This window comes from Callithrix jacchus, chromosome 1 (genome assembly GCF_049354715.1).
Source record: "Callithrix jacchus isolate 240 chromosome 1, calJac240_pri, whole genome shotgun sequence".
Lineage (NCBI taxonomy): Eukaryota > Metazoa > Chordata > Mammalia > Primates > Cebidae > Callithrix > Callithrix jacchus.
Window position 1 is genome coordinate 73,889,614 of NC_133502.1, and position 61,387 is coordinate 73,951,000.

The following is a 61,387-nucleotide window of genomic DNA, read 5'->3' on the forward strand; positions in this document are numbered from 1 at the left end:
ATGTTGATTCTCTTGTCCCAAGGTCCATAGCTGGTCTGACTTCTTCTCTTCACTTTTCATATTCTTGTTAGGTTGTTTTCTTTTTTAACGTAATAGGCAAGGTTTTTAGTTGTACTTAGTGAGAGGAATAGGGAAATGTTACCTACTCCATTTCCCTAGAAGCAAAAGTCAAATAAGCTTATTCTGAAGCCAAGCAAAAACCATGCAATGCTGGGAGTATACAGTTTTTCAAAGGAGAAGTTTCAGAAGCTGCAGCACAGCAGATGAAACTAGGAGATGGCAAAAATTCCCCAGCATAGAAAAACCCTATACAGTAATACATTTCATTAGGGCATTTGCATTTGTTTCTGGGCATCACTATAGAGAAAAGAAAAAAGGAATGAGCAAACCTGAGGACTGGGCTGCCTCCTTATGAGAGTTAAGTGTGATTAGTAGAACCAATAGCATAAATTAAATTGTTTTGGAGAAAACATTCTAATCTTTAAAAGAGTTTATTCTATTCAAGGTAATGTCCCCAAATGAGTGAAGTATATCCAGCTTCTATTTATTCTTTTACCCCCAAGGAGAGTTTTATTATTTCCTTTATCTGGACTATACGTTCTAGGAGTTTTATACTTATTTACTTTTATTTAATCAGTAGTGGATTGTTTATGTAACAAGATTAAACAACTATTTGTTTTGTTAATCAAATAAAGAGCCGATATTCTGAGCTAAAACAAAATCTTAAACATGCACTTTCATGAACCCAGTTTGGTGTCATGGGAAGCCTGGCCCTTGGCTGTTTGGAGGCAGCCTGTGCTCCTCAGCTCAGCTGCTATAACAAGCACGACAGATGGGGGCAGCAGATGTTCACTGCCTCACAGTCCTGGAGGCTGGAATCCAAGATCAAGGTGTCGGCAAGGTTGCTTTCTCCTGTGGCCTCTCTCTTTGGCTTGCAGATGGCATCTTCTCCCTGTATCTTTACATGGTCATCCCTCTGTGTGTATCTGTGTCCTCATCTCCTCTTCTTATAAGACACGAGTCAGATTGGCCCAAATAGGGCCCATATGGCCTTATTTAACTTTATAATTACCTCTGTAAAAACCCTATCCTCAAATAAGGTCACATTCTGAAGCATTGGGAATTAGGACTTCAACAGATGGTCTTCAGGGCCCACAGTTAGCCTATGACAGAGGGTTAACACACATGGGGCCACCATCAGCACCTGGTATCACCTTCTTGCTCACCTTGGGCACTGGTGGCCATGCCTGCCCTGGCCTTCCCACTGTCTCTGTACCTTTCAGCCCCAAAGTGCTTGAGCCCTTCACACTTTCCAAAGCTTCATCTTTGCCAGATGACAGATGTCTATATCATTTTGTAAAGATTCATACATTGTTACAACCATGGTCAGGGTCTCTCTCAAGACTGCCAATGTGGCATTTGGCTTCGATCTGTGGTTAGAACTGTGCCCATCTCCAAGTGCAAAGCCTGCGTGGCCCACCCTCTCCACACCTTCCCATCCCCTCTCCAGCCAGACCTTCTTTGCACTTCGTGCTGCTGAGCCCTGAAGAAGAGGGGCTAACGGAAGCCCGCAGTCCATCTCCAGCCTCCCAACTCTGCACTTTTGGTTCAGATGTATTGCTCTCTTCACGCCAGTTTTACCTTTTCTTCTCAGAATTAATTGCATCAGCTCCCTGCAGCCAGGTCCACCTCTTGGTCACAGGTAAATGGACAACCATCTCCCTGTCTCAAATTCTTTATGATTTTTGAGATAGTCTTTCTTCTGATGAATTTCGAAATGTGTCTCCCCGACTACACTGTGAGCAACATGAGAGAGTGCCTTTATCTTCTGTGGTCTTTTTATCCCTAGATGCTTTAGGGCAAAGCACTGGCACAGAATATGTTACAAAAATATTTGCATCTTCAGGACTGCCTCAACTTTCTGCCTCTGGAAAAATGCAGCAGGACAAAATCCCTGGTCAATTTTTCTGGCTGTCTCCCCTTCCTCCACACGTAGCTGAACTATAGCATTCCCAAGGAAGCAGGTGCACTTTGGAGACTGGGTCTGGGTGGTGTTTGGATAAGAGAATGGTCAGTTCATGCCCTAGTGTGGTCATGGGGAGGAAAGGAAGGTGAGCGTTTCACTTCTGCTTGCAACCTCATGGACTGAGCAGCCAGGATCCAGAACTCAGCCTCTTCACTTTCTTTCACACTTCTGTGATTCTTTTCTTTTTAAATTGACAGGCTAAGGTTTCACACATCCAACATCTCTTTCCTCCAATGTCCTGCCTTCTTGCCTCTGCATGGCAGTTCTCATGTCCCCTTCCTCCAAGACCCAACCTCCTTCTGTCCTGTTCTGCGCTCCAGTTTCTCCTGGAGGATGTACATTCTACTCCATTTGATGACCCGGACAAGGTAGAATTGTGGAGCCCCTGTTCTACTCTCTTTTACCCTCATGCAAGGCTCAGGGTAGAGCCAGCCCCAAGTTCAAACCCAGAGTTAATGTCTGATGGGTGCAGACCATGGGCCAGACTGTGCTAAAGGCTACACTTGGCTTATTGCCCTCAGTCCTCAAAACGGCCCTGTGCAGTGGGCATTGTAGTTGACGTTGTCTTACAGGTGGGGAAAATAAGCCATGGAGAAAATAAATAATTTCTGGGAAATCACCCAACAAGCAAACAGTACTGCTGGGACTTTGTATCCATTCTACCACCAGCTTCCAGGCAATGACAGTTCTTTCCAAAAGCACCCATGTGGCCCATAGCCCTATCTGTCCTTCTTAGAAAGACTGTTCTGCCAGGAATCATGTTGAACCTGCCAGGGGATTCTCTTTACTTTTCTCCTCTTCTCTGTCCTGAAAAATTCAAAATTGACAGACACTCTGTAGGTCTTAGATATACTTTCCAAAAGGAGGGTGGGTCAATCAGAGGTTAGGCCTAGACACATGGTAGGAACACATCTCAGAACCTGTGGGAAACAGTGACCCAGCATGGGGCAGAAGCCTGCTCACTGGGGCAGAACAGGCTACAGGGATGTGTCCCAGGGACTCTGTCAGAGGCCAGCCCAGGACTCTCAGTCAGGAGCTCCAAGGCAGGTGGGAGGTCACAGCTGGGAGACCCTAGCAGGTGGCCCTGGAAAGAGACATGGGAAGTTGGGAACCTGATAGAGTTTGGCTATGTCCCCACCCAAATCTCATCTTGAATTGTAGCTCCCATAATTCCCTCATGGTGTGGGAGGGATCTGGTGGTAGATAACTGTATCATGGGGACAGTTTCTGCCATACTTTTCTCATGGTAGTGAATACATCTCACGAGATCTGATGGTTTCATAAGGGGTTTCCCCTTTTGCTTGGTTCTCATTTCTCTTTGCCTGCCACCATGTAAGATGTGACTGTGTTCTTCCCTTGCCTTTCACCATGATTGTGAGGCCTCCCCCATCACGTGTAACAATGAGTCCACTAAACTTCTTTTTCTTTATAAATTATGCAATCTCAGGTATGTCTTTATCAGCAGAGTGAAAACAGACTAACACAGAAGCTGTGCAAAAGCAGCCAACCCAGGCAGCCTGCCTCAGTGCTAGAGGGCAACTATAAGCCTTCTGGGCTCTGTTCTACTAAGGATAAAATCCGGCATCAGGAACCCCAATCCTAAGGCTCTAACTCATCCTTGGCCACTTGGTCCTCGCTCCTTGTCTCAGCCACCTTGGCCTTGCTCTTGAAATATGCAGTGGCTTCCCACCCCCATCAAACCTTTGCACCTGCTGTTCCTTATACCTCAGGCTCCCCTCTTCCCTCAGTTGTTGGCACAGGTAACTCCTAGTCAATTTTGAGGCTCAGCATGAACATCAGATCTTCAGAAAATCTTTCCATCATGACTTCCTACACCACTGTTAGTTACTTGTCCTGTTCCCATCCAGTAATTCTGTACTTTCTCATTAAAGCACCCTTTCGACATGTACCACTTCTCCCCCACTGAAGGCAGAGACTCTCTCCACTCTATCTATGCCTAGGATGCTGACCAGCAATGGATGATGGACAGGGAATAGCAGGAACTAGGAGTTCAGCTAGCCTTCAACCTGGGCCACTTCGAGAGTGGGAAAATTGTGCTGGCAACTCATGGAAAAATGTGGTAGACAAGTGAGGTTGGTCATGGAGTAAAGCAATTGAGATAAGACACCCTGAGCTCCATCCTCACCTGTGTTGCTTACTATTGATGAGAGCTTTGACAAATAACTTAATCCCTTCCTACCACAGAGGTTTCATTTCCCCACCTCTGCTTAGAGTTTCTCTGAGGGAGGACTTCATGAGATGCTCTGTGTCTCAGTGAGCTGCCTGGTACTGGACAGGGTTTGTCTTCTCTCCCTCTTTTGTTGTCCTGCTGTTAATACTAAATGTGTTGAAGCTCTGGGTGTCTGGAGAGTCTAATGGAATTGGTTCCCACACCATCCTGATGGTCTCTGTGGATGCTGGAGTTGGAGGAGGGGAATGAACTGTGCCCATCCATAGGCTGTCTTTGCCATGTCCTGGGGACCTTGCAGGTAGGATGGTACAGATATGTGAATTCCAGATAGATAAGGCATAATGTCTTCATATAGGTATGTTTCACAAAAAAATTCCAATATGCACTGCTTGACTTACAATGGGGTCACTTCCTGATAAACTCATCATAAGTTGAAAATATCTTAAGTGGAAAATGAATTCAATACATTTACCTTATCAGCCATCCTAGCTTAGCCTGGCCCACCTTAAATGTTCTCAGAGCACTTATATTAGCCTGCAATGGTCAGTCACCTAACACAAAGGCTATATTATAATAAAGTGTTGATATCCCATGTAATTTATTGAATACTCAGCTAAAAGTGAAAAACAGAACGGCTGTACGTGTACCCAAATCACGTTTTCTATTGTATGCCATGTCACTTTCACACCGTCTAAAGTTTAAAAGTCTTAAATGGAAGCTTCACAAGTCAGGGACATCTGTGTTTGATGAGGCAACCCTCCCCAGAGACACACTAACAAGCTTGCTCCACTCTTAGGAGGCCAGCATTTACTCTTCTGTGCAAGGAGGGCCAACACAGTATCTCCGGTCCCAGTCTTCCAGTAGACTGCTGATAGGACAGTCTCTACTGCATACTGATGTTGAATCGTAATCCCCAGTGCTGGAGGTGGAGCCTGGTGATTCTCTGCTCCAGAGATTCCCATGTTATCATTAACCTCTTGTGCACAGGAGCTTAGCTGTCCTTATCAGTCCATTTCTTCTTCCAGACCAGGGCCTTAGGAGGCTCTCCAAATCCCCCAAGTGGGATTTATCACAGTATTTTATTTTACAATAAGGCAGGTAACCTGGAGATGAACCACCCTTTCCCTGGTAGGCTGTAGTGTGTGACTGTGGTTGTCTTACTTTTGTTTCAGTCTCCATCATCCCCATCTCTTGTCAAAGGGGGTCATTAACAAAACACCTGTGAATGCACTTGCACACACACTTTTGAATGCACACATATACACATGCACACACATTCCAGATACCCCCTTTAACTCTGAACTCAAGAGTCATTAGAAGCCCTAGGTCCACTCACAAAATCAGAGCTGTAGTTGGGCACCAGACAGGTCCTGAGCAGCAGGAATGGTCTACTGGAGTGGGCACTGCTGTCACTGTGACTCAGTGCCACCTGCCTAGGGACAGAGTTTGGCTGGGTGACAGAGATCACAAGTCCAGGCCTTAGGACAATGTGTATTAGGCCATTCTTGCATTGCTACAAAGAAAGACCTGAGACTGGGTAATTTACAATAAAAGATTTAATTGGCTCATTGTTCTGCAGGCTGTACAGGAAGCACAGCATAGGCATTGCTTTTGGGGAGACCTCAGGGAGCTTTTACTTATGGCAGAAGACAAAGTGGGGGCTTGCCCATAACATCATGATGGCATGAGCAAGAGGGAATGGGGACATGCTACATGCTTTTAAATGACCAGATCTTTCGAGAACTCACTATCGGGAAGTCAGTACCAAGCCACGAGAGATCCAGCCCCATAAACCACACACCTCTCACCAGGCCCCACTTCCAGCACTGGGGATTATGATTCAATATCAGACTTGGGTGGGACATCCAAATTATATCAGATGGTGAGACGTTCTTCTAAGAGTGGCTCTCAATGTCATGGATGAGGAGAATCACAAGAAATGCCAACATAAACTGCACCCAGCTCCTCCTGGGAGGTTCTGAGTCCTGACATCCTATTCTGTTTGTTTGTTTGTTTGATTGTTTGAACCCCAGAGGGGATTTTTATTATCTGAAAGTTTGGGAGCCACTGCCCCAGGGCTGGGGGCCTAGGCAGGCAGACCACAATGGTGGTCATTATGAGGGCCAGCCCCCATTCTGGAATCTGCACTTTGTTCCTAGAGTGAAGGTGGTCCAGAGTGGCTGCGGGGACCATGGCTATGATCTGCCAAGGGCTGGGGTTCAGGCCCACAACCACCCTGGATTTTCAGCAGCAGCTATCAGGGGTTCCGCACTAGGCCCAGGGAGCCAAGTGACATGAGGGAAGCCTGGGTTAGCCCAGAGAGGTCATCCCATCCTCCACCTCCTCCCATTCCTCACTCTAAAATAATAAAAACTGTGAGTAGAATAAAATAAATAAAAACAACAAAAAGCAGTGACAAAATCTGTCCCATCCACACGACCCATCCTGATCCATTGATGGAGAGGGCTGCATGGATCTCTGATACTCTAGCAGATGGCTTTGTGTGGCACGCAGCAAACAATAGTTCCAGCTCCCTAGGCCAGGACAGGGGGATGTAGCCTGCAGTGGGCTGCACCAAGTTCCTCCAAAAGGCAGGTTCAAGTCCTAACTCCCAGTACCTGTGAATGTGACTTGACATAGAAACAGTGTCATTATAGATGTGACCAAGTTAAGATGAAGTCATACCAGATTACAGCAGGCTCTGTCTCCAATGATGGGTGTCTTTACGAGGAGAGACTTGAAGACTCAGACACGCAGGAGGAGATGGCTATGTGCAGATAGGCAGAGACGGGGGTGTGCTAACACAGGGAGCTTGGAGGGGCTGGGAGAGGCCGGGAAGGGTCCTCCTCAGAGCCTTCAGGGGAGCATGGTCCTGCTGACACCTTGTGTGCAGACATCGGGTCTCCAGAGTGCATTGCAGTTAAGTCGCCCAGTTTGAGGTAAGGTGCTACAGCAGTCGCAGGAAACAAACACATGGACCATTGAAGCCAAGCGTTGATAAACAACTGGTAAATGAGGTCCATTATCCAGCTGACCTAGAAAATGTAAGGCTAAAATGGTCAAATCTGATAGCAAGCACCTGGGAACTAAGCTTTGATTTAGACACATTAGATCAGGCAGGATCTGACCCAGAAGCCAGGCAGGAGGCTGCAGCAACCATCTGGGTCTTATGGCAGAACACTCCTCTGGGCTCAGGAAGACAGAGTCCTCTGTGGTACTGGTCCTGTGTGGCTTTGCTGGAGAAAGGTATCAGGCAACATCTCAGGCTACTAAGGCTAGAGCCACTAGGGGATCATAGGAGCCCACTTAGGAAAGGGTCTCTGGTGGAGAGGGGTGATGTTCTTTCAATCAAGTGCTGTGGAAGCCTTCACACAATGCACCAGAGTAGAAAGGAGCAGGGGTTCCTTGGGGCAGCTCTGGGAATGAGGACATTGCACAATTAGAAACAAGGCAGAGTGTGAGGCCAGCCACCTTGAAAAACTGTTTAGAGGATGATATTTTAAAAATCAATATTCAGAGCCATCTGTTTTATATTCTGAAGGACATACATTGATTTAACATGGTTCATCTAGAAAAGGGCCTTTGAATCATCTCTGCTTATAAAAAGGTGTTCTGTCTTCTGCTCACTCGGGGTTGCATGCCCTGCATTTCAGTTGGTAGACATTGGCAGTCAGTGGCCCATGCTAGAAGAATGCGGATCACAGGACTCTTTTGGATGCCTTCTCCTTTGTGTTTTACCAGGACCCATACCTGAGCAAGGATCATATATGATGCACAATGAGACAGAGTCCCTTCCTGCCCAGGCAGGAGATCCCTCGCACCACCAGAAAGGAGCAAAGAGGGTGAGATGGTCTTGCCCAGTGTGACACGCTACTTACCTTGAACAGAGCCTCAGGAGGTGGCCAATCTAGATGAAGTGAATGGCAGTCCCTGGTCCCATCCAGGCATGGACCCATGTGGAGAAAACCCTCAGTATTGTGTGCCATGGGTGCGGTCAGGGCTGTTTGCCATGTCACTAACCTGACCCCCGTGTGAGTGGGTGCACATCCCACTCTGGGAGTCTTAAGGAGAGTGGCAGCCAATAAATCCACGTCCCATCCCTGCCTGTTAACATCCATATCACCCCCATTTTTGCAAATGGCTCTTTTCCAACTCTTCTCTGAAATGTAGTACCCTAAATTCATGAGAACTTTTGATCCAAGTCCCACAGTGAAGATAAAAAAAAAAATTAATCCCTGCATTTATAGAGATTATCTGTTCTGTCCTATTTTCCACTCTGATAAAAATTGTCGGATCTATTTATAAATACGGTTAAAATTAGTTGCTGGCTAATTCAGGAGGAGCTTTTAAGATCATTTCAAAAGTAGGTGAAGATTTTGAGGCCAGATTAAAGAAACAAAATGACCGTTAACACTTCACCCCCCTGCTTGCTAGTCTTTATAATAAATATGTGTTTGTAGCTAACAGCTCTATCACTTCCAGCTCTGTGACCACAAGTAAGTTGTACTTGAACTTTTTAAGCCTTCGTTTCTTCATAATTAAATTGTGAAGAATAATAATCAAACATGGCTATGGTAAGAAAAAAAATCAGATGGCATTATCACAGCTCTAGAAACCCAAGCTCCTTACCACAAAAATATTTGTGTCCTCAAATCTCAAAAATAGTCTCCGTTTTTTTTTCACCATGAGTGAAAGATTTGTTTCACCTGTTATGGCATGTAATATTCAAACTTCTGTCTGTGAACACCAGCTTGTCAGCTTGCACCGAGACCTGAGTCACGAGCTGCACCTGCTTGCTGGGGTCCAGATGGCTCTGCCATGCCTGTTCTATTGACAGCTCTCTCTGTAAGGCAACAGCAGCATCCTGGTCCTGGGACTTCCAGGTAGCTTACCTTCTCAGTCCTGCATCCAATGTTGCCAAGTGCGGTGGCCACTCTAGTAAACCATTCTTAGACTTCGCTGTTCTTTATCTTCACTATCAGGGGTTCCACATTGGGCCCCAGGAGCTGAGTGACATGAGGGCAGCCCGGGTTAGCCCAAAGACATCATCGCATACTCCATTCATGAGTTTAGTTATATTTCTATTTGATCTTTTTCTTGATTGTATTTCCTTTTGAGTCCATTGTATGCATTTTTACTTATGCAATATATTATATGTTTTATAATAATTATTAAATATATGCCTATTTTAAATATTATGCAGTATCTTAAGTCATCTCTTTAAAACATTATGATCACGGCTCTTCCTGTTTTCCTTCAGCTTGGTATTCTGGCAGATGTGGCCAGTCTGGCCAGCCCTCTGCCTTCATTATACCAGCAACATATCAGTCTGCAGTGCTTTCGGCTGCAAGTGTCAGAGAAGCCTGGAACCATTTGCCTTCAGTAAGAGGGCAGCTTGCTATGTTATAGAACTCGTTGTCTGGAATGAGAAGGTACACATTTCTTTTGGGAACTCAACAAGGGCTTGAAAGTCCTTGGCTCCACCTGCTATTGTTGTCCTCCTTCGCTGACCACCAGAGTAGCTGCACAGCTCTTAGCAGGCAGCTGACCGTCCCTGCCACCAGCTTCTTCCCTATCCTTTGTTCCCTGTCATCTTTCTCAAAGACAGGCCTTTTGTGCTCTTACTTGACATAGAATCATCTCTCTACCTCTCTAGGCCACATACTCCTCCTTCAAGGCCAAATCATTGTCTCTGCTAAGCCGTCCTGTATTCATTATGGTCTCCTATTTTCTATATTACTGATGCTCTGGAATCAGGGGTCCTGCTGACTGTGGAGAAAATGTCTAGAGTCAGCTAATTCCTGGAGGTAGTGAGCACTTCGCGGTAGTGTGCCTTTCATAGGCAAAAGAGCCCAGTCTTGCCCTTACACTCCAGCCAATCTTCCTTTGCCTTAATTACCTGAAGACCACGGACCAGACAACTCAAGACAAAGCCTATACCTGAAACCCATTGAAATTATTCAAGCCAGATGATGCTAAATCTCCTTAGCCTGCTTATTCTGCCTTGTCCATTTCTTTCCACAACAACCACAGCAAAAGCTGTTACCCACCTTTTCTCCTCACTCTCTCTGCCTCCTGTCAGACCCCATGCTTCCCCGTGTAGCCCTGGTGGTGTGGCGTGCCCCCCTCTTGGGACCTGTGAGTACAAAATACTGTCTTTTCATTGGCAGTTATCGCTACATCTGTTGGCCTCGCCTTACCTGAATCATAATAAAACCTGCATTTTAAAACACTTCCCAAGCTAGCTTTAGGGTTTCTCTTTACCAGGGGAAGTGTCTCGTCATTATTTACTGTACAAGCCTCCACACAAAATAGGAAAGGAAGCTGATGGGCACATTGGCTGAGAAAGACAGAGAGCTGTGGAGGAAGGCCAGACAGTAGACAGAGAGCTGCGGGGGAAGGCAGGACGGTAGACAGAGAGCTGCGGGGGAAGGCCGGACGGTAGACAGAGAGCTGCAGGGGAAGGCCGGACGGTAGACAGAGAGCTGCGGGGGAAGGCCAGACGGCCAACAAGATGGCGGCCTTATCCTTTCTTGAGGAGGTCTGAAGAGAGAGAAAGGGGATGGAGAAGCCCACAGTTTGTTGTTAGGTAGAGACTAAAATTAACAGGATGAGAAAAATTAATTCAAATTACACTCAAGACATAAAATGAAAAGTTCCCCAGAAAGTCCATTCATCAGGTTTGAAAGGGGAGAGAGAAACGAGCAAAGAACTTACTGTAATCTGATAACGTCAGAATGTGGTACCAGAAACAGTAGCTCAGCCTTAGGAGTTAGATTTCCCAGATCCAGGATCCTAGAGGCATGGCTTGTTGACTAACAGGGAGTTAGATGTTCAATCTGTTGCCCAGATGCCACATGAAACAGACGAATGGGAAGACTGGCGTAACTCTGCTTCAAGATTTTCATAAAAGCCAGTCACTCCTCTCTTTCCATACCAAGAAGTTTACCTTTGCTGAGGTTCTGGCTCCAGGTTCCTGCCTCTCGTAAGTTGTCTTTACCACCCCATGTCTTGTTCCTTCTCATCCTGAGAACCCTGGTGCACACCACCCCTTCTATTGGTTGCTATGCACAGATTTGATCCCACCAGGGCTAAAGCTGAATCAAGGAACACACTCTAAGAGCATCAACAACACAGACACTCAGTTCTCTTTCCCAGGAAAGGCCTGGTGGGGAGACCCTGCTCAGTGGAGTCCTTCGGGACCCAAGTGACTTCCATATTGTTGCTTGATCATGGAGCTTCCATACCCAAAGTCAAACTTGGAGTACAAAATGGCTGCTGGGGATCCCACCATTGTGTCCACATCCAGTCAGCAGAGAGGAAGCGGGTTGAAGAGGCAGAGGCAAGGCTGCCTCAGTCTTCTCTTAAAAGGCTATAGGCAGTTGTTCTTTGACATATAAGGTTGCAAGACTGCTCGGATCTGTCAGAGGAAGCAGGGAAGACTGCCCTTATAATAGGGCTGTGCTCTCAGGTAACAGCTGGGGATTCGATAACTGTGTAGGCTTGGCGGGTAGACACCAGGAAAGCCTTGCTTTTGTGTGTGTTTCTGAGGGCTTAGAAAGGTGTCAAACATTTATAATACGTGTATTACTATCATCATGCAAATAAATATAACAACAACAGCACCAATAACGGGTAACAATTATATAGTAGGTACTCCGTGCCAGGTAACGTCCTAAGTGCTTTACAACTTTTGATTCATGTAGTCCTCAAAATAACCATATGGGAAAAACGAGGCACAAGAAGACGAAATCACTTGCTCAGATCACACAGCCAGCAACTGACTGAGCTAGACCTTCCAGTGGCTGCTTCCAGACACTGTGCCTTTGACCCACTGGCTCACTGGTAAAAGTTTAATGACCTGGTCTCCAAACAAAAATGCCCTGGTTTGTAGCATTTGCCGAATCCTGTGATATAAATTCTTCAAGCTGTCAACATGACATCACTGAGCAGAGTCAGGGAGAGAGTGCATTATGTTACTATGTAATACTTCATTATCACATTATGTGGTGTTCACCCAGACATACACTATAGATTTCAGTAATCTCAAAAGCATAGGTTTACAATGCAGTGAAATTATTAGAAACTAATATGGTTTGAGTATTTATCTTCTAAAAAATCTGATCTATTTCATTTTAAATTTCTGTTACTTAATCTTGAATAACTGCCGGGTTGAATGACTCGCCTGTAAAATTCCTGACAATTTAAAATTGGCTCTTGTGACCCAGTACACACTGACTCCAGACTTCACTGCCCCAACCAGGGTACTTTATAAAAAACTTAAAAATAAATATTATACATCTGTAACCCTTAACAACTATTGACCTATTGCCTCTTCAGCCAGCTGGAACTTTGGCCTCCAGAGGAATGTCTTATCTTTCTGCTCCATTTCTGACTTCAGTTCCCAACATCTAAGAAGTAATAAATAAAACTGAACATATATTTTTTAAAATCTCATGTTCCAGCTGGGCGCAGTGGCTCACACCTGTAATCCCAGCACTTTGGGAGGCCAAGGCTGGTGGATCATGAGGTCAAGAGATCGAGACCCTGGTGAAACCCTGTCTCTACTAAAAAATACAAAAATTAACTGGGCACGGTGGCGCGCACCTATAGTCCCAGCTACTCGGGAGGCTGAGGGAAGAGAACTGCTTGAACCTGGGAAGCGGAGGTTGTAGTGAGCCAAGATCGCGCCACTGCACTGCAGCCTGGTGACACAGCAAGACTCTGTCTCAAAAAAAGGTAAAATAAAATCAGATCTCATGTTTGTAAGGAGACTAATTCCTCTCTTTGCTTTCCTATTTCTTGCTGACTTGTTCCCTTTTTGACTCACTAGTTGTGCATGTGAGTCAGAGTCACTAGCTGTGCCTATCAATGCAATGAAGCCCCTTCCAAAAAGGCATTTTGATCCAGCTCTTAGGATTCCTCCTACAATGTTTTGGAGTGGTCCTTCTCAGGATAGCTGGTGGTAGGAGTAATTTTCTTTAATTTATGGAGTCGTGTCTAAGTCATGTGGACTCAGTGAAGTGAATACATGTCTCATAGCACTAGGGGATGCCCTTGCACTGGGGCTGCCTTGGACAAAAGAGGACATGATGCTGCCAGAGTTGCGAGAAAACTTTGAACTGAGACTGTGAGTCTGGCAAGGAGATTATTCTGAAGCGAAGGATGATGGTCTTCTGCTCTAGTCCTCAAACTCCCAGAGCCTCTTGGGCATGCCAAGAAATTTGTGTTTAAAGCAACTGTTTTGTTTCTTTATTTTATTTATTTATTTTGAGACGGGGTCTCACTCTTCTTGCCCAGGATAGAGCACAATGGCTTGATCATGGCTCACGACAGCCTTGACTTTTTTGGCCTCAGGTGATTCTCCCACCCAGGCCTCCCAAGTGGCTGGGACTACCGGTGCACGCTACCATGCCAGGCTGTTTTTTGTATTTTTTAGTAGAGATGGGTTTTGCTAAGTTGACTGGGCTGGTCTTGAACTCTTGGGCTCAAGTGATCCAGCTACCTAGGCCTCCCAAAATGCTGGGATTACAGGTACGAGACACCAGGCCTGGCCTGTTCTGTTCCTTTTCAAAAAAATTTGAAAATCACTGATCTAGCAGATGAAAGGGTGTATTTCACAAATGCTGCTTTCTCTGCTTGAGACACCTGGTTCTTCTGATGAGCAAAGCTCTATTCTTCATCCTTCAGATCACATGGTCCTGGGAAGCTTCTTTGCTGCTGAAATCAGGGACCTGCATCCCTCCTGGGCTGTCACGGTGCTGAATGTTCTCCTCTCATGCCCCGTATCTCACGTGTCATAATTACTGTTCCTGTGTCTTTCTCACTAGACTATAAACTTTGTGATGGGCTGTGATTATGAACTTTGTATCTCCTAAAGGGCCTGGAACCAAAGAGGTGACAGTCACTCATTATTTAACTAACATGATGAATAGATACAATGCTATGCATTATTTTATTAGCAATTATATTGGTGCAAAAGTAATTGCGGGTTTTGCAATTTTTCTCAAAGCATAGGAGAGAAATCGTTCATAAAAACCAGAGTTGTGCAGAAGTCAAAAGTAAATGGGCCCAATTAGATCACAGAATTATGTTTCTTCTGGGTCTGCTGTGGAAGGCAAGGTCAGGGTTAGTGCATGAAAGATTCAAGAACGACAGTGCAGTGCAATCTATGCAAAAGCCTTCCTCATTTTACACTGTCATAAAATGGACAGCAATGATTCTGGCAGCTTTGAAGTTTATATGCTCTATTTTCCTGTAAAAATACAAAGTGACATGTAATATATATATATATTTTTAAATTTTTTATTGCATTTTAGGTTTTGGGGTACATGTACAGAACATGCAAGACAGTTGCGTAGGTACACACATGGCAGTGTGTTTTGCTTCCTTTCTCCCCTTCACCCACATTTGGCATTTCTCCCCAGGCTATCCCTCCCCAGCTCCCCCTCCCGCTGGCCCTCCCCTTTTCCCCCCAATAGACCCCAGTGATTAGTACTCCCCTCCCTGTGTCCATGTGTTCTCATTTTTCATCACCCACCTATGAGTGAGAATATGCGGTATTTCATTTTCTGTTCTTGTGTCAGTTTGCTGAGAATGATGTTCCCCAGATTCATCCATGTCCCTACAAACGACATGAACTCATCATTTCTGATTGCTGCATAATATTCCATGGTGTATATGTGCCACATTTTCTCAATCCAGTCTATCATCCATGGGCATTTGGGTTGATTCCAGGTCTTTGCTAATGTAAACAATGCTGCAATGAACATTCGTGTGCATGTGTCCTTATAGTAGAATGATTTATAGTCCTTTGGATATATACCCAGTAATGGGATTGCTGGGTCAAATGGAATTTCTATTTCTAAGGCCTTGAGGAATCGCCACACTGTCTTCTACAATGGTTGAACTAATTTACACTCCCACCAACAGTGTAAAAGTGTTCCTTTTTCTCCACATCCTCTCCAGCATCTGTTGTCCCCAGATTTATTAATGATCACCATTCTAACTGGCGTGAGATGGTGTCTCAATGTGGTTTTGATTTGTATCTCTCTGATGACCAGTGATGATGAGCATTTTTTCATATGATTGTTGGCCTCATATATGTTTTCTTTCGTAAAGTGTCTGTTCATATCCTTTGCCCAATTTTGAATGGGCTTCTTTGTTTTTTTCCTGTAAATCTGTTTGAGTTCTTTGTAAATTCTGGATATCAGCCCTTTGTCAGATGGGTAAACTGCAAAAATTTTTTCCCATTCTGTTGATTGCTGATTCACTCTAGTGACTGTTCTTTTGCCGTGCAGAAGCTGTGGAGTTTGATTAGGTCCCATTTGTCTATTTTGGCTTTTGTTGCCAATGCTTTTGGTGTTTTGTTCATGAAGTCCTTGCCTACTCCTATGTCCTGGATGGTTTTGCCTAGATTTCCTTCTAGGGTTTTTATGGTGCCAGGTCTTATGTTTAAGTCTTTAATCCATCTGGAGTTAATTTTAGTGTAAGGTGTCAGGAAGGGGTCCAGTTTCTGCTTTCTGCACATGGCTAGCCAGTTTTCCCAACACCATTTGTTAAACAGGGAATCCTTTCCCCATTGCTTGTTTTTGTCAGGTTTATCAAAGATTGTATGGTTGTAGATAAGCTGTGTTGCCTCCGATGCCTCTGTTTGGTCTATGTCTCTGTTTTGGTACCAGTACCATGCTGTTTTGATTACTGTAGCCTTGTAGTATAGTTTAAAATCCGGTAGTGTGATGCCCCCCGCTGTGTTCTTTTTGCTTAGAATTGACTTGGCTATGCGGGCTCTCTTTTGGTTCCATATGAAGTTCATGGTGGTTTTTTCCAGTTCTGTGAAGAAAGTCAATGGGAGCTTGATGGGGATAGCGTTGATTCTGTAAATTACTTTGGGCAGTATAGCCATTTTCACGATATTAATTCTTCCTCCATGAACATGGAATGTTTCTCCATCTGTTTGTGTCCTCTCTGATTTCGTTGAGCAGTGGGGTTTGTAGTTTTCCTTGAAGAGGTCCCTTACGTTCCTTGTGAGTTGTATTCCTAGGTATTTTATTCTTTTTGTAGCAATTGTGAATGGCAGTTCGTTCTTGATTTGGCTTTCTTTAAGTCTGTTATTGATGTAGAGGAATGCTTGTGATTTTTGCACATTGATTTTATATCCTGAGACTTTGCTGAAGTTGCTTATCAGTTTCAGGAGTTTTTGGGCTGAGGTGATGGGGTCTTCTAGGTATACTATCATATCGTCTGCAAATAGAGACAATTTGGCTTCCACCTTTCCTATTTGAATACCCTTTATTTCTTTTTCTTGCCTGATTGCTCTGGCTAGAACTTCCAGTACTATATTGAATAGGAGTGGTGAAAGAGGGCATCCTTGTCTAGTGCCAGATTTCAAAGGGAATTCTTTCAGTTTTTGCCCATTCAGTATGATATTGGCTGTTGGTTTGTCATAAATAGCTTTTATTACTTTGAGATCCGTTCCATCGATACCGAGTTTATTGAGGGTTTTTAGCATAAAGGGCTGCTGAATTTTGTCGAATGCCTTCTCTGTGTCAATTGAGATAATCATGTGGTTTTTGTTTTTGGTTCTGTTTATGTGGTGAATTACGTTTATAGACTTGCATATGTTGAACCAGCCTTGCATCCCCGGGATAAATCCTACTTGATCATGATGGATAAGTTTTTTGATTTGCTGTTGCAATCGGCTTGCCAATATTTTCTTGAAGATTTTTGCATCTATGTTCATCATGGATATTGGCCTGAAGTTTTCTTTTCTTGTTGGGTCTCTGCCGGGTTTTGGTATCAGGATGATATTGGTCTCATAAAATGATTTGGGAAGGATTCCCTCTTTTTGGATTATTTGGAATAGTTTCAGAAGGAATGGTACCAGCTCCTCTTTGTGTGTCTGGTAGAATTCGGCTGTGAACCCATCTGGACCTGCGCTTTTTTTGTGTGGTAGGCTCTTAATTGCTGCCTTGACTTCTGACCTTGTTATTGGTCTATTCATAGTTTCAGCTTCCTCCTGGTTTAGGCTTGGGAGGACACAGGTGTCCAGGAATTTATCCATTTCTTCCAGGTTTACTAGTTTATGTGCATAGAGTTGTCTGTAATATTCTCTGATGATGGTTTGAATTTCTGTGGAATCTGTGGTGATTTCCCCTTTATCATTTTTTATTGCATTTATTTGGTTGTTCTCTCTTTTCTTTTTAATCAATCTGGCTAGTGGTCTGTCTATTTTGTTGATCTTTTCAAAAAACCAGCCCTTGGATTTATTAATTTTTTGAAGGGTTTTTCGTGTCTCTATCTCCTTCAGTTCATCTCTGATCTTAGTTATTTCTCGTCTTCTGCTGGGTTTTGAGTTTTTTTGATCTTGCTCCTCTAGCTCTTTCAATTTTGACGATAGGGTGTCAATTTTGGATCTCTCCATTCTCCTCATATGGGCACTTATTGCTATATATTTTCCTCTAGAGACTGCTTTAAATGTGTCCCAGAGATGCTGGCATGTTGTGTCTTCGTTCTCATTGGTTTTGAAGAACTTCTTTATTTCTGCCTTCATTTCATTGTTTACCCAGTTAATATTCAAGAGCCAGTTGTTCAGTTTCCATGAAGCTGTGTGGTTCTGGGTTGGTTTCTGAATTCTGAGTTCTCACTTGATTGCACTATGGTCTCATAGACTGTTTGTTATGATTTCAGTTGTTTTGCATTTGTTGAGCAGTGCTTTACTTCCAATTATGTGGTCAATTTTAGAGTAGGTGTGATGTGGTGCTGAGAAGAATGTATATTCTGTGGATTTGGGGTGGAGAGTTCTGTAAATGTCTATCAGGTTTGCTTGTTCCAGGTCTGAGTTCAAGCCCTGGATATCCTTGTTGATTTTCTGTCTGGTTGATCTGTCTAATATTGACAGTGGAGTGTTAAAGTCTCCCACTATTATTGTGTGGGAGTCTAAGTCTCTTTGTAAGTCATTAAGAACTTGCCTTATGTATCGGGGTGCTCCTGTATTCAGTCCATATATGTTTAGGATTGTTAGCTCTTCTTGTTGTATCGATCCTTTTACCATTATGTAATGGCCTTCTTTGTCTCTTTTGATCTTTGTTGCTTTAAAGTCTATTTTATCAGAGATGAGAATTGCAACTCCTGCTTTTTTTTTTGCTCTCCATTTGCTTGGTAAATCTTCCTCCATCCCTTTATTTTGAGCATTGTGTATCCTTGCATGTGAGATGGGTTTCCTGGATACAGCAGACTGATGGGTTTTGGAATTTTATCCAATTTGCCAGTCTGTGTCTTTGGATTGGTGCATTTAGTACATTTACATTTAGGGTTAATATTGTTATGTGTGAATTTGATACTGCCATTTTGATGCTAACTGGCTGTTTTGCCCATTAGTTGTTGTAGATTCTTCATTATGTTGAAGCTCTTTAGCATTTAGTGTGATTTTGGAATGGCTGGTACTGGTTGTTCCTTTCTATGTGTAGTGCCTCTTTCAGGAGCTCTTGTAAAGCAGGCCAGGTGGTGACAAAATCTCTGAGTACTTTATTTTTCACAAAGGATTTTATTTTTCCTTCACTTCTGAAGCTCAGTTTGGCTGGATATGAAATTCTGGGTTGAAAGTTCTTTTCTTTAAGGATGTTGAATATTGGCCCCCACTCTCTTCTGGCTTGTAGAGGTTCTGCCGAGAGATCTGCTGTGAGTCTGATGGGCTTCCCTTTGTGGGTGACCCGACCTTTCTCTCTGGCTGCCCTTAGTATTTTCTCCTTCATTTCAACCTTGTTGAATCTGACCATTATGTGCCTTGGGGTTGCTCTTCTTGCAGAATATCTTTGTGGTGTTCTCTGTATTTCCTGCATTTGAGTGTTGGCCTGTCTTGCTAGGTGGGGGAAATTTTCCTGGATAATGTCCTAAAGAGTATTTTTCCAGCTTGGATTCATTCTCTTTGTCACATTCTGGTATACCTATCAAACGTAGGTTAGGTCTCTTCACATAGTCCCACATTTCTTGGAGACTTTGTTCATTCCTTTTTGCGCTTTTTTCTCTGATCTTGGTTTCTCATTTTATTTCATTGAGTTGATCTTTGACTTCTGATATTCTTTCTTCTGCTTGGTCAATTCGGCTGTTGAAACTTGTGCATGCTTCGCGAAGTTCTCGTATTGTGTTTTTCAGCTCCTTTAATTCATTCATATTCCTCTCTAAGTTATCCATTCTTGTTATCATTTCCTCGAATCTTTTTTCAAAGTTCTTAAGTTTCTTTGCATTGATTTAAAACATTTTCTTTTAGATCACAAAAGTTTCTCATTATCCACCTTCTGAAGTCTAATTCCGTCATTTCGTCACAGTCATTCTCCGTCCAGCTTTGTTCCCTTGCTGGTGAGGAGTTTTGGTCCTTTGTAGGAGGCGAGGTGTTCTGGTTTCAGGTGTTTTCCTCCTTTTTGCGCTGGTTTCTTCCCATCTTTGTGGATTTATCCACCTGTCGTCTGTGTAGTTGCTGACTTTTCGATTGGGTCTCTGAGTGGACGCCCAGATTGTTGATGATGAAGTATTTCTGTTACTTGGTTTTCCTTCTACCAGTCTAGCCCCTCCACTGTATGACTGCTGAGGTCTACTCCAGGCCCTGCTTGTCTGGGGTGCACCTATAGCAGCTGCAGAACAGTGAGGGATGCTACCAGTTTCTTTTTCTGCTATCTTTGTCCCAGAATGATGCCTGCCAAATGTCAGTCTTCTAGATATAGAGGGGTCAGGGAGCTGCTTGAGGAGACAGTCTGTACTTTATAGGAGCTCAAGTGCTGAGCTGTGAGCTCTGTTGTTCATTCAGGGCTGTTAGTCTGCTACATTTAATTCTACTGCAACAGAACTCATTAAAAAAACCCTTTTTTTCTCAGATGCTCTGTCTTGGGGGGGTTGGGGCTTTCTTTGTAAGTGTCTGTTGTGTTGTCCTGCCCAGCTAGGAGGCAGTCTAGTCACTGTTTGCCTGCCGAGGCTTCACCCTGCTGGTGTGAGGTTCACCCTGTTGCTGCAGGCTCTGCCCTTCTGCTGCGGTCTCCGCCCTGCTGCCATGGGCTACGCCCTGCGGCAGAGTCTCTCTGTTGTAGCGGGTTGCCTCAGCTGCGTCAGCAATGGGCGTGTACCTCAGTAGGGGCGGATTGCCTCGGTAATGGCAGATACCCCTCCCCCACAGAGCTGCACCGTACTGGGTTCAGCTGTGCCCTAAGGGAACCTCTCCACCGGGAGCGTTTGAAATCTCCGTTTTGTTTGTCCCACTGTGCTACCCCAAATGCTGTTTCCCTGGAATCTCCTGGGCTGGCTCACTGTCCAGGTCCCATTCAGTCTCAAGTTCAGCCCGCTCAAGTCTCAGATTGTCGGTTCAACAGGGCACCCGGACCAGTGCACTTTGTGCGGAGCACTGTGTAGCGCCACTGCACTACAGTGCCGGCAGCCGGCCACACTGGCTGCCAGCTGCACCAGCCAAAACCTCTGCCTGGCGTCCCACGTCTCTTTTATACCTGGGAATTTCCCTATCCTGTGGGAAACAAAGATCCGTGTGGAAATGTGGCCCTGACTCACCCTCTCCACGCATTCACTGAGAGTTTCAATCCTGGGTTGTTCTCACTGCACCATCTTGAGTCCGAGTCCGACATGTAATATATTTCCAAACCCTTAGTTGGTGAATTGAAAAAAGGAGATCTCTGGATTCTGAGGCTGAGTATTGAATTCAGGAGAATATCCTAGAGTATTCCTCCAGAACCAGACCTGAGAACAGATTCAATGCATGCAGTTTATTTGGGGCATGATCCTGGGATTGAAATACACAAACAGAATAAACTTAGAGCAACTCTGAGATAGAATTGGGGTCATGGTAGGCTTTTCCACCTTTTGTTCCTAGAGCTGGTATTTACTCCCAGATTAAAGGCAAAAATGCCTGCTTAGGAGAGACTAAGGCTCATGAAACAAAAGAGGCCCTGAGACAGGGTCCTGTTTGGTATCTGATGCTTGCATAGGCCTGCCAACTTCCCTTATCATTATTTATAGCCTCAAATAAGCCACCAGGTAACATATCTTACCTGTATTCAGACCTTGCAAGAAGCCCTCAAATCCTGGGGAAAGGCCAAAAATGAGACTAATGGTAGAAGAAAGCCTTGTGAATTCTCTAAATAAATCATCCATATGTTTTATTTATAAACTCACACTCCAAGAAAAAAGAAGGAAAAAGAAAGACATAGGGTCTTGGAAGGAGTGAATAGACTTGGCCACAGAAAAAATAAAGACAATTGGATGGGCACTGTGGCTCACATATATAATACTGGCACTTAGGGAGGCTGAGGCAGGCAGATCACCTGAGGTCAGGAGTTTGAGACCAGCCTGGCCAACATGATGAAATCCCGTCTCTACTAAAAATACAAAATTAGCTGGGCATGGTGGAACACACCTGTAATCCCAGCTACTGAGGAGGCTGAGACAGAGAATCACTTGAACCTGGAAAGCAGTGGTTGCAGTGAGCCGAGGTGGTGCCGTTGTACTCCAGATTGGCCAACAAGAGCGAAACTCCATCTCAAAAAAAAAAAAGTAAGAAGAAAGAAACAAAGATAATCCAGAAAACAAAGTGGTATTTATGTGTGTGTGTGAGTGTGTGTGTATATATATATATATATACATATACATGTGTGTGTGTGTGTGTATATATATATATACATATATATATGTTATTGTGTTTTAGGTTTTGGGGTGCATGTGAAGAACATGGAGGATTGTTGGATAGGTACATACACGGCAATGTGGTTTGCTGCCTTCCTCCCCATCCCATGTTATCCCTCCCCAACTCCCCACTCTGCACTGTCCCTCCCCTAGTTCCCTCCAACCACAGACCTCAGTGTGTGATACTCCCCTCCCTGTGTCCATGTGTTCTCATTGTTCAACACCTGCCTATGAGTGAGAACATGCGGTGTTTATTTTCTGTCCTTGTGTTAGTTTGCTGAGAATGATGGTTTTCAGGTATTTTTAAACTTCTATTCAGAGTTAGAAGAGAAGGAATTGCATCCACAATTTAAGAACAGACTCCTGTTCAGAAGGTATAAAATCAGAACATAGAATCAGTTCATGGGATTAAAAATACCTAAGTAAAACAATTCAATGGCACTAATTTAAATAAATTAGAAATGTCTCAGTACGAAGAGAAACATGAGAGAGAAAACTAGAGACATAGAGCAGAGATTGTCTATTCAGAAATGCTACCTTCTTTATTAAGAGTCTACAAAAGGAAAAGAGAGAAAAAAAATGGGAGTATATTATATTTTTAAACAATGTTAGAAAAAAGGAATATATACATATTCAACTATATTTTTATTTAGACATATCCTAAAGCAATTTCAGAAAACTGAGACTAAAACAAAGACACTAAAAGATTCTAAAAGCAACATGCGAGTTACCTACAATGGAAGAAGAAAACAACTGGTAGAAGAGTTTCCATCATCTACACTAGTCTTTATAAGATGATGGAACAGTGCTCGAATGCTCTTAGGAAAATGCTTTAGAACTTAAAATTCTATTCCCAGTCAAACTATAGATCAAATGTAATTGAAAAATCTTTTTAAAATACACTTTTAGACATTCAGGGAAGGATTAGAAAGTTTACTTTTCATTTATGTGCTTTTCTGAAGGTGCAGAAAAATGTTTTCTAAGATTTCTTGAAAATACAATGTTGCAAAAACTAACAAAGAGTGCAACCAAGGAGAATACAAGGCATCTAAGAAACAGGGGTCATAACCGAAGAGCTCCTGAAAAGCAGCCTGAGGAGGTTAGCGGGCCCTCAGGTCTGAAGCAAAGTTCTCTCAGGTCTTGAGAGAAGACAGCAAAAGGAGAAATATTTCCCCCCCAATGGTCACAAATTAGATAATTTCCCCAATATGGTAATACTTAGGCAAACATTCTACACTCACAAAAGAAAACAAACTTAATGGATATATACACACAGAATATGTATCCAATTGTGCCTGGAAAGTATGCTAACATCTTGATGGTGGTTACTTTGGGGAAATGACATAGGAGAAAAGAGAATAAGGGAAGGGAAGGTTAGAAGAGATGATTTTGCAATGTTTTCATTTCTTTTACAAAAATATACTATTGGAATGGCCAGCAACATACTCGTGGCTGTGGTACAGACTGTTTAATCACTTCATGGAGCTATAACTGGCAAACAGTAACCTGCATGTATTTACAGTGCGCAACTCAAAAAGTTCTGACATTTGTGTACACCCGTGAAACCATCACCACAATCAAAGAAAAGAAAATGCCAATCTTCCCTAAAGTCTCCTTATGCTTACTCTTAATCCCTCCTGGCCAAGCCCTCCTCCCCACCCCGGGCAGAAACTAAGATACTTTCTCTCACTATACATTAGTTTGCATTCCCTAGAATTTTACATACATGGAATCATACCAGCTGCATGCTTATTGTTCCAGTGTGATTATGAATAGCATCCCTTTCCTGTTTGGACAATAAACTATACTATAATCAATCTACTACCAGGCAAGTAGCTAGTTGCAAACCTGTTCTTTTTTTTTTTGAGACGGAGTTTCGCTCTTGTTACCCAGGCTGGAGAGCAATGGCGCAATCTCGGCTCACCGAAAGCTCCGCCTCCTGGGTTCAGGCAATTCTCCTGCCTCAGCCTCCTGAGTAGCTGGGATTACAGGCACGCACCACCATGCCCAGCTAATTTTTTGTATTTTTAGTAGAGACTGGGTTTCACCATGTTGACCAGGATGGTCTCGATCTCTTGACCTCGTGATCCACCTGCCTCGGCCTCCCAAAGTGCTGGGATTACAGGCGTGAGCCACTGTACCCAGCCCGCAAACCTGTTCTTGAGTCCTGGTTGCCTTTTTCCAAGGAGAGACCAGGCTGACTCTTGCTTTTCCTGTCTTTTCACTTGATGCCTTTACTCCATAGTAGGTACTCTGCGTCCTGTCTAGTGAGAGTAGTGACTTGGGCTGGTCTGACTTGAACTAAAGGACCAGCATGGAGTGCTTTGAACATTTTGACAGATCCAACTGTCAAACATAGCCTTGAGTATAGCCAAATATAGCCTTCAGTATAACCAAAGTTAGAAGCTCAGAGACACTGGTAGTTAAGGTAAGCAATTTGGAAGCTTTTACCATCAAGAATAAAGTTGGAGGGCTGGGCATAGTAGTTCATGCCTGTAAACAGCTACTTGGGAGGTCCAGGTAGGAGAATAACTTGAGGCCAGGAGTTCAATACAAGCCTGGGGAACTTAATGAGAACTTGTAAGCAAATAAATAAATAGATAAACAAATAAATTTCAAAAAGAATTTTAAAAAATTAGCAAGGCATGGTGGTATACACCTGTAGTCCCAGTGACTTGGAAGGGAGGAGCAGAAGGATTACTTGAGCCCAGGAATTCAAGGCTGCAGTGAGCTATGATGGCACTGCTGCACCCCAGCCTTGAGAACAGAGCAAGTCCCCATCTCTAAAAATAATAAAATGGGGGAAAAGAACACAAATAAGAAACACTGTGAACTCTATTCCACAAGTTGTCATTAGTTCACCCCCCAGGAGGTTTTCTCTCTTATGTTCATCTCTGCTGTCCCCACATCTCACAAGTCAGACAGGGCAGGATTGAAAGGGTGGGCCAGACAACACCCACTGAGGAAATTACACTGAAAGAAATGTCACGTTTCAGTAACCATGGATACACAAAGTGCCCCTACCTGATGACATAAACAACCATTTGATTATACTTGCAGATTTTGTGGTTGTGAGTTCAGACACGTGCAGCAGAGATAGCTTGTCTCTCTTCCATGATGTCTAGGGCATCAGCTGGGACAACCTGAAACTCTGTGGTTGGCTTGGCCAGCTAGCGGCTGGAACCAACTGGAAAATTTCTCATTCACATGCCTGGTGCTCAGAATGAAATGATTCAAAGGCACAGCTAGGGCTCTGTGCCTGTACTTGGCATCTCCATGTGGCTTGAACTTCTCACAGCCTGGACACGGGGGCTCTGAAAAGGAGGGTTTCAAAAGGAATCATCCAGACAACAAGTGTCTCAAGAGAACCGGGCTGAGGTCCATGCTTCCTGACCAAGTTCCTGAGGCCAACCCAGCTTCAGCAGGAGGACTTAGTGGGGACTAGAATGGTCACATTGAAGAAGAGCATGGAGGATGGGATGTGTATGAGTCTACTCGGGCTGCCATAAAAAAATACTGTGGGGTTGGTGGCTTAAACAACAGAAATTTCTTTTTCACAGTTCTGGAGGCTGGAAGTCCAAGATCAAGGTTCTGGCCAATTTGGTTTCCAGTAAGGGGTCTCTTGTTAGTTTGCAGATGGCTGTCTTCTCACTGTATCCTTACATGGGTGGCAGTGGGGAGGAGAGTTTCCTTTTCTTATAGGAAGGATATTAATCCTATCACATCAGGACTCCATTTTTATGACCTAATTTCCTCATTTAGCCTTAATTATTTGGGGCCCCGTCTCCAAATGAAAGCACATTGGAAACTAGAGATCTAGCATATTAATTTCAGGGGACCCAAATGTTCCATGGTAACAGGATATCATTGGGTCTGTCATTAATAAATACAGTCTTCCCAAGCTATGACAATAAAAGTGAAAAGGAGAAGAAAGGGCCAAAATGTTATAAAATGATGTATTAGTCCATTGTCTCTTGCTTATACGTGAATAGTTAAAACTGGTAGTTTATACAGAAAAGGAATTTGTTTCTTACAGTTATGGAAGCTGAGAAGTCCGAGATTAAGAGGGAAAATCTGGTGAGAGTCTTCTTGCTGGTGAGGTCTCTATGTGGAGTCCTGAGGCAGGGCAAGGCATCACATGGTGAGGGGGCTGGAGTGTGCCAGCTAAGGCCTCTCTTTCTCTTTTTACAAATCTGCCAGTTCCCCTCCCACCATAACCCATTGACCTATTAACCCATGAATGGAATAATTCTCTCATGAGGGAAGAGCGCTCATGGTCCCATCACCTCTTAAATGTCCCACGTTATCTCCAGTACTGCCACACTGGGGACAAAGTTTCAACATGGATTTTGGAGGAGACATTCAAGCCACAGCAAATACATAGTGTTGAATTATTTTTGAATTACAAAAAGAAAAATGCAGTCAATGAATGGTTCCCTGGAGAAAAGTTGCAGCATGCTTTGGTGGGGACAGAGCATCTCTGAATTAAAAGTTTCATTGGATTCCACCAGCTTCATTTACTGCAATTCTGCAATCATTTGACAGAATTTTCTGTCTACAAAATAAAAGATGCCTGGGCAATCACCATGACCCCTCCTGTCTCCAAAATTACAGCTTTCTGCCTCCAACAGCTCGACTTCTTCTCTCATAGCTCATGCTATATTTCCCTATAATTCTCTGCTTCCTTCATCCTCCTGCCACAAAGATAAACCTTTATGCTTTCTTTTGACTCACTCAAATACCATGCTTTCAAGGAAAATGTTGGTTTCCTTTATAAAATGTAACACAGCTTGTGCCTATGTGTGCAGCATCCTTTATTTTAGGTGGCTGGTATCATCTTTCTCTGGACTCACGATTGGTAATGGCATTTGGGTTAAAGGAAAGAGCATGCTGTTTTTTGTTGTTAATAGTAAAAACAAAAAACTTTTCTTTAACCAAAAATTCTAATTTCTTCCGGTTTAACTAGTCTCTTACCAATAAATCGAAAAATACAACCTTAACTTGCTTGTCGAAGCTATTGATTGCTTGTCTCCAAGTTTGCCATCTCCTTCCACCTTCCCAAGTGGCAAGAGAAGATTCCACAGACCAGAAAGTGAGCCCTGAAAAACAGGAGCTTCTGGATTTTTGCTATTTGCAAAACACCAGGATTCTGGCCTGATAGAGTGATGGTTTTGTCCTTGGGCAGTACGGACCAGCCCACTGAGGTGCGATGAGCCTCTGGAGGCTGTGCTGGTCCCACTGATCAAGGGTATGACCCTGGGGCAGCAACCCCCATTCTGCAGCATGAGCCCCAAGCCTCACCTGATTCTCAGGTTCTCTTAGCTCTTTCTGGTCCCCTACCTGCTACCACAAGAGGTAAAACAAAAACCCTCACTTTATTGAATGAACGAACCAGTAACCAGTTTATTGAATGAAGAGGACTCAGTAAGGGAAATACCAAAGAAGCTTTATTGTGTCTAATCCCTGCATGCAGAATATACTCTGTGAACCTATTTCTTCTTTGCTTACCTCTCAATTAACATCTTGGGTAGGTACTGAGGCTTCCTGGTGCCTTTGTTTATAGGAACAAGTCTCAACTCAGTAATTGTCAATTGGTCAGTCGAATGTAATAAACAAATTCCATTTATCATTACATTAAATTGTTTTCTCTGCCACTTTGGGCTTGTTTCAGGACTAGAAAGTGGCAAAAGAATTGAGACAAGTGTGGGTGGCTCCTTTTCCTCAATGCACTACCTCTTGCACGCTAGTGAGCCCCAAAACCAGAAAAGGAACAGTTTGCTCCAAAGGTTGCTGTCTTTATCCTTGTGAGCTGGGCGGCATCAGCCACAGTCTCTGACCTCTGGGTTTTTTCCATACAAGTCTCAGAAACAGGCCTCATGGCTCTCAAGTTCCAAGGGGAACAGCCAGTGTCTCTCAGTGGTGTCTGGAAACCGCCCTGCTTGATGGGAAGGGTGAATGCAAGCACCCTCCTCATCCTTATGGAGAGCACATAGTGGCACAGTGACAGCTTCTGAGGAATTACACTTCACTATGCCAGCCTTTTTCATCATTTAGACCCTGCCAGTGGGTGATCAGTCAATCCTGACTAACTGAGTTTCAAATTCACAAATCTTAGCTGGCTGTACACAGTTAATGTAACTTCTTGCCTAAGTGTTTGGCATCAATTTGAATGTTCTAGACTGTGATGATTCCTGTGCTATCACTAGCCACATGTGGCTTTCCAAACTTAATGTGTGGTTAGTCCTAACTGAGCTGTTCTGTCATTTAGAAATACCTACCAATTGTGATAATTTGGTAAGATAAAAATGTAAAAAAATCATCATCAATAAATTTTAGGTTGGTTTTATGTTAAGATAATAACATTTTGCATGTATTAAGTTAAGTAAAATATGGCATTAAAGTTAATTTCACCTGTTTCTGTTTATATTTTTAAAATATGACCACTAGGAAATTTAAAACTACCTGTGTGGTGTGTTTATACTTCTATTGTGTGGGGCAACTGGTTTATCAGATCCAGCGAGTCCCATTTTAACAGGAAAATTTATCACCCACCCATCTTGAGGATCAGGGGACTAGTTCAGCCTATCTGGTTAAAATATCCGTCCAGCACTTTGGGAGGACAAGACAGAAGAATTACGAGGTCAGGAATTTGAGACCAGCCTGACCAAGATGGTGAAATCCTGTCTCTACTAAAACAATTACAAAATTTAGCCAGGCGTGGTGGCAGATGCCTGTAATCCCAGCTACTCAGGAGGCTGAGGCAGGAGAATCTCTTGAACTCGGGAGGTGGAGGTTGCAGTGAGCCAAGATCGTGCCATTGCACTCCAGCCTGGGTGACAGAGTGAGACTCCATCTCAAAATAATAATAATGATAATCCATCGGTAATTTCTAAATTACTCCCTGAGCTGACATCCTGATGATGTAGCACCAAGTTGAACTTCTATAGATGCTTGCAAGTTTCAGGAACTTGCAATGAGGAAGGACCTTGGTAAACACCCTAGGCTTTGTTTGGAACTCAGAAGTCTCCACCTTAAAAGTGAGAATGCCCTGTAAACAGCCCTCTCCAAAATTTCAGGTTCCTCAATTCCTGGTTTTCTAATTGGATGAAGGTGATGCAGGAGTGCTAATGCCTCTTTTTCTAGTTTCCTGACAGAAGCAACATCTTCCTGCAGGAAGATTTTATCCTCTAGAGACCAGAATGAGCCCTACAATTTTCTGTGACCATGTTTCTTACTCAATCAAAAATAATTGGACATTCAAGGAGAGAAAACCTGACCTGACAAAGAAAGGAAATAAACAATGGAAAGAGATCCACAGAACATCAAATGTTTAAATTATCAAGCAGGGACATTAAAACAAACATAATTAATATATTGGAGGCATTAAAAGACAGGATTGAATGCTTTGGCAGAGAACAAAGACATAAAAAATAGAATACGCATACTGGAAATAAAAAATACAGCAGCTGAAACTGAGAGAACTTAGCGGGTGAGTTTAACAGCCATTAGAGAGGGTGAAACATGAACTAATGAAGTAGAAGGGAGATTGTTTTTTTTTCCCTTTGCCATTTTGTCAGAAAACAAAGTCATTGCTGGAGTTTTTTTTTAACTGGAATCTTTATACCCAAATACACTCATAGCCTCAGGATATGCTTTCTCCCCTCTGTTGTGTCAAAAAAATTCCATTTTTTTTCTCATAAGTCCTTGTGCATGTGCTACTGTGTTCTTACTAAATATTTGATAGGATTTTTGCTATTTGCTATCATGAATGGGACATTCTTAGTAAATTATTCTAAAATGTATTCAATTGATTCTCTTGTACTGTTAAAGTATATATAATCTTGGCTGAAAATCAGGATATGTAGTCTTGTTCTTTCTAGCACATATAACTGTTTCTTAATTTACAGATATGATCCCATTTCTAGATTAAACACTTGTGGTAAATTTTTTAATAATTATTAAATTTGATGTCTGCTGCAGATTTTGGTATATATATTTTATTGGGTTCAGAGGTTTTATTTTATCCTGGATTTCCTTGTTTGATTGTATAACAATGAGATTCAATGTTAAATTTTACCCATTGCTTTCTTTTCAGAAGATTTACTAAGATGTTCCAATCTCTTAATTTACTGGATTTTATCAATACACAAATTTCTAATGATGAGCCACTTTGTATTTCCAGGATAGCCCTCTAGGTCATGAGATATGTTTGTTTCACTCTGCTGCTGAGTTTTTTGTTTGTTTGTTTGTTTTTTGTAGTTGCATCTATGGTAGTATTATTGCATCTATTTTAACATGTAGAGTTTGTCTATAGGTTTTGTTTTGTGTTCTATTCTCATCTACTTTTGATATCCAAATTATGATAGCCTTATTGAAAATGAACTTGGATTTTTCCTCTCTCTGGAGAAAATCTGGAAGAAACAGAGAGCCAACATTAAAATCATGTGTGCTGAATCTTTTTTAAAAAGCAGAACTTTCACATGACTCTCTTCTTCTTTTTTATTTTCCTATTTTAAAAAGCTTCTCTGGCTTTCTATAACTTTTTAATACTAATGTCAACTTAACCATCTTTAGGAAATCATCCATTTCATTTGAGTTTTCAAATATGTTGGCAAACACGTCAATATCCTTCCTCAAATTTGTAGGCATTATGTATCTGTAACATAATGTATGTGTGTGTTGAGAGAGAGATTAGATTTACTAGAATCTAAGTTGCTCTTGGTTAAAAGACATATTATCTTATGCATTACAAAGAAATAAAAGCTGCTGGCTGCCAGTTTACCTGTAACAAATGCATTTTTCATCATTTAGAATATTTAAAATAGTTGAGAGAGATCTTTCACATAGGCTTCTTTAGATGTGTAGGGTTCTGGTGCAATGACATGATCAGAAAAAGAAAAATATGCTGGTTAAAACGTCCCTAAAGTGCCCTTACAGCAGGGCCTCTGCTCTGAATTACTTCTGGAGCTGCCTCCTCCATTATCTCCCCAGCTCTTCTCTCAGGTCCATCCCTTCCCTCCTCTGGACCTTGTCTCTGCCACTGGACTTTTCTCACTTGATGGGCATCTGGTGCTGGGTCCAGAGTCCCACAGATGGGTCCAGTGTCCCAGAGCAGATGTGCCAAGTCCCAGGAGGAAAACTTCAAAGCTCCCTTTTTTATGTTTCCCTCCTAATGAGGGCCTGGCTGCCAAAGTCTCAAGCCCTATGCAAACAGGCTGAAGACAGAACCTGTCACCTCAAGGGATTCTCAGTGTCTTTCAGATTTGGTGTTTTCCCTGATAGAAAGGGAACCAGGAGTCAGGCTCCTTTCAGAGACTTTTCACAAAGACTCTCCTATGATAACCTTTGGTTTTATAGAAGCAACTTTGAATTGTAAAATGGTGGAGTTAAAATAGCAAGCAACTTTAAAAGGCAATAAAATACCAAGATCATACCCTTAATGGAAGTGGCAGACCTAATTTTGAGGACTACTTTAAAAGAAGGGTTATTTTGTTCTTAACAGAGAGCATGGAGACAGTGTGATACTTTCTTAATGTGCAGTGACTCAATTTTATTGCTGGAGAAAAAGCACCATCTTAAATGTTGACGTGAAGCATCTTTTCTCACATGCTGGAGGGCTTAGACTTGTGTGGCTTCTGATATTCTGGGTAATTACTGACATGGTTTGAGGGGAAAGTGGGACTTCTGTATTGGGGAGAATAGATGCAATGGCTCTGGAATATTTGAAGAAATTCACATACACTGAAGGTGCTGCTTTAAGAAAGTCCAGGCTGGGTGTGGTGGCTCTGGCCTGTGATCCCAACATTTTGCAAGGCAGAGGCAGGAGGATCACCTGAGGTCAGGAGTTTGAGACCAGGCTGGACAACATGGTAAAACCCTGTCTCTACTAAAAATATAAAAAAAATAGCCAGGTGTGTTGGTGGGTGCCTGTAATCCCAGCTACTTGGGAAGCTGAGGCAGGAGAATTGCTTGAACCCAGGAGGCAGAGGTTGCAATGAGCCGAGATCACGCCGTTGCACTCCAGCCTGGGCGAGAAGAATGAAACTCTGTCTCAAAAAAAAAAAAGAAATAGAAAAGAAAGTCCTGTGCTGGATGCCAGGAAAAGGAATGAGCACTGAGAAGAGCTAACATGAGCCATAGGAAGGAGTCAGTGTCTAATGTTTGACTGCCAGTGAGGATAACAGCAGTACTGATTTTAGAGGATAATTTGGAGCATTAATTTAGGCTAATGTAAAATTATCAGCTCGTCTGGTTCAATATTTTCATGCTCTTCTCATGTTTTGTTTTATCTGGGCTTACGCACTGACTGGGGGACAGGGAAATACCCTACTGTCAGGTTATGAAGATGAAGAAAAGCCAGATACCATCTGTGTCAATCCTACGAAGCTCAAAGGTTGCAGAATGGGGTGGCTGTGCCTGCATAGGAGAGCCTTGGGCATCAAGAAACCATAGCCAATCGCTTCTCCCTGCACTAGGAAGTGCTCAGCTATGGGAGAGGCATTGGGTAACAGCTCAATATATGTTAGCTACATTGCTGTGTTGTTATTGTCAGGAATGTTTGCTGATGTATAACAGCTATATTAAGCCCACAATTACCTTAACAAGTTCTCACTATAATTTTGGGAAGAGTATTAAACATCTGGTTCCAGGGACCTAAATGATATGATTATCTCATCTTTATAAATGGAGACCAACAGCTTCTAAACATTTTGTATCCCTCAAAGCAAATTTTTTCCATTTTCTTTTCTTTCTTTTTTTTCCAGCCTCAGGTTTATTTGTACAAATAGCACAGGAGGACCCCAGCCCCATGCAGATGGCAGCCCAGGGGGTCACACCAGACCTTCTGTCCTCACGTTGGTAGACAGAGATGTCTACTTTGAAGCCTTTCTAGGGGCCTGAGCAGCTTTGGGAGCCTGAGCTGGAACTGAAGCTGGAGCTGCATGCTGGGTCTTGGTTTCATCCTTGGCCTTGGACTTGGCCTTTGGCTGGCACAGTCTGATCCCCTTGGCACTGTAGGCATGAGCACGCTTCCCAAGCTTGGGGTGGAAAATGTAGGCAAGTCCATCCAGCTTGTGGCTGACGACCTATGGGATCTTGGGCTTTACAAGGGCCTTTATGGCTTCGGCACCTGCACACCTGGCCTTAGCGTTGTTGGCCTGCATCTTCTTTAGGCCCTTCTTGCTGTGCTTCTTGGCAAAGCGCATGTTCCTCAGGAAGTTGGCACGCACTTCCTTAAGAGATTTGTAACTTTGTGGTCGAGGCTTCTTGATAACATCTCTGTGTCACTTTTGGGACTGGTTGTGTGTGGTGTGGTTCTTGGACTTGGCTGTGTCTGCATTTTAAGCTGCTGCTCCCAAAACACCTGGCACCAGAAGAGAAAGGGGCCATGGTGCATCAAATTCCTTCAGCTTTCTTAATGCTGATGAGTAAAGAAAACACTGTCTTAAGAGTTTAAAAACAGGAAGCTTATGTTTATTTATTTACTTACTTATATTTTGAGACAAGGTCTCACTCTGTTGCCCAGGCTGGAAGGTAAGGCCATGATCGTGGCTCGCTGTATCCTTGAACTCCTGGGCTCAACTGACCCTCCCATTTCAGCCTCCAGAGTAGCTGGGATTACAAGTGCTCACCACCATGCCCAGTCAATTTGTAAACATTTTTCTTTTTGTAGAGATGAGGTCTCGCTATGTCAATCAGGCTAGTTTTGAACTCCTGTTCTCAAGTGATCCTCCTACCTGAGCCTCCCAAAGTGCTGGGATGACAGGTACAAGCCACCTCATCCAGCCAATCTTTATTTTTCATTTAGTTTTAAAAAACGGCTCACTCTTGCTTGAATTTTGTTAACTAAGTTGCCGCAAGCAGCAACAGAGTCTAAAATGTACAGACAAACCCAGCAGTGAAAATCACTACTTGTGGAATATCATCACAGCTTGAACCTGGAAAACGGCAAATAAGACAGGGTGATTTTCACCCTTTACACCTATCTGGTGGTAGTGGTTGGTTTTCTAAAAGGGTAAAAGGATTTTCTAAAAGGTACTCAGAAAGTTCTGTGGTCTGGTAAATTTTGGGTCTGTGGTTACATGAATGATTTTAATCACATCTCTACTCTGGGATACCGCAATGCCTGAGGGTTAACTGTCTGGGTACCCAGTAATACCACTGACTTTTCAAATCCTGGCCAGAAAACGTAGTTGGAGTGGTCAGTCGCTGTGTCATGGCTAGACTGTTAGTGGGTGCTTCATTCCAGCTGAGCTGAATCCAACTCAAAGACCTAAACAAAAAGAATTTCCCCTTTGACAGCAGAGGCCTCACAGCTTTTAGGGTGGGGAATTTCTAGAACTCTGCCTGGTAGAATGGGGAGACTTCTCAGCACTAGGACAGGGAGTGGGATACACTTCCTTCATAACCACTGGGGGAGTAGGTGCGTTCTCCTCAGAGAAGAGGCATACTATAAATACAGAATAAAACTAGAATCTCTTCTCTAATAGGGAAAATTATTTTTTCTCCCCCTCCTTTTTCACTTGACTTGCTTTTGGGCTAAACAACGTTCCTCTGCTTCCCCCACAAGCTATTTCTATACTGACACAGTGAATACTGGATCTTCTGCCTTCCCCAGAGAAAACAATGGTGGTCTTTTAAAAAGGCAAATCAAAATGCATTCTTACCGGGTTCCTTTATTTTTCTACATTGTTTTCCCTGCTGTTAAAATATCTTCCCTGATACTCAGGTTCAATTGAAAACAAACATGAGATACAACAATTTTGATCTCAGTGCTGGCGGAAGCCCTCTCTACTGCCAGCTCTTCTTTGGGGAAGGTGAGAGACGGAGAGTATTGGTTTTCAGAGGCTGGGGTCACCCTCAGCCCCCTACTACAGGAGGCAATAAAGATCCTGTCCCCCATTCCTCTCCTTCCTTTGCTTCTCTCCTCCTGAAACTCAAAGCCAATACATTCGTTTCTATATTCCGCAAATGCCTAGGATTATTGTTTACATTTAGCGAAATGCTAATTAGGACCTAATTATAGTTCCCCATTTAAAACCATCAGACTCCAAGATACTGTATTATTCACTCACTCACACCCCCAGCTGTGGGGAAGAAAGGAAGAAAGAGGTTCTTCAGTCTAGGTGGTTTAAGTAAAAGCCATCCTCAGGCCTAGGAAAACAGAATTGCAAAGGCACTGAGGTTTCAGAATTTGAACTGGAAGATGTAACCGCACAAAGGGTCAGAGCAAGGTGACTGAGGGAGGCTTTGGCTGGAAATCCATCCCACCTGCACAATGGTGCAGCTTGTGCACAAGTTTGGGGGTGGGCAGTCAGCAGCTTCTCCTTCACACTGAGGCCCCCTCCCAGCTGCCTGGCTCTGCCCTCTAGAGTATCCAACAGAGCATTGATACGGCCCTCTTCATGGTGGCCTGAGCTCACTCTAACCCTCTTGAGCAGGGCATTTGGGAAAGGAGGTTTAAAAACTCAACCACTTCTTTATTCTGAATGGCCGCAGCAGCCCGATTTTCATCTGATCTAGAGCATTCTGCTAGGTTCTTCCATAAAAGTGAAGCCAAAGGCCCCACACCCTGAGATGAGCTGGCAGGACAGTGAGAGGCGGCTTCTGCTGAGCCCTTTGTGCTCTGTCATCCACATGGTGCAGCATGCTGACACCTGTGAAGGGAAAATAAGAGCTCAGGACCCCCAGTTCATCATTCCAAAAGAAATTACATGAGCAGAAAGCAGAGGCACATAAGAAGCTGCCTTTCCTTTTGTTCCTAGGCAGACAGCTACAGATCAGGGTTAAACATCTCCACAGGTAGCTGCTCTATGTTAAAGTGCTGACTTACTGAGCTCAAGATGAATACGTCGTTGACTATTCCTCTGCCTGCTCCTTTTCTCTTGCCACATATGGATTCAGTCATGTGGTCATACCCTCCCTCTTCCCCCTCCAGCCCGCTTGTCCCCTTTAAATACCGAAGTCCTCAAAAGCATCTTTGGAAAAAGGCATAAAAACTTTCTATGATTCCATGTTTGTTTCTTCCAGGCGTGTTCTTAACCTTGGCAAAATACACTTTTAAGTTGATTGGGCGCTGTCTCGGATACTTTTTTAGTTTACACACCCAGCCTGCCGTGTGCCACCTGGCTACCTCTCTGGGGAAGAAGCAGTCTCTATTGTTGATGGCATTAGGCCTCCATGGGTCCCTGGCATCTGGTCGGCCATGGCTGGAGGTGGTGTCGGTTCCAAGGCACTGATGAGGAGATGAGAGGAACAAGCACTGGGGTGGGTCTGGGTCTCTCTGGGACCAGCCACTCCAAAGAACACAGCCGGTGCATGCAGGTCTTACCGTCTTTCAGACTCTGCAACCTCCATGTCTTCTTTAATCCAGGAAGCTTGTTGCATTTGGCCAACCTCTGGGGAGAATATTGTCATCATCTTTCTTAGTAGTAGGTGTTTGCATGGAGGTGCTCTCAGCTGGAGGACTCCTGGAGTCTGCCCAAAGGGTGCCCATGACCTCTGGGCTCCACTCGCTTCACAAGCCTTGCCCCAGCTCCTCTTGGGCCTGAAGCTGTGTCAGGTGCCTCATGTCTTTCCAGGTGTTGAGAATGACACAGAGATGCTGGAGATCCTTGGCCATCCATGTTATGAACATCTTTGACTGTTCAGCCAGGTATCAAAGCTCAAACCATAGTCTATAGAAACGTAAGTTCCAGGAGTGGGGGTCTTGCCAAGTGACATTGAGCCAGCAGGGTTTTCTGGCCACAGCAATGATTGTGATGTTGACAGGTGGGTCGGGCTGCAGGATTCCATAACCCTCCAATGTTTGGGTTGTGTTGAACATGCTCCCAACACTGTTAGTGACACACAGGGATGCTGTATAGAAAGAGGAATCTCGCTCTGGCACTGCCAACTGGCAGAACTTCTGGGCCTCCTGGGAATACTGGCACAGCTCGTGGAAGAGGTTCTGCCTGAGGGTTCTGAAACTTCCTTCCCAGTAGCACAGCCTTGACTCAGAACCTTGACTCCGAAGACTCTATTCACAACCAACGCCTCTGAGCGGGCTCTTCCAGAAGCAGGAGAGCGGGAGCTCCTCAGGAGGAACATCCACCAGCAAAGCACAGACCCGCTGGATAGCCAGCCCGGCAGCAAGAATGGTTTCCAGAGTCGCAGAGCTGCACCAGCCTCAAAAGCAACCTCCTTCCCACGCCAGCCCATCTGCTGGAGCATTAACCTGCACCGGGATTCCTGTGCAACCAGTGGACAGTGGCATGATCTTCTCCCACTCTGGGCAGGTCAGGGGAATACAGCAGCCTAGTCAGTACATCACTCACCACCTCGAGCGTAGGGCAGCCTCCTGGGCCAGCACTACCCACAGTGTGGCCAGCAGCACTCAGCAAAGGGCCAGCATGTTTCCTCCTTGGTTAATGCCCAGTGGTCCCAGAGAGGTGGACGGGTTGGTAGGAACCAGGAGGCAGAGGCAGGGTGGCAGGCAGGTGGGCTCAGAACAGGGGGCACCCACCATGCGGCTCCCTCTGGTCCTGCCTAGGCTGGCTCAGTAGGTGTCAGTGCGATTTCCTACTCACATAACTTAGAGCAGTGGCGGTGCTGACAATGCAGGAAAACATCTTGAAATTCATTTTGTAAAGTGACTTGGCTGGACCAACTGATTTTTCCATCAGTAGTGAAAAAGAGGACCTGTTTCTTCCCAGTCTTGACCTATTAGTGAGATATGAAATTTTGAATCGTTGCCAGTCTAACAGGTATAATTTTAATTTGCATTCTTTTATAATGAGAGTATAAAATTTTCTGAATGATCTAAGTTCTTCATTTATGAAGTGGAAAATTTAAAATATTTTTATGGGTTTGCAAAATTTGAGTCTTGTTTAAAGAGTTTTCTCATCCTCAAGCTGATACAGATAACTTCCATTATCATCTAATAGTTTATAATTTTGCCTTTTATAATTGCCCACAATACTTTTATACTTTTACCTTACTTTTTAGTGGATATTTGAAGCTCCTCTCAATGTCCTCAACTCTCAAACAAGTGTTCTTTCTGGGAAAAGTATTGTACTTTACATTTTATAATTTTTCTGCCTGCTGTTGGGAACACCATGCTGAGTGCCTGCCTGGTAACATCAATATATACTGTACTCTTTAGCACGGCTACAAGATTACTGCATACAGAAGACATGTTTTGCCTTCTAATCTCATAACAAAATGATCTACACTCCACTCTGCCTTGAAAGTCTAACTTTTGGAGTCTGCTCTTCTCCTCCTCCCTCGGCAGATGTAAGAACATGCACTGAAATTAAGTGAATTAAATGTCATTGCAAGCAGCACTAGAAGGCCATCACTGTAATTTGTAGTGCACCAGAGTACAAGGCAAGGGGAACACACATCTGGTCTTGGCCACAGCTGATCAGCGCTGTTGTCGTTGCCCTGGGAAAGCAGCCATGAACAGTACACATGAACGAACAAGACTCTGTGTGCCAATAGAACTTTATTTATCAAGATCAAAATTTGAATTTCTCATAATTTTCACGTCATAAAATGCTATTCTCATTTTGATTAAAAAAAAAAAATTTGAAAGTGCACAAACCGTTCTTTGCTGGCGAGGATACAAAAGCAGGCAATGGTGGTATAGTTTGCTGACTTCTGCTGTAGAACTGTAGAAGGATAGCTTTTCTTTTCTTTTTTTTTTTTTTTTTTTTTGAGATGGAGTTTCACTCTTGTTACCCAGGCTGGAGTGCAATGGCGCGATCTCGGCTCACCCCAACCTCCGCCTCCTGGATTCAGGCAATTCTCCTGCCTCAGCCTCCTGAGTAGCTGGGATTACAGGCACGCGCCACCGTGCCCAGCTAATTTTTTGTATTTTTAGTAGAGACGGGGTTTCACCATGTCGACCAGGATGGTCTCGATCTCTTGATCTCGTGATCCACCCGCCTCGGCCTCCCAAAGTGCTGGGATTACAGGCATGAGCTACCGCGCCCGGCCCAGGCTAGCTTTTCTTACAAGACTTTTGTGCAGTTCTGCAAGCATCAATTTTAAAGTATATTATGCTTTTTATACCAAGTGCACCTTCATTAGCTCATTGGACGAAAACGTGTTCGGTGTCTGGCAAGTGCCAAGGGATAGACAAAGTGTAGGCATATTGCAGGAGTGCTCAGCATGACTGCCTTCATTAGTTTTTCAGTCCTTGCACAGAGGTATTTATGCATAAAGTTCCAGAAATAAATGATCTATCTTTGGACTTCCACTGAAATTAGTGGGTAAAATAAATAGCCAGTTCCAAAATGATATGTTAAGTATTGAGATAGGGGTAAGCACCACACCTCATATAAGCACATGAGAAAAATCCTAACTTAGAATGAGATAATAGAGCCATGAACATGTTTTTTAGAACTGAATATTGAACTGCCTCTTGAAGTATAAGAAATATGTGTCAAATATGGAGGAAGGAGTGTGGTGGGAAGTAGCATTTGTAAAGGGAAATCAAACAGATAGAAGCATCAACCTAAACAGGGAATTGTAGCATCCATTTTCTTACGGGATTCTTGAGGGTCAAGTGCAGAACCCCAGTCTCTGGTTACATTTCTTTTGCGAGGAGATGGGGCAGCTGTGAGGATGATTTTAGACCATACAGTATGATAAATATCTGAGACTTAGTAGGAAGACTAGAAATAAAACAATGTGTTCTGGGTGAGGGTTTGGGGTTGGAGATTCTGATTATCTTTTTTTTTTTTTTTTTTTTTTTTTGAGAGGTAATCTTGCTCTGTCCCCCAGGCTAGAGTGCAATGGTACAATCTCAGCTCACTGCAACCTCCATCTCCCGAATTCAAGCAATTCTTCTCCCTCAGCCTCCCAAGTAGCTGGGATTACAGGTGCATGACACCATGTCCAGCTACTTTTTGTATTTTTGTAGAGATGGGGTTTCACCATGTTGGCCAGGCTGGTCTTGAACATTTTTGAACCTCAAGTGATCACTTGACCCTCAAGTGATCCGCCCACCTCAGCCTCCCAAAGTACTCAGACTACAGGCATGAGCCATCTTGCCCGGTGGTTCTGAAGACTTTAAGCACCGTCCTGCCTCCTGCTGATTTATAACCTCAACTAGCTACCTCAATGCTGACAGATGGTGACAGAGCAATTTGGATTACAGAACAAGCGGTAATCGAGGGGACTGTTTGTAGCAAGTAGAGTTGTGCATAGCAAGTACAGTAAGTTGTACGTAACTCATTTTCAAAATAGCTCTGACTGTTGATGAGAAAGTATACGTCAATTTTGATACCTAAGTTTACTTTTGTTGCAGGAAAACATTCACAAAATAATCAAATTATTTACAAATTTAAGCCACAATATTATTTTAGTTAATCCAGAATGGTTTGCTGAGGGTACATATAAGAATTCCTTCTGACTGTATATTTGGAGTTTTTTCACTAAAAAATTTGAGACTTTCTTCCAAAGTGAATCCATGCATTTGTTATTATTTAGGATTAAAATGATGCAGCCATAAAAAATGATGAGTTCATGTCCTTTGTAGGGACACGGATGAATCTGCAAACCATCTTTCTCAGTAAACTGACACAAGAACAGAAAAACAAACACTGCATGTTCTCACTCGTAGGCCGGTGTTGAACAATGAGAACACATGGACACAGGGAAGGGAGCATCACACACTGGGGTCTATCAGGGGGAATAGGGGAGGGACAGCAGGGAGGTAGGGAGGTCGGGGAGGGATAATATGAGGAGAAATGCCAGATATAGGTGACGGGGGGACAGAGGCAGCAAACCACATTGCCATGTATGTACCTATGCAACAATCCTGCATGTTTTGCACATATACTCCAGAACCTAAAGTGCAATAATATACATATATATTTATATATATGTGTGTGCATATATATATTATAAAATATATATATATTATATATATACACACATATGATGAAGGACAATGATTTCTTGGTGTAGTTACTCTGAGTAAATAATTGATAAAATAGCATATGTCTTGAAGGATATTAAGGAAAATGCTATCCAGATTCTATTCTATAATGGCTAAAATACTGATAAATGCAAGGTCATCCCAATAAGTGAGTCATAAAGTTGAGACGCAAATGTTAAAACATTGCACAGTGCTTAAGAATATCACAAATATTTTGAAAGAGATATATTTGAAGAATGATCTCCAAATCTAGCAATTGTCATAACTGTTTTACATGACTCACTTTTCAGACTGAAGTTTACTAGACCCTCCTCTGGTATACAGTGGACACAAATGAGTTGCAGGCATGGTGGGCTGGGCACAGCTGTCCTCTGCATACTGGAAGTACCTTGTATGCATGCACTGTACTTCTGACCGGTCTTCCTGTCCCACAGTGGCCCATGTCCTGGGCTTTCCTTTATTGAATGGGCAACGCACACTGCCTTATATAGGATTTGCACTGCCATTGGCTGTTCGTGGTAGACATAAGAAGTTTAACAACAGGGCTGGGTGATCTGACCCTGGTATTTTTGTTCCCAATGTCTGAACGGTTTTTGCATGTGCTGTGTTTTAGTTACTCCAATTTTATTGTGTCCAGATTATTTTCCTCTTAGTCTTTTCTTTTTTTTTCAAGTGTAGATATATTTATTTTTGGTAGCATACATTAAGTGACAGTAATTACACAGTAACTATAAGGTAACTAACATGAAATCACAGAACTGTAACTGCCACAGCTGCGTGGACTTGGGCTTTTCTGGTTCAGCCCATTTTCAAAAAACTGCCCACCCCAGAGCTATGCCAACAAAATCTGTTAACTAGTAAAACCCTGAAGTGGTGACTCACCAGAGTACCTTGCAGCTGACAGGCAATAGGCAGACATGTTAGTTATAAAGTAGTTACAGCCTAAATCACAAAAGTTACCAACTGTTTCTCTTTCTAGAAAGAAGCAAAAGTTACGAAATTCCTTGAATTAGTGCCTGGTGTATCAGGTGGGAGTGCAGAGGAGGGATGTTAGAGCAGTGTCAAAAGGACCCTAGTGGGCCAGACAGGTTGGACATCATTAATAATCATAGTTGGCTTCTACATACTGGTAGCAAGATGACTTCTGATTTGTAATCGTAGGTAAATTATAGATAAATGAAAAAGGCCAGTAATCAAACACCTGTTCAAGATTAATAAACAGCACTTGTTCAAAATGAACTGCCTAAGGGCTGTGCTTGCAGCAAGGTTTCACAAGACAAGGCACCCAGATTTTTTTCTTCCCACATCTAGCTTGCAGAGCAGCTCTTGTAGCCATTTCAAAAACCTCTCTCACTCCATCTTTGGTCTTTGCTGAACACTCCATGTACCCAAAAGCACCAATCCTGTTTGCCATAGCTCTGCCTTCTTCAGGTTTCACAGGTTCCTGCTTCATTTTATCTAGCTCCCGCCTTATGTGCTCATCATTCCGAATATCCTTCTTATTCCCAACCAGGATGATGGGCACATTGGGACAGAAATGCTTGACTTCCGGGGTCCACTTTTCTGGGATGTTTTCTTAACTATCAGGACTGTCGATGGAAAAACACATCAGGATAACATCAGTGTCTGGGTAGGAGAGGGGCCTCAGGCGATCATAATCTTCCTGTCCAGCTGTGTCCCACAAAGCCAACTCTACCTGTTTTCCATCCACCTCGATATCTGCCACATAGTTCTCAAACACTGTGGGTACATACACCTCTGGGAACTGGTCCTTGCTGAAGACTATGAGCAAGCATGTTTTTCCACAGACTCCATCACCAACAATCACCAGTTTCTTCTGAATGGCAGTCATTGCTCAGGCAACGGACACCGGTCTGCGAGTCTCAAGCTCAGAGACGAAGACGGGCAGCTTAAGATGAGAGCGCAGGGCCAGGCAGGGTGACTAACGCCTGTAATCCCAGCACTTTGGGAGACCGAGGCGGGTGGATCATGAGGTCAAGAGATCGAGACCATCCTGGTCAATATGGTGAAACCCCGTGTCTACTGAAAATACAAAAAATTAGCTGGGCATGGTGGCGCGTGCCTGTAATCCCAGCTACTCAGGAGGCTGAGGCAGGAGAATTGCCTGAACCCAGGAGGCGGAGGTTGCAGTGAGCCAAGATTGCGCCATTGCACTCCAGCCTGGGTAACAAGAGCGAAACTCCGTCTCAATTAAAAAAAAAAAAAAAAAAAAGACCAGACCGCAGACTAATGAGGGGAGGGAACCGCCGGAGGACCACGGGCAGCAGGAGGGGAGCGCCTCTTGTTAGTCTTTTCAATCCATCTGTGTTTTATGAGCAAATGGTTTTGGTTTGTTTCTCCTTAACATTTGTCAAAGTGTGGGTTTGCTATCTGTGCGGTGTTTGATGTTGGAGAACACCCTGGAATTCTTTGCTAACAACAAGAATTAACATGTTGATGAGGGTAAGACAGGTCACTAAGGAACCGTTTTTTGCATTTTGCACTGATTTCAGCCAAGCTTCCTGTTGCCTTGCCATTTTGCATACACAGAGAGCACACTATTGTTCAAGCCCAACAGGCCCACTACTGCTCTGTGATGGGCTCCTGCGCTTCAACTCTCTTTACCCCGTAAGTCATTATAGCCCATATGGTACTGGGGTGGCAGCCTGGCGCAGTGGTGTGTGCTTCCTCATCCTATCCCTAGAGTCCTCAGTCAGGATGGGAGGGGTGGTCTTCAGAGAGCAAAGCCTTTTACTCCCTGTCCTGGGTAAAGAGAGGTAATTAATTTTCAAGTAAATTAATGAGGCTGATTTTCTTATTAGAGGCTGTCTTTTGTCTTTGAAAAGAAAGGTGGCCAAAACTGATCATTCAGATTTAGAATCATGTTCTTTGAACCCAGAGGATTCAACATTACTTATGTAAGAGTCAGTTCCAGGAGATTGTCAGACAGCAATTAATGGACCTGTTTGATCAACACCCCCATCACACACACACACACACACACACACACACACAGCCCACACACATATTTCGTTGTTATGAAAGGGAAGATTGGCTGGGCTTGATAATCCCAGCACTTTGGGAGGTAAGGCAGGTAGATCATACGATGCCAGGAGATTGAGACCAGCCTGGGCACCATGATGAAACCCCATTTCTACTAAAAATACAAAAATTAGTGGGACATGGTTGGGCGAGCCTGTAATCCTAGCTACTCGGGAGGGTGAGGCATGAGAATTGCTTGAACTCAGGAGGCAGAGGTTGCAGTGAGGCAAGATCATGCCACTGCACTCCACTCTGGGCAACAGCAAAAAGAAAAAGACAAAGGGAAGAAAGGAAGGAAGGAAGGAAGGTAGGGAAGGAGGGAGGGAAAGAAAGAAGAAAGGAAGGAAAGAAGGAAGGAAGAAAGAAAGAAAGAAAACAAGGAAGGAAGGGAGAGAGAGAAAAAGAAAGAGGAAAAAGAAAGAGGAAGGGAGGGAGGGAGGGGGGAGGGAGGGAGGGAAGGCTGTTAGCATCATATGAAAATATTTTATAAATGTTCTGCTAACTTTCATTTGGGATTACAGAGAAATTCTAAAGAGAATGCTTGCATTAACTCACCTCTGTTTTGTGTGTGGTGTGCAGTGCATGTGAACCAGTTTAGATAGAATGGGCTAGATGGTGTCTGTAATACAGTTTACATAGAATGGGCTAGATGGTGTCTGTAATTTTCTACTTATAACTTCATTGAGTCCTATAGCTGGTTCGTAAAATTATACATGAAATACCAGGATAAAAGCCCCAGAGCTTACCATTGTTCAACGCTGCTGGCTAATAGGGGAGAAAATGAGACCTAGAAAAGTTGAGGTCTTCATCCAGAGACACAGTTTGCAGTAAAGCTCCTGTGTTCCTGTGTTCTTTTCATTTCAGATATGATGTCAATGACTGTGTACACGTTGTATGAACTCAATTCATACAACCATTCATTCAGTAATCTCTTGGGGAGGAATAGAAAAGAGGAAATCTTGGTAAATCCTAGAATCACCAATGGTTCTTTTTCCAGGTCATAAGAGCTGTTTCTTCCCTCCCCCAACCCTAATTGCCCTCCTCTGCCCCATATTCTTCTACAAAGTTATTTCTACATGAAATTCATATAGATAAAACTGAGTGTCAAACTTAAAGCAATGCTTATGTCAAGATGACAGCAGTCCTCTCCTGCAGTTTGATTTTTGTCTTGATGAGTGAGGGAGTTGCTCTATCAGCAGGCAGGGTGCATCTGCTCCTTGTTGTGGATGAATCGCTTTGCCTGACATACGGAGATGAAATCAGAGGTAAATAAACATGAAGACACCAAGACTAAACTGAAGACCCCAACAGCAGTTTCAGGAGTCCACAACCATCCTGTGTTGATCTGTAATCAGCTCAAGTTGACATGTGCCTCCAGTTGGACCTGATTCTTTTCCAGCAAAGAAAATGTCGACAGATTGCATTTGTTCTGTTAGAACTCACCACTGTGGAGTGGGCCATAGTCTGGCCATGATTCAGCTTTGAGGCTGAGAGAAACCTGTCCCTCCACCTTCATTTCCTCTCACCCACTACCAGAGGGACAGTTGTCAGCCTTTGTCACAGAGCCACACTGAAGAGGTCAGGTCGTCCTGGTCTCACAGAGGAGCATCTGGAACTAGCCTTTGGGTTTTCCCATGTGGAAGTCCAGCCTCATGCAGGCAATTACTTTTTTATTACTCGTCAAAACCTCTGCAAGGCCAGTGGTTCCTTTTCTTTTTATGCAGCTTTTTTGTTTTGAAATAATTTCAAATTTATGAAGGGGTTACAAGAAAGTGCAGAGCAGCATCTCACAAAACCATGGTGCACTCATCATTGGTACAATACAATTCACTAAACTGCAGACTATTCAGATTTCACCAGATGTTCACTCTGGCCTTTTCCTGTTCTGGGATCCCATCCAGAATATTAGGCCACATTGAGTCATCATGTCTCTTTACTCTCTTCTAATCAGTGACTCTTCCTCAGTGTTTCCTCAGTCTCTTCCTCAGTGTTTTTTATGACCTTGATACTTTTGAATAATACTGGTTAAGTATTTTGGAGAATTTCCCCCAAATTCAGCTATTGTTTTCTCTTAGTGCCACAGAAGTCATGAATCTTGAGGGATAATTCCATAGGGGGGCTGTGTCTGTCTCATCTCATCGTAGATGAAGTCGGGAATCATATGAACCACCTGTGATGCTGGTATCACATTCACCCCCTCACTTGTTTGCCTGTTCACCCTCATCACTTGGTTAAGGTGGTGTCAGCCAGATTTCTCCACGGAAAAGTCACTATTTTTCTCTTTCCATGCTTTGTTCCTTAGGGGAGGGCAACTAAGTTTCAATTCCAGAAAGGAAGGGTGCTAAAGAATTTGTGGAGATATTTGTAAACTACCACAGTAATTTGGAAATATTTGAGGGTAAATACTTTGAGACTGTGGAAATATTGAGCATTCATCAGGGGGCCTTGCCTGTAGCAACTATTGCTGTGGGATCCTCATGGTGATTTTCATTTCTCGCAGTCCTTTTGCATTTATTAATTGAAATTATTCTGTAGGAAAAATTTGTTTCTTCTCTCCCATCTTATTTATGTACTCAATAATTTATTTATATCAACATAAACTAAGGGCTGTTTATTTTATTCTTTGAGTTACAAACAAACACAATAATCATTTCTTTTTCTTGCTAAAATTGTTGCAGCTCTGACCATTGGTAGCTCCTTCAGGTTTTTTTTTTTTTTTTTGAGATACTCCTATGTCCACCTCCAACCTCAAACTGTTTTAAATCACTTGCTGACTTTCTGGCACAATAAGAGGTTGCAAGCTCACCTTCCATTTTCCCTTCCCCAGCCCTAGCATCAGACATTGTCTATGGAGCCCTGGTTTTTTTAACTGGAGAATGATTTTATACACCAAATTCTAGGTGCTGGTGTGTGCTTATTGCTACTAAGATGTCACAGCTTCTAAGTCTTCTTAGCAGGCAGAAATAGAAAAAAAGTGTATGTATATTAACCCATGTGCAAACATACATATATATTTATTTCTGTATATTCATTTGTAGACACATTAAAACAAACAGAATTCATTTTGATATCTCCAACTGTAATCCAGAAGAATAGGGTTTATTCTAGTGTTTTTTTCCCTCTTGCTTACTTGTGACTTCTTTCTCTGTGGGTGAGAATCCTGGATCTCATCATCTATAAGTTATTTACTGATCTGTTTAATTCTAGAACACAGGTAAAGTCTTTCAGCATTGCAAATCTCTACTCCTGTGGGAAACAGATGTATCCACTGGAGTACAGTCCTTACGTAAATAAAATCTCTTTTCTTTAGCCTTACAGTGTCCAGTCAAAATAGACCCTTTAAATACAATAACCTCCAAACAACTGCCTCATTCTACCATCCCATCTTCCCATTCCTAATTCCCTTTAACTTGCTCATTGTTTTTCATTAAAGTTACCACCTTCTAGTGTACTGTATAAATTTTGCATAGATATTAAACTCTGTCTGTCTCCCCTACTAGGATGCAGGCAGGGGTCTTTATGGGAACATCACAGTTCTCAACACACATGCATTAAATCATGTGCGCATGGGTAACTGAGGATGAATATCTATGCAAATTCAGAAGTAGACCCCCAAAGATGACCTTAATACTTCCACAAGTAATCTGGAGAACAGGTTGGAATTCCTCCTTTTTACATATTTGCAGCATATCAACTTCTTCAAGGCAAGCTTCCACAACTCCACTGGAGCCCCATGGAAACCTGCTGACCACTCGTAGCCGTAAACTCACCTGAGGCACTAGCTCCCCATCTGGGCTGCACATTGGAGCCTGGTACCTGGGATCTGTTTCCAGCAATCAAATTGATCTGGAGCAGGGACTAAACATTAGGATTTTTTTTTAAATTGTGGTGAAATAAACATCATGTGAAATGTGCCATTTTAACTATTTTTAGTTGTATAGTTCAGTGGCATTGAGTGGATTCACATTGTTATGCAGCTGTCACCACAGTCTGTCTCTGGAATAGTTTTTATCTTGCAAAACTAAACTCTATACCCATTGGAAACTCTATACCCATTAAATAACAAATCCTGATCCTCCTCTTCCCATAGGCTCTGACAACCTTCATTGTACTTTCTGTCTCTATAAATTTGATTGCTCTGGGTGTCTCATATGAGTAGAATCATACAATATTTGTCTCTTTTTGACTGGCTTATTTCATTTAGCGTAATGTCCTCAAGCATCATCCATGTTGTAGGATGTGTCAGAATTTCCTTCCTTTTTAAGGTTAAATAACATTTCCTCGTATGGACAGACCACATTTTGTTTATCCATTCATTGATCTATGGACACATGAGTTGTTTTCACCTTTTGTTCATTGTAAATAATGCTGCTATGAACGTGGGTATACAAATATTTGTTGAAGTTCCTGCTTTCAATTATTTAGGGCAGGCTGGGTGCAGTGGCTCATGCCTGTTATCCCAGCACTTTGGCAGGCCAAAGCGGGCAAATCACCTGAGGTCGAGTTTGAGCCTGGCCAATGGTGGTGAAACCCCGTCTGTATTAAAAATACAAAAATTAGCCAGCCATGGTGGTGGGTTCCTATAATTCCAGCTACCTGGGAGGCTGGGGCAGGAGAATCACTTGAACCCAGAAGACGGAGACTGCAGTGAGTGGAGATTGTGCCATTGCACTTCAGCCTGGGCGACGAGCAAAACTCCATCTCAAAAAAATATTATATATATATATATATGGCAATACCAAGAAGTAAGGTTGCCTAAACACTGGGAATTTTATGTGGCTTTCTAGGTGGTTCTGATGTGCCACCAAAGTTGTAAGCCTATGTCCTAATGTTTTCATCACACTGCTAATGAGGGAGGTTGCTGGAATTACAAGGATTAACACCATTCCATTCATATTTTTTGAATGGATGAATTCACAATAAAGTGTTCATTCTTGGGTGCCATACAGAAAAATTCAGATTCATTTCTTAAGAAAAATGTGGGGTTACCTGTTAAACTGAAGAGATTTTGACAATGAGGTTTCAGAAAGTAGTCATAATATCAGTGTTTCACCTGCAGCCCTAAAAATGAAGTTTGCCTTTAGCTTAACTCCTATCTCAAAGTCTAAGTCAATTGCCAGTTTAGCTAATGTACACTCTGATGGGACAAGAAAAGGAAAACAAAATTCTAAAATGTGACTCTAACTTGTTCAGATCATTTTGAAAATGCCTAATAGAAGTCCATCACAGTTTAGTAGGCTTCTCCCCAAAATATTTCTCAGAAAGCCTTTGCAATGAAAATGTATTGGGTAAGGTATTTTGTCTTCAGATAAACATCAGTTTATTTCTTTTGAACTCCAACTGCCAAAAAAAAAAAAGCATAAAAAGAAAAGGAAAACATGATATGTATTTCCCCCTCTGTCTAGACATCTTGCCTCCTGCAGGCTTCTGGTAGAAATCATCAAGGGAGAAACACCAAGCTCCTGAAAAGCATTGCCCTGGAGTGGGGAGAAACATCTTCGCAGGTCTTCGGCCACCGTCTTCAAGGTGCTAGGTTTCCGCAGCAGTCCTAAAACACAACTTGCCCTGAGCTGCGAGCAAGGGGCTATAGAAACAGTGCTCAGCTGCTCACCTGGATGCTGTCCTGCCCCATGGCCCAGTCCAGGGGAGCTGGCCAACGTCAGACACCTGCTGCATTCTCTGGAAAGCAGGCTTCCCTTCCAGCATCTCAGGCCAGATAGATGGTCCTAGTTCTTCGAAATAAGGCCTGGGGAGTTACACCATGGGGCAGCAGTGGAGTCGCAGGGAGGGAGTTTCTGCCCAAATGATCATGGTCTGTTCCATGGCGCGAAGCCTAGCTGAGTGCACTGCACCAACAGGGGAGGGACAACTTCCCTGCAAGTGAAGGGAAAGAGTGGCAGCTCTGGCAGTATGTCCACACTGGATGACTGCTGGCCCACCAAGAGGAAGGCAGAGCATGTATTAAATCTTTGTGGCTCCTGCTCCCAGGAGTCAAGGTCATCGTTCAGTGGAATGAAGACCAGTGTGCTGTGACAGCTAGACCTGTGTCCCCAGCTGTGCAGGGCTGGAGCTGGGGGAGGGTCAGAAGCCACCACCCAGGGGCAATCACTATTTCTAAAAGTGTTGGCAACACAGGGTTGACTTCAGTTAGTTAGATGGGCTGTTGTCCCTGCAGCCCAGTGACCCTTCATCTCAGGCTGTCACCCAGCCATCCATTCCATTTTTGTCTATTCAGGCCACTCATATTTGCTTTTTCTTCAAACACGGAAACAGCTGATGTAGCACTAGTTGAGAATTCCCCATGCAGCCCTTGCTAAGAATTCCCTGGGCTCCTTCATATACACTCACACCTCTCACATGTCTCTCTCTCTCTCTCTCCACACACACACACACACACACACACACACACGCACCCACACACACATGCACACAGACACACACACAGACACACACACACATGCACACAGATACACATGCACACAGACACACACACACGCAGACACGCACACATGCACACACACACGCACAAAGACACACACACATGCACACAGACACACACGCGCACAGACACACACATACACATGCACACACACACACACACACACACTACCTCCTGATGTCCTCTGAGTTTTGGACTCTTTTCTAATTACCTGCATGGCAAGAAAGTAAGTAGGGTGGGTACTCCATTTCTTCTTCGTTATCCATAAGCTGCCCACTAGCACTCCCAGTTCCTCGCTCTGGGACCCCCTGTGGTCCCACCAGCCACAGGCTGGGTGCTTGTGGTGTGCTGACCCACAACTTCCCTTCCAGAGAGCCAACAAGCAGCCTGGCTGCATGCCAAGGTGACTATCTACACCCTGACCCAATGAAGAGGACTCCTCCCTCCATGTCACTGTATCCACCGTTAACACTGATGCAGAGGGACAGAGGTGGTCACCTTGCCTTTCGGAGGGACAGACGAAAGGATGAAGAAGGAAGGAGGAGAGAGAAAAATATTTTTTGACCACCTAATACAACATTTTTTCATTTTTTTGGTCTACAACTGCAAGTAAGAAATATATTTGTGTATGAGATACAACTGAAACAAAAGTTTCATGAAAAGCCTATTCTCACTATGCATGATAAACTATAACAAAGTTAATATAAAATATGACTCAGAAGATTTAAATACAAATCCCCAGTAAATCATTTAGAATCAACGAGAAAAAATCAATTAGAACCATGACCTACTGGATTGATTTTCCTTTCCACTAACGGGTGGCAATCCAGATTCTCAAAACAACAGTATCAGTCTGGGCCAGATGCTACCTGCAGCATGTCTCATTTAACACCTGCAAAATGTATTTGAAAGTGGTATTAATACGTCCATTTTACAGGTGAAGAAACTAAAAGCCCAGTCAGCGTAAGTGACTTGGAGAAACACTTCACTTAATAAAAGCCAATTCAGCATATAGTACCATGGCATTCTTGTCTCTCTCTGGACTTCCAAGGCAGTGGGCATGTCCTCTGCTTGGGATGGGATTGTTGGGGGTGGGTGGTAGCAGAAGCTTCCTACTCTGGGTCGGCTCAGGGTCTCCATTGGGTCTTCCAAAGTATGTGCCTGAAAATGGCCTGCAGCCTCTGCAGCAGCCTCTGTAGGACTCCGATGCTGCTGCCGGGTTGATGATGAGAGCCTCATCAATCCAACCTAGAGCACTGATTCTGCAACAATGTCTTCAGCAACTGTTTGCGTTTTTGTTTGTTTATTTTGTTTTGTTTTCTTTGCTCTGCTTTTTTAATTGGCAAGATCTATAGCACTGCAAGCTTAATCTTGTTTTATTACTAAATGGAATATTCGCAAATTCAAGACTAAGATTAGTCCTTTATTTCTCTCCAGAATTTGCTCTTCTAGGGGTATTTCACATGGAAAATCACCTCCCTGCCAGGTGTTCTCTTTCTGGGATTTACAATGTTTCAATCTGAAACAAGTTTGAGGAAAACATACAATGTTTCAATCTGAAACAAGTTTGAGGAGAGATGAAATTACTTTGCAGAGTCCCTTTCCTTTTACAGCCCCTCGAGGAATTCCACTTGGATCACATTTTGTGTGGACAACACACTGGGCCTAAGACATCAGGGTGGAAAGGAGGAGATCCCACACTTCTTCTGGTCCTTATGGGGATAATGAGCTTGTTCAGTGCTTCTCGAACCTCAGCTCACCCAGGAATCCTCTGAGAGGTTTGTTCCAACACAGATTGAGGGACCTACCCGAGTTTCCCACCCACCAGACTTGGAGCGGCTATAATTCACATATCTGACAGGTTTCCTGGGGCTGCTGCCCATCTGGGGACCCACTTGGAGAACCACAGATCTAGTTAAGAGTTTGCCCCTCTTGTAATGACTTGGGACTGATCTGAAGGCAGGCGGCTCCACAGGTGCCTGCAAGGTGAGGGGATCACTGTGGGCCATGTCCAGCCTGTGTGGAAATGTGCTTCTGTGGCTAACCTTTCCTTCTGCCAGGCTTCTTCCCTCCCAGAAGCTGGAAGCCAGTGACTGACAGGTCCAAATGCACCCCCATCCTTGCCGAGGCCAGCCCATCTGTTGGAGCATATGCTCTGAAACCCACAGGCTTCTACCAGGAGCTCATTATCTACAAATTACTAAGCTAGCAGCCGTGAACAGCTCCTCTTTGCCTGCGACAGTAAACTGCACCAGCTGCCGCTCTGTCGCTGCTGAGACGCAAGTCTGACAGGTGCTACCCAGCACCTGCCCTGAGGTCATCCTTCTCCCCAGCTCTGTCCTGCCTATGGACACTCACAGAGAAGTGTTGTACAAAGACGCTTCTGATCTTAGTAAACTCTCAAGAAAGTTGGCACTGACACCACTCTCTGTTTTGGTAGCAATTATTAGTTACAGTGAGGACTACAACCTGCACACTGTTGGTTTTCCTGTGTGGAGCCTGTTTAATATTGAAGAGGGGGATCTCAGACAAAGCCAAACCTGCAGATGCCCTCCAAGCCCTGGATAGGTGCAAGGCCCCCAGGGGATCTGTGACTCGGGACGCTGCCACCTCGCTGAGTCAGAGGACATCCTGGAGCAGCCCTGGAGAAGGCAGCAATTGACCGGCTGCCAAGCTCAGGGTACATGTGCCCAGCTTTCTCACCTTTGCTGGAGTTTGTTTGCTGGAGTCAGGTCACACAACCACCATTATTATTCATCTTATTATTGTTTGAATGTATGGGGAAAAAGCTGAACAAGAGGGAAAGAAAACTATCTTTTTTGGTTCAATATGCAAACAAGTTCATTGTGATTTGTCCAAAAGAGCTCACACCATTTACAGACTGACCTGTGTGTGCATTGGGTCCACACCGTTACCCCAGTAAGACACCTCAGAGGAGTGAAATTCTCCTGCACCTCATTTTATATCAGCCATGACTCTAGGCAGGTCCAGTGCCTTGCAGACGATTGCTTTTCCCTGGTCGAGCAGGGGAGACGGCATGGCCTGCACTTGAGAGTTGTACAATTGAAGACAGCACCTTGGAGAAGAGGTGAATCCCTCCAGCGATGCATACCCAGGGAGTTTTTCCAGAAGTCTAGATGCCTTGATGGTCTCCCGAACTTGAAGTTATGGCAACTGCTCTTTGGCTCCCGACAGGGTGGAGAAGTTGAGTAACCACAGTTCTGTAGACAGGTGTCTGTCTTGAAAAGAAACCCTGGCAGCGGACTTGAATGTCTTGGCAAGCTTGTCAGCCCCTGGGAGGGCAGCGAGAAGTCGAGAACTGCCTTTCTGGGAGAACAAGTTCCCTTTCATGATAAATAGTCCCTAGAGTCTAATAAACATATTCAGTGTATCTATATGAGTCCAAGCCACAGCATCTCACCTGCAGCCTGACCCTGGAGTAGGAAAAAACCGGATATGTACAGACTGTGACACAAATAATCAAGGAAAAAGGTCAGATTCACTTGGGAGCAGCCAACGGCCACTGCAGAGTAAGGCAGCCAGCCCCCTCTTTCAATCCTTGGCTCTGTGATCAGCTAATGGGGACACGCTGCATCCCCAGGGCTGAACCAAAGGAACACTGGCACCAGCAGGCTTGTTCCGAGGCAAAGGGTAACATTGGTACAGTGTGCCCAGGCCCAGAATGTGGGTGAATGAACACAACACTTGCGGTCTCTCTGGCTCTGAAATAAATGCACACCAGAGATGGAACTGAGAGGCCACCCAGAGGCAAGTTTCTCAGTGTTCCCTTTAGAACAGTTCAGTGTTGACACCCCAGCTCTGCAGAGCTGCCGTGACTTATGCTGTCTCACTTTCCACAGGCCAAGGGGCTACGCCAGCAGCCAGGAGCCTTCAGAATTAACTCCTGCAAGCCTGGACGAGGGGTTTGGGGAGAGGGTTGGCATAGGAGGCTGGCGGGGCTGGGAGTTCATGTGCTGTGCCCTCTAACTGACAGAAATGCCAGATCTCCTGGGGTGCAGGCTGAGCTCTGAGGGGCTATTGGAAGGCGAGGAGGAAAGAGCAGGCATCAGCCCAGATGAGGGGATGCAGGAGCAGCAGCAGTTCCCAGAAAATACTGAACTTTCCGGGAGCAGCAGCAGCAGACACCACGCCCATGGCTTTAGCTTACAAAGCCTTCCCAGACACATGATCTCATTTAATTCTCCTAATGCTCTTGGAGTAGGTGAGGCAACGTGGCCATTTTACAGAGGAGGAAATGGGGCTCCCAGAGACCCACATAGCAGCAAGCAGTGTGCTCTGGGCACTGTAACCCCTCCAGGCCACAAGGGCACCCAGGTGTGAGTGTACCTTTCTTCCAAGGCCTTGTTTGTCTGTGAACCAAATCACATTTATACCTGGAAGAACTTCATTATCAACCTCTCCCAGAACCTTCTTATCAGATGGCCCAGGCTAAAGGATTGGGGCCAGATTTTTCCATTGTCCTTTCCAAAGAAGATCAGCACAGTCATAATTATCCCCACCACCAGCAGAGAGGTTACATCAGGGCAGCTGGCAGAGTGTGGCGTCACATTCACCCGTCCACAGGTGGGAGAGGGGAGAGCAACACCACGCACTCAGCTAGCTTTCTGCAATCAGTGGGAGTTCATAAAAATGGACTTAAAAGACAAGACACAGGCCAGGCACGGTGGCTCACGCCTGTAATCCCAACACTTTGGGGGGCTAGGGCAGATGGATCTCAAGGTCAGGAGTTCGAGACCAGCCTGGCCAAGATGGTGAAACCCCTTCTCTACTAAAAATACAAAAAAATTAGCTGGGCGCAGTGGCAGGTGCCTGTAATCCCAGCTACTCAGGAGGCTGAGGCAGAAAATTGCTTAAACCTGGGAGATGGAGGTTGCAGTGAGCCAAGATTGCGCCACTACACTCCAGCCTGGGTGACAGAGAAAGACTCCAACTAAAAAAAAAAAAAGCGGCAAAAGGCAAGATGCATTGCTTTCTTTCTAGCTGGTGACAATGACAGGAAGCACAGGAGCTTAAAGGAGAAAGGAAAATGCCCTCCAGCCCTGCAAGGAGCATCCATCGAAAGCACACTCAGCCTAGCTCCTCTCCATTTGATGGTGACCCAGATGGGAAGGTTTGAAGTGAAAGGCGGAGTGGCAATGGTGCCAGGCAACTGTCGCTGCCCAGGATTCTGACCTCTTCATGCTGTTGCTGAGAACCAGAGTCCAGACTCACTGAGGGCGGAGCCTGCTGTTCTCACCTGTGTACCCAGGCCAGGCAGGCACTGCCTCCTATCCTAACCCAGCTGCTCCTCTCCTCACCATGGTGTCTGTGGAGCAAGGGCCCCCTTGCTTCACACACACACATCACATCACACACAGCACACACTACATCACAACACACACACCTCACATCACACCACACACATCCCACATCCCACTACACACCCCATGTACATGCACCACACATGTCACATCACACCACACATCAGACACACACTCCACATCATGCTATACACCTCGCATACATGAACCACACACATCACATCACACATATATAACACCACACACCCCCTTACCTGCACCACACACCTCACACACACTCCATATCACACCACATCATACCACACACACACCACAGTGCACCACACACCACATACACACCCTATACCCCACACACCACATACACATCACATACCATCATACACCACACCACACACATCACATCGCATCACACACACTCCACCTCACACATCATACCATACACACACCACAGCGCACCACACACCACATACACATCCTATACCCCCCACACCACATACACATCACATACCATCATACACCACACCACACACACATCACATCACACACACTCCACCTCACACCACATCACACCATACACACACCACAGCGCACCACACACCACATACACACCCTATACCCCACACACCACATACACATCACATACCATCACACACCACACCACACACACACATCACACACCACACCACACACACACATCACATCACACACACTCCACCTCACACCACATCACGCCATACACACACCACAGTGCACCACACACCACATACACACCCTATACCCCCCACACCACATACACATCACATAACATCATACACCACACCACACACACACCACACCCCACACACAAACCACACACACCACACCATGCCACACACTGTTGTGTGCAAGTATATATGTAGTGTATACATATACATACATCCACATACACGTCTGCACACAACACACATATCAAACACATCACATCACACACATGCACCACACCAGATACATGGACCATATACCACACAAACAACACACATACCACACACATCATGCGCACCACACCATATATATGGGTACCACCACACACCAAAACAACAGCACACACACGCACACACCACATACTGCACTATACACAACACACCACACACCACAAACCACTCATTTAAAGAGAAGCGTTTCAACTGTGAGTTTCCACTGCCCCCTAAGGGTTCAAATGTGGAAGAAACAAAACAACCTTAGACCGAGCTAGTGTGACTTTGAATGTGGCCCAACGCATTCATAAACTTTCTTAAAACATTATAAAATTCTTCTGTAATTTTTGTTTTAGCTGATCAGCTGTGTTAGTGTATTTTATGTGTGGCCCAAGACAATTCTTCTTTAAATGTGGTCCAGGGAAGCCAAAAGATTGTCCATCCCTGCTTTAGATCTTAAAATATGATCTGGGTCAAAGAGCTTATTTTTTAAGCTCAAGGGTCAAGGAGGATTCAACGAGGGAAAGGAGATGTGTGTAATTTGGATAATTTGGAAATTCTTAATTTCATAGAATCCTCTTTCCATTTCTTTGAGCTCCAAAGATCACGCAAGCGGTGTGTGTGTAAATATATGTGCAAGTGTGTTTGTATGTTTACATGTGCACATGTTTGTGTGTGTGCACACGTGCATGTTTGAGAGACGATGTGTTTTGAGTGTGCACATTTTTGCACATCTGCAGGAGCAGGGTGGGCAGCAAAGAGTGTTCCCTGGAAAGGGATTGTTGTAGTAAGAATCCCACAAAGGAAATATTCAGAAGTGAAAGGAAGAAGTCAAGGAGAAGGTTGGACAACTTGAAGTCACACTTAATCATCTGGTTCTCCAGACAAGCAGCCTGGGCTGCTGTGGCTGCTTAGATCCATCTGCAGGCCAGTGCTGCCCTCCACAGGGCAACCGATGAACTTTCATGGGCTTCCAGATCAAAACTGACCAATTCGTATAAAACTTTCTCTGAAAGGCCTACCATCAGTTCTTTTAAATACTCTCAGAATGATTGCATTGTCCAGCCAGGGTTGAGGCCCATGGTCCGTAACAGGGGTCAAGCAATGTTTTTCTGTAAATGCTCAGATAGCAAATACCTGCAAGTTTGTAAGCCATGTGGTCTCTGTCGTAACTATTCAACTCTGCCCTTACAGCCCAAAACCAGACGTAGGTAATCTGCAAAGAAATAAACATGGCTGAGTTGCAACAAAATTTAAGGATACTGAAATTCAAATGTCATTTATTTTTCATTCATCATAAAGTATATTTTGTTCTTTTCATGTGTTTTCGTTCACTGAAAATCCAGAGACCATCTTGGCTAACAGGCTGTACACAAGTAGGTGGTGTTGGATTTGGATAGGGGGCTAGAGCCTGCCTCCCTTGAACTTGATCACTGACCTAGGCATGTAGTTCAATGTCTACTGTAAGGCTAGGCTGGATTTGTAACTGCCACTGGTTATGAGTGTTCTGTAATATCGTCAATGATATCTTATTATTGATACCTTACATACACACTGGATCCATTCTTATTCTTGATAGCATGTCTGATGGGTAACTATTTTTTTTTTCACCAAGGAGCATAGTGAAGCCAGAAATCTGAAGTTTGAATTTAAGCTTTTTTGGTGATCTCATCCCTAATTTGAAGCCATAGACCTCCAGACAGCAGCAACCTTTAATCTGACACTCAGAGACGGGATTAGTGACAATTAGAAGATGGATTACCTGTGGTCTTGGTCTTTTTTCCTGTTTTAGTAGAGCATCGTTGCTTTGAAGATTTACAGGTCAGGAATGCTGTCGAGACAGTCGTATGCTGCTACTTGCCTACAGGAAAAGTGAGAATCAGGTTCAGTGGTGTTTAGACATGGCTGATACGCCAGGCTGCAAGAGACAAATCTGTGAGTGTTTGCTTATGTTTGGGACTTAAGAACCATGTTAGTTTCATTTTTTTTCTCTAGGTATTTTAGGATTTTCAGTTTTGAGTGTCTTAGTCAACTCTTTATGATGATGATTAATTGTACATTTCACCTAACCAACTCAAAACTGTGGAAATAAGCAGATGATCTTTAAAATATAGTTTTCCCTGTTTATCTCGGTAAACTAATTTTTTAAATGACAGACACATTGTTTTCCCTTTGTTTGTAATAATCTGAATGGTTACCTTGTATATCCCTCATTGGTCTTCACTATACCTCAATATGAGTACACTGGCCAAGGAGCCATGTTGCCATTTTCAGATAGAATAAGAGAAGCTTGAGGAGCTACCACATAGCTTTATGAGGCATGTTACCTATTTTACAATATGTCTTCAGAGTTTTTTCTATCTCTAATTTTTAAAATAAGTTTTACGTTCTTTTCTACTGTGATTCTGAATTTTAAAAACGGAACTGGCTGGGTGTGATGGCTCACGCCGGTAATCCCAGCACTTTGGGAAGCTGAGGCAGGCAGATCATGAGGTCAGGAGAACAAGATCATCTTGGCCATGATGAAATTCCATCTCTACTGAAATACAAAAAATTAGCCAGGTGTGATGGCATGCACCTGTAGTCCTATCTCTCAGGAGGCTGACGCAGGAGAATCGCTTGAACCTAGGAGACAGAGGTTGCAGTGAGCTGAGATTGTGCCACTGCACTCCAGCCTGGAGACAGAGCAAGACTCCATTTAAAAAAAAAAAAAAGGCGGTGGCTCACACCTGTAATCCCAGCACTTTGGGAGGCCGAGGCGGGTAGATCACGAGGTCAACAGATCGAGACCATCCTGGTCAACATGGTGAAACCCCGTCTCTACTAAAAATACAAAAAAATTAGCTGGGCACGGTGGTGCGTGCCTGTAATCCCAGCTACTCAGGAGGCTGAGGCAGGAGAATTGCCTGAACCCAGGAGGCGGAGTTTGCGGTGAGCCGAGATCGCGCCATTGCACTCCAGCCTGGGTAACGAGTGAAACTCCGTCTCAAAAAAAAAAAAAAAAGGAACTAACTTTACACTTTAATTTTGCATTTTTGTCGTGCTAAGATATATTCCCTTTCTTGTAACTTTTCCTCTAGTAGCATCAATTACAGCAACACTAGCCGATATTATTTTGAAATAGATTAGAGAGTATCTTAGTGATTCTTCAACAATTAAGTCCTGCAGACACATCTCTATCTTTGGAGGCTCCATATCTTTTCCCAAGGGTCAAGTATATGCTGATCTTCAAACGGTTCCCTACCAGGTGTCTTGAGTTTGGCTCTGAAAGAAATCATTTCCTTTAAGAGCTCGCTCCAAAGCAAAGCCTTTACACACGTGCTGTCTCTGGCTACATGCCTCACTCTCCATATAAACAGCCTGGTCTGCTAGGGCTGTTTAGATCCATCTGCAGGCCAGCGCTGTGCTCCGCAGGGCAACCGGTCACCCTTCATGGGCGTTAGAATTACCTGAGAAGGGCCGGGCGCGGTGGCTCAAGCCTGTAATCCCAGCACTTTGGGAGGCCGAGGCCGGTGGATCACGAGGTCAAGAGATCGAGACCATCCTGGTCAACATGGTGAAACCCCGTCTCTACTAAAGATACAAAAAATTAGCTGGGCATGGTGGTGCGTGCCTGTAATCCCAGCTACTCAGGAGGCTGAGGCAGGAGAATTGCCTGAACCCAGGAAGCGGAGGTTGCGGTGAGCCGAGATTGCGCCATTGCACTCCAGCCTGGGTAACAAAAGCGAAACTCCGTCTCAAAAAAAAAAAAAAAAAAAAAAAAAAAAGAATTACCTGAGAAGTTCTGCCAAAAAGATATGCCTGAAGGAGCAGGTGCAGGTCTGTCTTGAACCCTGGCTTCTGAATGTCACCAAGTATCCAGGGATTCTTGAAACTTCTCAGGGGACTTTGTGGTGCATTGGGCTGTACAGACTGCTGATGGCTGAGAGGGTGTACAACCCTGGGCACATAAGAATCATGTGAGAGAACTTTACAAAGTGACAGTCCCAGGCAGCACCCCCAGAGATCCTGATTCTGGAAGTCTGGAGTGGGTGTGGTTAGGCTTATGAAGTCCCTGGAGCCTTGAAGACTCTGTTAGGTTTGAGCATCCCAGACTCTGCCTGGTTATTCTAAACCCTGGTTGCACCTCAGTATTGAACAGGGAGACCTATAGACGCCTTATGTCTGGTATGGTGACCTGAATAAAGTCCCCAAAGATGTCCACTTTCTCCTCCCTGAAGCCTATGAATATGTTACTGCTGTGGTCTAAATAGTTGCATTCCCCCACAAAATTGTAGTTTGAAAACCTAATCACCAGTGACATGGTATCAGGAGGTGGGGTCTTTGGGAGGTAATTCAGGCAGACTCTATCCTCATGAATGAGATGTGTGGCATTGTCAGAGAGGCCTTGCTCCTTCCACCATGTGAAGGTGCAGGGAGAAGGCACAGTCCATGAACCAAAAAGTGGGTCCTGAGCAGACACCAAATCTTCGGGTACCTTGATTTTGAACTGCCTAGCTTCCAGAACTGTGTGTGAGAGAGAGAGAGAGAGAGGAGAGAGAGAGAGTGTGTGTGTGTGTGTGTAAGACAGACTCTTGCTCTGTCACCCAGGCTGGAAAGTAGTGGCACCATCTTGGCTCACTGCAACCTCTGCCAGCATCCCTCCTCCCAATCCCTTGACCCAGGTTCATGCAATTCTTGAGCCTCAGCCTCCTGAGTAGCTGGGGCTATAGGCATGTACCACCATGCCTTGCTAATTTTTGTACTTTTAGCAGAGATGAGGTTTCGCCATGATAGCTGGGCTGGTCTCAAACTCCTGGCCTCAAACGATT

General features: G+C 44.0%; 3 pseudogenes; all 3 read right to left on the reverse strand.

Moving 5' to 3' along the window:
* Window positions 1-32,767: 32,767 nt before the first annotated feature.
* On the reverse strand, window positions 32,768-34,112 carry LOC128931349 (large ribosomal subunit protein eL29 pseudogene; annotated as a pseudogene).
* Window positions 34,113-35,413: 1,301 nt separating this feature from the next.
* On the reverse strand, window positions 35,414-41,740 carry LOC100400938 (interleukin-6 receptor subunit alpha pseudogene; annotated as a pseudogene).
* Window positions 41,741-41,795: 55 nt separating this feature from the next.
* Window positions 41,796-42,680, reverse strand: LOC100400579 (transforming protein RhoA pseudogene; annotated as a pseudogene).
* Between the last annotated feature and the right edge of the window lie 18,707 nt (window positions 42,681-61,387).